The 72,089-nt window shown below is 36.5% G+C and overlaps 1 long non-coding RNA gene across 1 annotated transcript; it reads right to left on the bottom strand.

Moving 5' to 3' along the window:
* Positions 1-16,137: 16,137 nt before the first annotated feature.
* On the bottom strand, positions 16,138-68,397 carry LOC138119893 (uncharacterized). Its single transcript, XR_011155653.1, has 3 exons — positions 68,349-68,397; positions 68,041-68,111; positions 16,138-17,157 (listed from the first exon to the last, which is right to left on the bottom strand). It is a non-coding gene; the product is annotated as an uncharacterized lncRNA (long non-coding RNA).
* Between the last annotated feature and the right edge of the window lie 3,692 nt (positions 68,398-72,089).

Raw genomic sequence — 72,089 nt, 5'->3', positions numbered from 1 at the left:
AATGATTCAGTTTAAGAACTATTCCTGTTGCTTTTCCTTGACTTTTAATGAATAAATAACTTGCTTCAATCTTGCTACATTTTCCTCAGTTGATTTTGGCCTGAAAACAGGCATTCAAGTTATCTAATGCTTCCTCAATATTCTGGTCAGAAAAGGACTTTGTAGAGTTCATACATATTTGGAGCTGAGGAGGGTCTGAATTAATGAGAGAAACATGGTAAGAAAAAATATAAAAAAGAAAGAAAAAAAAAATAAAGCAGCCTCACAACCCCAAACCAAACAAAACACAAATACAACCACTGATTCTTCCTACCAAGCTAGGATACTCTTCCCACCCTCTCTTGTTAGTGGAAAGGCATGAGGAAACCTCATCTTTACCTCTCCTCATGCAGTCTCAGGGCAGCAACGCTGCAGCTTCAGGCACAGCAGCCACCCTCCTCACTTACTGGCCTGTACTTTAGCTTCAAAATAAGTCAGGATAAGGCATGGAGCAGATGTCTATACAAAAAATACACTTTTCCAGAGCAGTAGGAATTCCTGCCAAGTCTCCCTGGACAGCCAGGCCACAGACAGCCATATACAACTTTGTTGCTTCTTACAAAATATGCCCCACCAGCCTGTATTCTTCTAACTTCATGCATATTTTCTTGATTAAGATTAAAATTAATTGAATTAGAGATGTATTTTAATATACTGAAAGAAGGGAGGAGACTTGTTTCCAGCTTTCTGTTTAATCCTGTTAATTGACAGTAAACCTATCCCAGTTTTCTTGCACTAAATTTCCAGAACATTTTAGCTAACATTTAGTATAATGACATGTTCAAATTCAATCAGGACGTGGCAGAAAGGTCTCTCTGAGAAGAAGGGCAAGTCATTTATTTCATGTAACTTGCTCGTTTTTGTTCTATATATTGTTGGATTAAGTGGGCCACACTGAATTTAAAGGAGAAGATAAGCTATTATTACATTGTGTTCCAAAATCTTCAGAGAAATACCAGAGATAATTGCCTTTAATGTCAATTTATTAAGCAACATTCTTATGTGATGCATCTGTATGGTGTATTCAGGAGTGGAATTTCTAATTCTAGTTGTAACTTTTGTCTTTACAGAAAGCCAGAACTCAAGCAGCATAATTTATGTATAAATGTCCCTTAGGGTAAGCATTTTTCTTGTAAAAATAAGTTATAAAGAAAGAGAAAAAAGACATATGAATTCACCCAGAGACATGGGAGATGTGTAACAGAAATGGCAGTCAGGGCCCATTTGTATTCTTTCCTAGGAGTTCTCTTGGCAAAATGACTTTTCTCCACTAATTTCTTCATTGTGTTTGTTGGTAAACAATATCATTCTTATTTACAATGTTTAGCAGAGAGAGAAGCAATAGTTAAAAAAAAAAAAAAAAAAAAAAAAAAAAAACAATTAGCCTGTTCTCTAGTCTATAAATTTTAAGGTTTATAAAGGCAAATGTAATTCTCACTGAAATGTAGACATTACTGACAATGCAAAACACTACATATATATATAGCTACCTAATAAAATGAATGGGAATGTATGAATAATTTGACTCAAAAAAGTAGGAATAGTGATCTTTTGAGCCCAGAAATCTGAATTGTATTCGGGCCATGAGGCTGGGGCAAGTTAACCGAGGCCAGTGGCCAGTGTAAGTGCTTTCACATGCCCCCGCCCTGCCAATGGGATGGAAGGATAGGGAAAGATGTGGTAACATTTGTGGGGGTGCAATTTGTTCTCCTACCCCTCTTAGGGATGATGGATGAGTACAGAGCATAGCAGACATTTTTTCCATTCAGCTGAGCTCTGCTATTTGGCTTTGTTTAAAAAGACAAAGGAGCTGCGTGATACAAATCAGTGCAGTGGTGGAACGGTGAAGTTTTCCATCAAATGCTTGTATATGTTTATTTTCCTGAAACCTTTAGCACACAAGTTCTTTATTTCCAGGCCTCTTACAATTCTAACTTCCTGAGAAGTTGAGTTACAGGTGACAAGTAGAGACTAACTGGTTTGTTCAGGATGATGCACATAGAGCAAGATTTGAATGAGGTATTAGTCCTTAGCTCCAGGTAGCACTGTAAGGTTAGGATTTTCCTTTGGTTTTGGGATAAATGTAATACTAAAAACACTAAACATGAAACATAACTAAACATAACTAAAAAAACCCCACTAAGAATAACACTAAAAATGAAACACTAAGAAATGTGAGAGAAATCTTGTTGCTTTCTCAAAGGAAATCTCTAAAGTGTTGCTCATCTAAGTGATTTGATTGGAAATTGCTCATGTTCAGGACATCTCTCTCTGATTTATTGTTTTTCATGTTAATATTGTTTCAAACATTCTATACTTTAGGACTTACATAAATGCTGGGGTAACTTACATGACTTAAGATATTTAAAGACAAATGCTTTTTCAAGAATTCTCCCTGTCATGGCCACCAACATTAGTTGATTTATACATCCATCTCTGAGATCAGTCTCCTCAGGACCTCTATCTCAGTCTGAACCATAAAGATCTCAATGAAAAGAATGGAAAGTGCAGAGCCTCTGCCCTGTGAATATCAATAGAAATCCAGGAGGAACCTACCTCTCCCTTGCAAGCCTCCTGCCCATGCAATCAGTAAATTAGGACATAAGCACACTAAGTGAGCTTTTAGACAGGATGCAACATAGCAGTCCACAAACAGGGAGAGACTGTATTTTGAGAGCTACGCCCAACTAGCCAAGACTCAATTTATCAGCAGGTATTAGACAAATACTATCTCAGCCTGACAATGCTTCACATGCCATTTTACTAAAGATTTTCTAGTACAATACTACACACGTTTGCAGAGGGAACACTAAACCAAGTCTCTCTTACTCTCTACAAAGGATATACAGACACCCGCCTTACTGTTTTAACATGGCTTTGTTTTGCTGTCCTACAGCAAGTCCAGCTTAATAAAAAAAACAAAAATAACAAATTTGGAGACTGATCTTAACATCATTAAACATTTAAAAATACTATTTCAATCACTTTCAATCAATATTTTTTGCCAAGAATTCAAAATCTGTAAAGAAATTATAACCCAGACATCTTGAACTTGAAAGAATAGGCTACTTACTGCTAATAACAGGATCTGGAGTTAGAGCTTTAAAAATTAAAATTTATAGAGCCCTAAAAACTGATGTTGGCAAGCAAAATAACTTTAAAGTACAAATATCTTCTTGGATAACCTATATATTTCTCAATAAGCCAGTATCACAGGTCTCTAGAGAATGCATCCAAATTCTAAAGTAAACTTTATTACACATTTTCTCTTCCAACTTTGAAAACTACAGGAAGACTTGGTAAAGTAAAAAATACAATACCCTTTTGCTTGAAACCTAAAAATTCTGTAGCTTGGAGCAAGCCTTTAAGAAAAATAAAATATTTATAAAGTGTTGTTCATCATCCTGGGAAACACAAACTTAATCTCAGCATATGTTTTAATGTTTATTAAGTGACTCATCACCAATGGATATTAGCTAGAGTTTGTAGCACTCAATGTGGGCCAAAGGTAATTTTTTCTAGTATCACACTTCTGTAAGCATTTCTGGATTGCAGAACCACAGAATGTCCTGAGTTAGAAAGGACCCACAAGGATCATCAAAGTCTGTCCCCTGGTCCTTTACAGAATATCCCAAGAATATCCCACCCTGTACCTGAGAGCATTGTCCAAACACTTCTTGAGCTCTGTCAGGTTGGGTGCTGTGACCAGTTCCCTGGGGAGCCTGTTCCAGTGCCCAACCACCCTCTGGGTGAAAAACCTTTTCCTGATATCCAGCCTAAGTTCCCCCTACATTTTTGTAGCCAGCTGCAGGATATGTGCTGAATATTGGAGACAATACCGAACTGAGGCCATAAAATGTGGATTTACGACATGAGTTTACTCTCATGTATTATTTACAAAGAGTTCTCAGAGTAGAAATGTTGATCATTTACACACTCATTAAACCAGCTAGGTGCTAGTTTTTTAAGTAACCTGTTAATCTGAACCTGCAACCCGAAGGAAAAAAAAAATATACATCTTCTTTTGCTTTGTGGGATGCTGATAGGGATGCAATGCCTACAATAAAAATATAAAACTAGTACTGCAATCTTGTTATGTTGAATGAAAGACTGAAATACAGTTGCTAAACAATTAACTTTCAAAACTGCAATATATAGCTGGGTTATGGACTTTTCATCGTTCTTATCCTCATTGATATACATTTCTAGCTTGTGACAATATTCACATAACTCTTCATAGATTTAAAATTAAGATAATTTTGAAACAGATGTTTTTTCAAGTCATTGCTATAATTTTGAAAGTTAACACATGTATCTTAAATTCAACAAAAGTTCAAATTTTAACATGGAAATTCACTTTTCATGCACTCATCATGCCTCACCAGGAAGTTGAATGTCATGTCCAGCTTCATGAACAAATTTCTTCTGTGTATCAATTTTTCTGTAATGAATATGACCAGGCTAGGTTCCTACAGTCATTATAGCTAGATTTTCTTTTGTTTTCCTAATCTCTTAAGATTACATATTTCAAAACTCTTTTCCCTCTGTTACCATATTCCAAGGTATTGTCAAATTATAGTCTATATATATGGAACATCTATAAAATCAACTTGTGTTCCGGTTTTGTGCAGATTATTTTTCAGATGAAATGAAAATACCTTTGGGATTAAAAAAAAAAAAAAAAAAAAAAAAAAAAGTATGTAAATATAACATTATTTTATACGTGTCAGCCCTGGGAATAGTTCTGTCTTTTAGAGGAGTATCTAACATTCCTGTCAAAATACACAGATATTTCTTAGACTTTATAGTTAATCAGTTGTGTAAAAAAAACATGTATTTGAGCTCTACTTTCACATGTTGTGATGGAAAATGACTGTCAGATATGCCACTACTCCCAAACATTTTCACTGGGAGAGATTATCACCACTGGGATAACAAAAACAATTCCAAGCAATATATCTGACTAAATGGAATTAAATAAACCAGGTTAAGCACCAAAAGTGTATTGAATACAATGTGTGATCAACCTGTATAGCTAATTATAACAACAATATAATCCTCATAGACTAAAAGGTTTTCAATAAAATCAAAAGTAAATGTATTCTGTGAGGTAAGATGAAGATCAAATTTATCTTAATCGACACATGAATCTTTTATCAGGAGTTGTTCTGCAAACTGCACATTGCAGTCCCTTGAAAAAATCTCTGTCATGGCTCATACTGCACAGTGTCTCCTCCTCATTCAGGTTTTCAGTGCTGTTAGCTGAAACTCTGACCACACTATTTCTCTCCTAATCCTGTCTCCAGGTATCACTATTTCCCAGGAAGGTCTGCCATGTCCAGTCCTCTGGACCTGCATCCATCTATTGCTGTTTTCTAAGAATAGTTTGCCATTCTTACCTGCTCTAACCTAACATTCCAAAATTATAGCCTCTTCAATGTCCTAAATTGAACCTTGTGACAGTTTGAAAAGAGAAGGAGAAGGTAGGTTAAAATTTAAAGTAAGCTTAAAGCTAATATGATATATGAAGATATATGAAGAAGCCTGTATAGATGCACACTGTTTCTTCAGAACACAAAACTTTGCTCAGGAGATCAAAATAAAGGAAACAAAGTGCCATAAAGACTTGACACTGGCTTGGCTAATTAGATACAGAAAACAGATGAAACTGGAAAGATAATACTTTGTGGTAATCAAATGCATAATGATTATACAAAGGTGTGTAGTTTGATAAAATAATGTATTGCATCAGCTTGTGGAACACCCCTCCTGTCACCCTAACTCTAATTAAAATATGTTTTTTGTATATGAGGCAATTTATTATTAGTGTAGGTCAGAACATTTGAATGAGATATTGGGATCTGAGTTTGGGAGAACAAGCAGACCTGCACAGCCTCAGAGGTTGCTGGTTGAGTTCCACAGTGATGCTGGGAGTAGTTGCTTGAATTGCTGCACAGCAGCAGGGTTGGAGAGTTAAGTGATTTCACAACTTGTTTACTCATAGTGGTATAAAACCTATTTGCCACAATTCCGTGGTCCAAAATGTTTTCTAAGTCCCTGGACTTAGCCCAGAAGAGATGGTCTAATGGAGAAACTATGAACAAAATCTCACAGAAACTACCAAAGACCCTGCTGACCTTACTGATCTTTAGATTGGACTGTGAGAGTACATCTGCTTTCATTTAACATGAGACTGAAGTGTGATAAAGAGAGAGATATTACCTTTCACATTTTTGAAATCCAATATTATCTTTTTTTTTTTTTTTTTCTTTTAACCTTTAAAGCTTTTTGGTATATGGTTACTTCAGTAAAGAGTCTGCCGTAACACATAGAAGCTGATGGAACTATTGGAAAACAGAGATCAAGAAAGGTGTCCTGGATACCATTAAAAGAAAAATCAACACTATTTTTATTTCAGTGTTCGTATTTTGTGTGGGGTAGGGGGAAGAAGCAAATTACTTAGTCTATTATGCCAGGAAAAATTTCCAGCAGCATTTTATTTTAAACCAGGCCTACAAAGAACTAATACAGAAGCTCAATTCATGGCCCCCAAGAAATTTAACACCTTGAAGAAGGTCACTTAGAGCATCTAAGGAAAAAACCTGAAGCTCAGTTGATAGTATCTATGAAGTATTTAAACCTGAACATTGAGCTGAGCACTTTAACATCTGCTTACATACCTTATGGGGGCATTTTATCTTGTACAAATGTCCAGCAAATAGGTAACACAGTTTTCAAGTATGTAAACGGGTATGTACTGACCCAAGAGGAGTAGAGATACACGAAACTAGAAAAACACAAGGGCAGATTTTATCTGAATTCCATGCCTGGATTAGAGGCTACCTTGTGTCTACATATTACATGGTATCATAGCTGGAGTTCAGAGCAAGTGGACCAAGATGAAATGGGAGAGAGTGAAGCATAGAATTTCTTTTTTTCTGGTAAATAATTTTATTGAACTATATTTTTCTTATGATTGCTCAGCAGCAGTTTTTAATTTCTAGAGAATTCAGAGTGTTGGAGTGATGGATTAAAAGGAAGCAAAGGGAACACATTTCACAAAGAAACAAGTTGCTAACGAGCTTTTGCTCTAGCTACATAGCTGAGGTCAGTTAAGTCACCCTCTCTTGTAAAACGAGGAGGAATTGCTGAGTGATTAACTCATTTGCTAAATGACTGAACTAGATCAGACTCTCAAGAAATTCATGGGATGAAGAGTAGTTGTTCAGATGTGCAGGTGCTACTACTCAGTTTCTGGAAATTATCCTCTTCTTACAGCTATTTAATTCAGTCTAATTACAAATGCAAAATTCTGTTACTTTTCTTATATATCACTCATTTTCCAAAGTAAACTGTCCTAAGGGTTATGCTGCATTTCTAGCCCACATACCTGTTGACTAGAAATAGGTTAAACCCAGACAGGAAACACACCACACAGCTCAAAGTAACTGTCTCAGAGATGCACCTTTGCAAATGCTCAAAGAAAAAACATTAAAAATTCAGCAGCTATTTGAAACCGATTTAAATGAAAAACTATTGATGATTACAACATAGTATTAATATTTCCTTGACCTTTATGATAAAAACCTATTGGATATTAAATTTTCCTAAAAGCTACTGGTCAGTTTTGATCTTATGTAGTTTAAGCAACAAAAAAATACTTCATGATACAGTAGCTGTAAAAGGTCAAGCGAATGTACTCAAAGAACAGCAGATATAATTGAGCTCAAACTATATTAGATCATGCAGGTCATCTTTCTGACAAAGTAGAGCTGTTTAAAGGAGTTTAATTTCTCATGATTTGTTTGGGTTTTTGAAGGACAATATTGCTGGCTGAACTTTTCAGCAGAGAGTTACAGTTTGAAATGTTGTTTTAATTTAAAAATCACCATAGCTGCTTACCACTGAAAATTCACCTATTAAATCTAAACTTTTCTTAGAAGGTTGGAGTGAAATAGAGGGAAGACCATTTTATAATGTTCTTCTCTCAGGCAGCTTAAAGCTTCTCATTGCAAAAATGATATTGGCTTTAAAAGGCTCTTTCAGATTCAAACACCATGGTTCCTAGAACTGCCACAGTTGTTACAGCTTTACCAAAGTTGATTTTTAAAGACGGATAGGCACCAGAGTAAAGAGAGTAAATGCTACTGCTCCACTGCTAGTGCAAAGCAGTCTTACATGATAATACTCAAGCTGGACTTTTACTGTACTGAGACTCACAATCCTCTCAAATTAACAGCATCAGGCAGAAAGCACATCATGAACACACCTTCCACTCACTGAAGGCTGTTTCTTCCCTAGGAAAAAATTGTGCATAAACCCAGGATGTAATTAAAATCAAACCTATATTTATATGAACCTTGTTAAACATCTACAGAATGTAATAGCGAGCTGTCTGTGCCAAATTTATAACTCTTCTACTTCGGAAAGACAATCATTGACTGCTAAATGGAACAGAGTGTGGTGACTAATGGGGTTCACACTAAATCTGCACTGCTTGTTCTGGATGGTTGAAATCAAAAGAACACTTTTCACCACTTGGAGTCTGGATGTGCTTTGAAAACCCTAGACTTCCCTCTCTTTGATCCAATGAAATGAAGTGAAACGTGTAGCCTCTAGGCAGTTTTTAGGTACTGAAAGATCAAATAGATGCTATTACAGTGCAATTTGCTTGGTGACGCCTAACAGAACGGATCTGCTCAAAACTTACCTTGTATTTTGCAGACCACATAGAAGAGAAAAAGGTAACTAAACTGAAATTACAGTACACTTGACGTGTTGATTCAAATGTTTCTGAAAAAATACATTCTAGCATGGGTAAGGTTCAAGATCTATACACTTGGCTAAGAAGCTGCTCTGGAATTCCATCTAGCTTTGCATTGTGCATAACATCACCTTGGGTTTGACTCAAAATTTCTGGATGCCCTTTTTGTTTTTTTTTTATTAAAGGAATAGACCTTTTTAAATGGTTCATCACAATAGAATTCTGTGTTCAATCTATATCCTATATTAGTCAATAAACAAGTCCTGCCTTCTCTGTGTGTATCCTTATGAATTAAGTATCACCATGACTTTGATCTCTCTCCTCTAATTTCATTTTTGTCTTGTCTCTGATTTCCTAGAGCTTTGCTGCTCTACATGGGTAATCATTCAATAAGCTTTTAGGAGGCACAAACATTTTCTTGAACGAAATGGCAGAGTTCCAAATAGCTACACAAGAGAAAAACCCTAGAAACTTATTTATACAAATATTCCCTCATCATACTTTGTTTGCCATGCTTGGCTTATTTTGTTACAGAAAAATGGAGTTAATATAAGACTAGTAATTATCCAATCAAGAGTGCCACCCCAAATTTTCATATAAGAATTTAATATAGGACAGAAGAGCTGCATTTGGAATTCACTGGAATTTGGCACTCTGTACAAGTTTGAATTGGAAATTACAGTATTTTTCCCTGGTCTCCCATAGACTTTTAATTATCTATGTATAATAATCTGAATAGTTATAAGAAATCAACTTTTACAGTGTGATATAGAAAGCATTAATTTGGTCCATTGCTCCTGAAAAATTAAGGACTTATCAATAATCAATACTGTTACTCTTTCACAGTGTTAATATGAGAGTCAACAAAACATGTTATAATTCTATAGAAGATGTTAATAACTTGGGAGAGATTCTATGAATCTCAGGTTTTAACTGGGTCTACTGGAGCATAAAAGGACAGGAAGATCCAGGTTTGAGATTCTCACAGGCTAATTGGAAAAACAGAATTGATTGCTAAGACACCCTGACCCAAACTATTCTCTGGGTGAAACTCCTTCTGTTCATGATTCTTTAAAAATACAATTCCATTCTGCTGATGGTAAAAAACCAATTTAACAAAATACAAAACAAAACCAATCAAAAACCCCAACAAAAACAAAAACAAACAAAAATCTCCTCCAACATACTCACTAACAAAAACCAGTCTTATTTTACTAAGAAAACACACACCTCCAATTGCCTTGAAAAGTTTTATGGAACTACACAAAAATCCTAAAACACCACCTTCCACCAGATTACCTCAGAAAAATCCTTCTGCAGACAATAACTTTGTCGCCAGAAAGTAGTGCTCAGTTGGGGTCAAGTTACATTTATTTGTAAATCTACCCTCAAACCTTGAAATCTATGTCATGCAGATAAACTTTTCTGAAACATCTTGACTTCCTTCTGATTTTGGACGTTGGTGCATAAGTAGCAGCACTGGATACATGAATGAACAAAAGTGATTGATCAAATCAGATGCTGGTGTCAGTCTGTTTCCTCTAACCCTGTGTTTCCTGTCCTGGTTAAGTTTAATATTCACCACTCTAGGCATGAGCAGAATTGCAGGTTTTGCGTTCATTCATAAACCTGTTTCTAGAAAACACGTTGCTACTCTTCATGACTGAAACTGGAAATCTAATGCATGCACATGTGCGTTCCCAGGTAAGTTATGCAGAACTGCTACCAAGCATTCATGCAACATCAGCTGGATTGATTTGCCTATTCCAGATGCTGGAAGCTTTTGAATCCCATTTTCTTGTTTCATGAACGTAGTTTTGATTTTACAGATTTAATTTTAGATCTAATTTTCAGTGATGCCTAACTGACCCAGTAGCTATAATTCTGTTTTTAAAACTGACTTAGCCTTCCAAACAGCTAATGAATAGCATTAGTTTCATTCACCAGCTGCCAGGTTCTCCAAGATGATGAGGACCTGCCCATGAGGCAGAAAGAAAATTTCTTTTTTTTTTTAATTTCACGCTTATTTAGAGTTAAGTGTTGTTACTAGTATTGAGATGAATTCAATAAATGATTCACAATCTCTACATTACCTGTGATTGATAAATTCTGAGATTTGGCCGGTGATACTCAATATTCAAAGTGCAACTCATGTCACACCTCTTTAACTACAGCTAACACATCCTGCAGCACAGCTGGAAGACTTCCTTGAAAAACATGGCCGTAAACTTGAATTGCATCAACTTCAGAGTCAAAATACTTTCATGGTTTTGCAATAATAACTCACAACTGAAGATCTCAGTAGGCTGCCAACCATTTCTAGGTACGGTTACTATTAAAAGACTAATTTGTACCCTTCGTCAGTGATGTAAACCCCATGGCCTGGGCTACACAATGTTTCCTCTGTGAGGGACTCAAACCACACTCAAATACAATTAATTGCCTACAAACTGTGTCTTTCATTCAAGTGTATTGAAGCATTAATTTTGATCTTATCTCTCCACAGATTAATGGCACTGCATATTTTTATGGTGATTTCACAGGACTGCTTGAAGGAAAACAGCACTGGAATATTTTTCTTGCCTACTCTTACAGTAACTTTGTTTTTTTTGCCTAATTAAGAGAAAGTATGGGTGCTTAGATTTCCAAAGACACCTACTGGAAGGTAAGTGTTCAAATATTGATTTTTAGGGGATGTAAAAATCCAGCTTCTCTAAAATTCTCCCTTGACTCCTACCATAAAGTCTGATTAGGAAAAAAGTGGAAGTGGCATTAATGTTTAAACTGTGCAGAGAGGAAAGGGTGAAAAAACGATGAAGATTCTTGCTTCCTTCTAAGTAAGCACAGATTAGAGACTGGAGCTGGGAGAAGGAAGTTTAAAAAAAAAATAAATTAAGAAATGACGCACTATTTTTTTGTCATATGTAACTGAGCTCATAGAAAGGAGCACAACAAATTTTAAGGGCAAAAGAGCTACTCTGTAAAAACAGCAGCCAAAACATTGGTTTATAAGGAACTACTACAAGCCCTCACTTTTCTTCTGATGACTGAATAACAAAGCCAGTAGTGAATTAAAAAAAAAAAATGCTGGAGTGATAGTTGAGACAAACTGAAGAGAAATATTTGACTGCCTCTCTTCTTCCATGTTACAGATAAACAATCCAATAATTGGGCAGTATTGTGACAGAACAGTAGGAGCTTTTGGCTTTAAAAGAACCCAGTTATTTGCCAAGCTAGAAAAAAATGTGAGTAACAGTTTGTAGCTCCCATAGTCTGGCATTTTATTCTTAAACCATTTCATTTATACTTATATTCCAAATAAGTAGTTTAGGGTTACTAATTACATTAACTTACTCAACAGTACAATGCTGAGGTATCAGTCAGGATACATTAGGAAATAAGAAGCACGTCTAAGTTTGCTCTCCCACTAGAATCAAATAAAAATGTCACAGTACTGCAGTCAGACAGTTCAGATATGAATATTCATTGGCAACTGTTTGTGACAGATTTATGAATGCTTTCACCTGCTGGTGGAAAAACATTAAGTTGCAAAATAAAGCTATTAAAGTAAGTGAAAAGAAAAAAATAAAGGATATACACAGATGGATGATGATCTTGGAATTATGCAATCTTGAGAGAAAAGAATGGTCTTAATTTTCATATTATGAAAACATTTGTTTTATATATGCAGATTGTCAAGGTCTTAGCATTTAACTCACTGTCATCACACAATGTTCACCAAACATGTGGAATGATGGGCTCAGCTATCCCATCACCACCTTGTGGCAGAAACACATACAATGGCATTTCTTTAAGTATTTTCACTGCTATTTTCTTAAACTGTCTTAACAAAAGAGGAAATCTCCATTAAGAGATGAGCATTTTGGAGCCCAGGATAAAAGGTTTGATTACAAATATTGTAATAATAAAAATGCATAGCACTGCTAGAGTGCTTTCAGCCTGAGGATCTGAAATTGCTTTTAATAAATTAAGTCTCGAGATTTTTAAGAGGAAAGCATTAGCCCCACTTTAGGGATGGGGAAAGTGATGAACACAGAGGATAACTGATTAGTTCAATTTAAAAACAAAGCATAACACACAGGTTAGAGGCAAATAAACTAATTCAGTATTTTATTGATGGATTAAACAATTTCTTTGAGTTAAAGCACTTTTTAAATGATTTATGCTGGAGAAGCATCAGGATCTGAAGCTTGTTAAAAGGCATGTAAAAAACATATGGGCTTGTTTTACCATTTGTGTCATAGGAGACTTTGCTGTGCATTCTTTGCATTCCCCTCTTAAATTTTGTAAATTTGACTCCACAGCCCTCTTTAATTTTTTTTCTATTGCTAACACAAATGAAATATGCCAAAATTCAGATTATTTTAATAAGCTGGTGGAGGCAGTTAAGTGCTTGTATCAATGCCTATAAATACCAGGCTCATCTGAGTGGATTTGTGTGATACTACCTGACTTGGCTTCATAAAGAGAAAATCAAAAGAAACAAAGTAGAAGAGATACGGGATCATAACAAGAGTTCTTAATGAAGGAACAAACAAGCTACTAAATGGGGAAGAATCAAGTCCTGCTGCAGTGGCCAGGTTTACTCATCCCTAAAATAGATAGAAATATAATAATTAGAAATACATTAGTTTAATCAAGAAGGAAGTTTGGGTGGGTGCTTTAACAAAAATTGTTTCTGAGACTGCCATAGAAACGGGGACCAATAGTGAAGCAGGGATGACAAGAAGGCAAGATTCAAAAAGGAAGGTTCAAAATCTTTCCTGAGAATAAATTTTTGAAGATTTTTCCTTGCTTCAAAAATTTATCTGGATCTGTGTGTGAAAGGAAAGACTGCATTGCCTTTCACAAACTCATATTATTAACATGTTTTAGTAGCTTGCTGGTCTTCTTTCTGTTCTCTGGGAAGAAAAAAACCACCCAAAGCTGTCAAAAAGAGGGAGGCCAGACAAGTTAACCTGCCTGGCTAACAGAGAAGGATGGTGAAGGACAGTTCCTCTTGCCCTGAATGATCTATTTAACCTCCTGGAAGAAAAATATGACATTTGCTGGAAAGATGTACTCAGAGGGACTAAAAAGGGACCAAAATGTGCTGCCCAGCTTTTAAACTGTGGAAACTACACGTGATCTTGAGTAGTGTTCATACAAGCCAAATGGGGTGCAATCCTAAATTACTCTTTGCATTTTTTGACAATCAGAAATCTGAGCTGTATTCTAAGGGGAACCTTCCACTAGTTTGTGGGATTTTTTGTGGTATTTTTTTTTCCCTAATCCCTTTTTGAGCCCATGTATTCAGCATCAACAACATCCTCCAGCAATAGTTTACATATTTCAAGTAACAGAAGTAAAAGAAAAAAGTGCACTTCCTTGTGGTTTAAATAAGCTACTCAGTTATTTAACCAGGTGTCAGCAAGATGTTATGGGTAAGCCCAACTCTTCATTCTGTACTTTTTCCCTACTTATATTCCATGCTGCCTTCTAGGAGGGACCCTTGCTCCCAGGTGGCTTCCCACTGAACTCAGAGGGGCTCAGTATGGCCCTATCAATCCAGGAACATACAGGACTTTACAAGATTTTTAAACTACAGAAAGTACAGACATCCTTCTAAAACTACATTTTTCATTTGTCTGTAATTACATTTTTTTCAGCTACAAAATTAGAAAATACTGAAGAGCTTGACCACCTGAACTTGGCCAAATATTGCCAAAGGACTTAAAGCCTGGATGACCATCCTTATTTCATTTGCCATTCCTTAATTTTATGTAAATATTTAATTAAATCTTACTGCAATATTATGAGAAATTCACTGAGTTGGCTTTTGAAAGAAAAACCAAGATGAAACCAAAGAAGTCACAAAATCCCTTGAGAGATGAATTGGGAGAGGGAAATTGGGGTGTTATTTTGGTTTTAATTTTATTTCTTTAGGCATATTAACAAATCACTGTGGTAGAATTCTGTCTTATCCATATTCTCCACACTTGTTTCCTGCAGGCAATATGAAGACAGGCTTTTAAAAAGGAGAAACAGAAATAAAAACACTTGCTCCCTCTCTAATTAGGCATTAATGTACATACTACTTCGTACTGAAGAGATAAAGGAACACCATGGTAACCTAAAAAGAAAACTTATTCAGGGTGTGTAAATTGCATTCTTAATGCATTCTAAACTTTCTTAATAGTATGCCAGCTCTAAAACTTCTTCACAGACTGCATGAACGTTACTTCTTTTTTCAACAAATTGTTTATGAATGATTCCTTTGCCATATTCTATGCATTTTAGCTTGGGATTTCTCCCTTTCACTCATTTCTGCTGTCATGAAACCTGTTTTCCATTTTATTGAATACAGTTTGACTGTATGCTCCCATCCACTATAATTGAAAACATTTAGTCCCAGATGTTGTAATATTTTTTTCCCTCACAACAAAAAGCAGTTGTGGTAAACACCTTCATGTTCATATTTTGTTTCTCCAAATTAACATGTTAATGTTCTTTTTCTTCTTTCATGTTAATTTGAAGAAGGACAGAGGGATACTACTTAATCCAGGTCATGATCTTATTTTTTGTCTTTGGAGTTTCAATCAAGAAACCATTGTAGAGAGGAAATATTTTCTTGGTTCCTTAAAGAAATTTTAAGCAGTGTGTGTGGAAAATAGAGATAAATCTTTTAGATGGCTTGAGAATAACAAAGAAATATTAGTTCTGGAAAACAAAGAAAAGAGAAGTTTTAATTTGCTTTCATGACCAAAATTTAAATGCAAAGGCCTATTCTACATTCACACTGTGGTTTTGCAGTAGCCAGTATGCTGCTTTTGTTATTAAGTTTTGACCCTGAAGGAGCACTAGTTTTCTAAAACTTTTAAATTCTGTTCTGAGGGAAACCCCAGGGATTTCCATCATTCGTTCATGGAATAAAAGATTTTGGTAACCTGATCTGATTGTTGAATCTCTCAGTCATAACCAGGTAGCTATTACATATCTTCTTAGTAATAACTTGACCCACATTATTTTTACTGTAATGTTTTCATTCCTATGACTCCCATGTGAGACTGGTGAACGCTGTTATATCTTCATTTTGTGAAAAGGAAACAGACCGAATTCTGATCCCATTGTAATCACTGGAAATATTTTCATTGACTTTAGGTTCTTGTTCTAATTATCTTTCCCATTATTATTCAAGACTGTCAAAAAGCCAGAAATTAAACTCAGTTCTTGCACATCCCAGTGTATCCCTGACTCTCTCTAATAAAAATAATTAAATAAAAATGATTTGTAGAATAATTTCTCACTGTATTACATTTATTAAGAGTCCACAGTTTATTAAAATAGACAATAGCTTTTAACATGAAATGTGTTCTGTATCATAGTAGAGAACTTTGTACAAGTTTAGGTCTTTTTGTTTAATAGAGCTAAATGAACTTCAAAAACATCTCATTAACAAGACTTTTTTCTTTTAGCTCTTCTGCCTTTTCCCAAAATACACCAAACATCCACTTGATAGATTTAAAAAAAGAAACAGGATTCCATTCCTGGCCTTTTTTTTCCCAGCCAAAGCACTCTCATGCAGAGACATGTGGATAAAGTATTACAGCAGAACAATATAGTGTGTAATTGTATGTATGCTGAATGTGCTCATTTTCTAACCAGGCTATGTGATAGCAGCTCTGACACATCTCATTAAGGCTCTATTTGCCATACCATTCACAGTCTTGATGATTTTCAGATGTGTCATGCTATAGATGGATATATGAATTAAAAAAATATGCTTGAGACAGTGCTGATTCAAGATATGATAGATGATCCACCTTTCCCAAATAAGTTAGCTGTCTAGTGATAAGCAGCATTACAGACAAACAAACAAAACCATATTTACTTCTATTACATAGAGCTGTTTTGCTATGACAGCTATAACAACTCAGGAATTTCAAAGTTAATATTCTCACCCTTTTCAACAGCAGTTTCAACTGTTCAGAAATTGTTCAGTGAGCTATGATTTATATAATTGTTTTACACCAGGTTCCTGCTTTCTTTAATCATGCTATGTAATAAAAATATTCCCCAGTAATGGTCAGCTTGACTGCTTGGCCTTACACACACGGTGCAAAAGGGCAAGGATCAGACTACAGAGCCCATAAACTGTGAAGGACCACACTGAAGTTCAACACACTCAGTCCAAATATTCCTTGACCCTATTCCTGGTTTGAGGCAGCTGAGAGGGAATGAGTGGGCATGATGTGCTTTTTCATAAGCCGATAGCCACCTCCACACAAAAAGGACAGGATCTGGATGAAAGGAAATCACCCAGCTTTCAATATTTTGCACTGGAGAAGTGATTGCTAAAAAGGAAGAAGGCAATGGGTTAGGGTGAAAGCTGCTAAATATTTCAGCAAAGAAATCAAATTGCGAGTTGGCCTTTGTAAAGGAAAATTAATATTGACAAAAGCTGTTCAATGTGCTCTTGAAAATGAGCAAGGCTATTTTCATTTAATTAAGACAGAGGAAAAACAGTAAACAAAACAGAACAGAATCTGTAGCAACTTAAGCACACAGAAGTGTTGGATTTGAGTTCATCATGCTGCTGAACCAAGGCCCATAAAACCCAACTGAGCTGCTTCTGAATAAGTTTCCGTGGCCCTCGTAAACCCCTGTTACTCAGTAGCCATATAATCAATTTATTTATATATACTGTGAAATAATCATCACTTATGAAGCTTTTAAACCTGCAACTCATTTCCAACTTTTCCATTAATTTCTTTGGAAAAACTATTTCAGCATTCTTTTGCTCCATGCCATTTACCAAACTCAAAAATGACAACCAGGGGTTCAAAAGAAACACTAAAACACATATTCCATCATAAAAATTCTGGACAAACTCACCCTTTTCCTTCCATTGACAGTAATAATTCTACCTCATGAGTTATCAGTACCTCCATCATGCATAATGATAGGGATAGAGAGATCAAAGGAGAGATTAAAAATATTTTCTTGACCTCACTAAGGGGGATTAGCTGTAAAATGGGAGGTCAAGCTTGAGGTTGTTCAGAGAGTGACAGAGGTCCTATTTTGAGGACAGTAGTAGAAATCAAATGATGTAATTTTATTTTCCCAGCGCCTTCAGAGGTGGGAGTAGCAACAGCTTTTTGTTGCTACATTTCAGTTAATGTTCATGTGAATGGAATAGAAATTAAAACAGAGTTACTGTGTCAGCTCCTGCTTCACATCTCAAAACTTAGTTGGCTCATTTGTGCTGGACAGTCCCAGGCTCACAGAATATCAGAAAAGCTTCACATTTAAAGTGAGGCTGAATGAGGAATCCCAAGTGAATCTAGAGTTGCCAAAAGGTACTTGCTGGTTAGTTGTGAGAACTGATATCTTGTAGCCACAAAAGACAGGCTGTACAGATAGCAGCTTCCTCATGCTGTTCTACTGATATGTTGAATCTGCTATGGACAAACAATTTCAGAGAAAACAAAGATCAATTATTATAGTCATTTACAGTCCTGACCTAGTTTGAACTTGGGTTTGTGCAATGGCTACATGGAAACTGAAATTTTCTGCTCAGGTGAACATGAAAGCTTCTTGAACTGAGGGTGCTTTCTTTCACTGTCCCTTCTCCAGGTTATGACCCAACACCTCAACAGGACTTGAGAATGGTCCAGATTGCAGGGCTTTCTTATTCCAGTAGTAAAACTACAGCCATAATTTCTGCCTGAACTGCCTGATTTAACAAAAAGAATATATAATTTAATAGGAAACCATCTTTGACTTCAAAAGACTTATTATAAAAATTGCTCTTAGCTCAAAGAATATTATACTTTAGCTGATTATTTGTGTTAGGATGAGTAACCTAGGTATGCACACCATTCTCCGGCCCTTTGTTAACTACTCCTAATAGAGGGTTTATCTTCCAATCTTCATTCATAACCATTTAAAAACCTAATACTGGTTAAAAGTATGATGGCCAGAAAAATATTTTATATCTCTGAGATTTAGAAGTTGTCTCCTACCTTAAGATCATTTAAGCAATGATTATTAAATTACAGATAGAGCAAGCATAGTATTTTAATCTGAAACAGCAAGTTTTTCTGATTGCGGCAAAAAATGACATAACAAAGCTCTAATTTTAATGGGCTGAAATATCTCCCTTCTTTCCTGTCTGTTCTGGACATTTCTGTGCTTTCTTTCATCCCAACCATGCCAAGCCACTGCACATTATGCTTGGGAGAGAGGAAGAAACAACAGCTGGACTTTACCTCCTTAAGGAAAATATTGCTGCTGCTGGGCATTTGTTTTTTTCTATCTCATCAAATATTTATATTGATTCAACATAGCTGGACATCTAGGAAGATTGATGCTGTCTGACTGTTTCATATTTGTCACTCATTTTACTTTGATATATCTTGACTTTTGGCCTTATTTCATCCATGTACTGTTCTTTGTTTATGGTGTGTGCATCTAAAAGTAAATCTGGAGCATCTTGAGGTCATTAAAGAGTGTAAATCACAATGACAAATTTGCATAATGTGTCAGTGTGTATCTGGCAAGCCCTCGTGGCAAGAGGATTACTAAAAACTCTAACACAACCCACATTTTCTTCGAGTTTACTTTTAGAAGTCAAAGCACTTCACATTCTTACGAGTTTCTATGGCTGTATAGTTTTCAAAAAGTTCAAAATGTATTTTATTAGTAATAAAAGAGATCCATACATAAACAATCAAATTTATATCAAGGCTATTTTAGGATTTTTACTTTATGAAGCAATGAAACAGCCATAGATAAAAAATTAGTAAGTTTGTATCTTTGCTCAGTAAAGTAAGTGCATTAAAGAACCCCTTGCTCACAGAATACGTTTATAGTTAAAGGAAATTAGGAAAGAACAGTCACTGAATGATGAGAACCGACTGGCCACATTCATTCTATCCAGCTATAGAAGCTGGTTCCAGTTTTCTTTGTTTCCATGAGAAACTTAGATGAAAATTTGTCTTCCTATTTTCTGAAAACAAAAGCAAACTTATCTTCCTTCTCACCCCCCTCCCAAATGTCGTTGATTCACAAAAAGAGTACCTTAGCATCCTGTCCTTAAAGGGTTTTCCTTACTACATATATATATATATATATATATATATATATATATAAAAGAAGAAAATAAGTGATTTTTTTTTCTCTACAATAAATCTACATTTAAAATGGAATTTATTTAGAAAGGTAGAAATTTTCTTGCAAGTTCAGAGCAACTTGAAAAGAATCAGGACAGGGAAAAGGAACAGTTATTTGTGCTGAATGGTGACCTACTTAATTACAGAAAAGAAGAAAGATTACAGTGAAGGCAAGAACACATGCAGAGATATGTTGGTCATCAAGGAAAGTATTTGCAGATGTAGGTAAAGTTGGGGAATATAAAACATAGAGCAAAAGGCTCCAGGGAAATTGTTCTAAATGAACATGTTCAGTGTCACTCTTATTTCTACAGCAGTTAATCAGTGAACAATAAATATAAAGGGGTGGAGAGGCATTATTCTCTTCCCAAGCATAGTGAAAACATCTGAGTATGATGCTATATATGCCTAGAAATTCCCAAAGTATCTACAGACAAGAGAAAACTGTCCTTTTGTGTCTTCTCCACAATCCAGATGAATAAACCTGATATTCATGTTTTTTGTATTTCTTTATAGACACACAGTTAGTGCTAATCTATTTAGGGTGAATATTTCATCATGTAATGAGGAAGAAATAAAGCCAATATTTGTTATTAGCTTTTAAAATGAAATATTTTCCCTTTCTTTTAAGATACTTCATTGCCACTAACATTCATGTCGGAGGTAAAAGAATTTTAATCACATAGCCCAATTCAGCTCTTATACAAAATCAGTATAACTTCTTTTGAGACTGTTTTCAGTCCAAATATTTATCTGGTAAGCAAATTACCCTATCACTTTCTTAAGTCAGAAATACCATACTGCAACCTTTCAGTACTTGTTAGGAGGCACATGAGAGAAAATGTTAAAATGCATATTCAGTCAAGAGCAATGTATCATGAGCAACGAAGCAGGTGTGAATACTTGCAGAGATGATAATAATGACTATATTTCTATTGAAGCAGGATACTATTGTAAATAGAGTGGACACTCAAAAGGCCCAGGATCTACTCTTACCTTTGATACAATCTCCTTGTCTCATGGTTTCTATTGTGGCAAACAGAGAAAGCTGCAGAAATCCCATACCTATGAGAGGTCTAGCAGAACACTGCTTACATCTGTTTAGAGTATTAGTCAACAACAATATAGTTTGAACACATCTCTGTTCCCCTCAGCCTTAAGTAATAAACTAAAATACATATTAAAAAGTTCTTCTAAGGAGGAGACCATCCCACCATCCCACTTTTGAGTCAGCAAAGATATTCCATTGTACTACTGTTCACAAAATATATGAAGCTGTAATAGCATATATTCAAAATAAAACCCATCCTTTGCTGTAAAATCATTATGTGTCTTGCATTATATGCATATCTAGCCTCCAACTGTGAAATAATAAAAGACATTAATTCTTATAGTGATAACAAAATATTAGAGAATTGTCATTACACTAATAAAGAGACACTCTGGAGAGCTGCTGTAAGGAGCTGTGGGCTTGATTGGACTAGCTAGTTCTAAAAGTTACAGAGTCTGTGCAGAGCCTGTTTGAGAGGGAGGTGGCCAGGCACAGTGGTGACATGTTTGGAAAAGTCAAGGGTCACACCAACAAGCTGTTCCGAGCAACAGCAGCCTTGATGCACCATGATTCTCTTGGCTGCTGCCATTGGATTAATTTGGAGGATTCAAGAGAGAATCCACAAACAGAAGGAGAATTGATGTCTGTAGTCCAAGAATAACATTATTAAATACATAAATACTCGCAGTGCAACTGAGCTTTCTGCCAAAGGGATCATGTTGCTATAAGGGTGATGGATTTGAACTTCTGCTTTGTTACCTTAACACACCAAATACCCAGCTGCCTATTTCTCAAAAAAAGTCATTTTGGTTTGTCAAACAGTGTTCTGCCTGCATCAGTTCTTTAAATTTATGACATGCACCAGCTGTGCTCAAGGTAGGCCATGTGACACCACAGCATCCAGGTGTTTCTCCCTGAACCATGGGATGCAGGTATTGATTAGGAAAAGGCTTTCAAACTTTTACACATGCACATCACCTTTGCTTGAGTCTGATCCTGTCTTCAACATGTAAAGCATTAATCCTTGAGCTACTGACATGATTTACATGAGCAAAAATTGTGAGTCTCTCTCTCCTATAAGCTGGATCTTAACTGCTGCTGCTGCTGACTGCACAAACACAAGAGGGTCAGAAGGGATATAAAACTAAGATGTAGGGGAGAGGGGCAAGGACTGCTTTCACTTGTTCAAGGAATTGTCTGGAGACATTTAGGCTGCAGAGGGTTGGAGCTAGTAACTCTGCTGGGCTTTTTTAAATCACTTACTGTATTTTTTTACTTACCAAGGGAAGCATGTACCCAAAGTCCACTTGAAAATCTAGGGCTGCCATTTTCTAATGAATAGCTCCTTTCAGAGGTGTATCCTGCACATATAAACAAGGCCTCCATAGAAGAAATATGTTTGTGTACCTACAGAGCCTCTTGAGGGGACCAGTAGATGGGGCTCAGGACACCATGGAGCTGTACCAGGGCTACTTGGACCCAATGAAACCTGTACTGAAAATCATAGAATGGTTTGGGTTGGAAGGGACCTTAGAGATCACTTTGTTCCAACCCCTCTGCCAGAGGCAGGGACACCTTTCATTGAACCAGGTTGCTCAGAGCCCCATCCAGCCTGGCTTTGAACATTTTAAGGGATAGGGCATCCACAGCTTCTCTGGGCAACCTGTGCCAGTGCCTCACCACTCTCACAATAAGGAATTCCTTCTTAATATGTAATCTAAATCTGTCCTGTTTCAGTTTAAAGCCATTCACCCTTGACTTATCACTACATGCCCTTGTAAAAAATCGATCTCCAGCTCTCGTGTAGCATCAGTTTAGGTACTGGAAGGCCTCAATAAGCTCACCCCACAAGCACCAGCTCTGGTCAACCCCAATGCCCACACAGGGTACAAGTGTTACAGGATCAGTGAAAAATTGCTCCTGGGAAGGATGATTGAGGAGGCCTCCTGGGATGGTCCCTTTGGATGCATTGCAAGGGATACTTCTGCATAATGGCTTCCAGAGATTCTGGTATGTGTTGCTATCATTTTCTACTCCAGGTAGTGAGTAAAGTGCAAAATCAGCCTTGGAAACACCGGCCATCTCCAGAAGACTCCCACCAGGGTCAATCTGAAGTGCATGAATAAATACCCACATTAATCTCTAAAACAATGCTGTTCCTTGGGTGGTAAATAACAATATTTAGCATTGCAAAAGGTAAAGGCTGTGGCAATAAATATCTGAATAAATGCAACTATCATATGAAAATATCACTATAGAGCTTTCATAACAAAACCAGCAGCTGTAGATGCAGATTTGCATTTAGAACTTACACCCTACTGTGGATGTGCCAAACTACAAACTAGAGTTGTTTAGGAAGCACGAATAATCCCTTAAGAACCACAGATTCCTACAAGCTTCTTCCACGTCTTCCTCCCCCCTCCCCTTCCTCTGCCTTGGCTGTGTGATGGGATGCATCCCCTAAGTCAGAGGAGGCTGGAGGCTGGTGGGGAGAGCCACTGCTGCTGTCACTAATTGCAGTGTGAGGGGACGTGCAGCAATTAGCTGCTCCACTTTGGCTGCACTTTGATGATGTGACTGTTTTGATCTTACCCATCCTCGGTCTTTTCTATCAGATGCTGGAGTTGTAAATCTTTTAGCTGTGCAGGATACCACTGGGCAAAGAGAGCTCAGTATCTCTTTTTTTTTTCTCCTCTGTAATCTCTCCATGAACCAGCCTTGGCAATATCCTTTTTGTTTGTGCAAAGATAGAGGCACAAGAAATATGTTAATTAGCTTGGAATATGAATATGAATTTTGTACTGTGGCATTGTTAAGCTTTTTCACACCTAGTAAAGAGCATTAAATTTATATTAAAAAAAGGGGGATTAATTGAAATAGGCATTTGCCACCATTCATTTTTATCTGCTGTTGTAAATGTGTGCATTTTTGAATGATAAAGCTGCCTATTAACACATCCAAATTTTGTCTCAGCTTCTATGTATTATGGTATGATCAGCATAATTAAGCATTATTTTTTGCTTTTCAGTAACTGGAGTTACTTCACTACAGTGACTCTAATGTTAAAAGACAAGCAGTCAGATGGAGTGAAAATTCATAGTATTGTGGTACCATCGCCTTCATGCAGGTTTTCAATAAGGGGGACAAAAAATATTGCTGATACCGTTTAAGAAACATGTATGATGCCATTCTTAAAGGGTAAAGAACTGAATTTAAAACTATGCAGGGCCCAGACTTTTCAGCCATACCTCATACAGCAGTTACATTTAAAAATTCTGTTTCCAGTGTTAAAATGGCAACATTTATTTCTGAGCTCAAGGCATTGTAAAAATAGATAACATTTGGAGGAAAGGAGAAGCTCTGCATGGAAACAGAAAAGGTGCTCCTAGGGACTGAAAGTTAAGTCTGAGTCTCGATGAAGCAAAATAGTTATTTCCTATTTTAGACAGAAAATGCTGTTTCTCAGCCTTTCTCAAGTCTATTTTATTGTGACTCAAGCATATAATTAGATACCGTGTGCACAAATTGTCTCTGTACGAAGCCATGAATAGAACCTTCCCATACTAACTTAAACTTTTATTTACAGTTTTGTATTATGCATTTAGTTGTGTGCTAAGACCAGAGAACCATCAATCTCATTCTCAAATGCAATCATTTTCATTTCATGTGAGCAATCAATTTGATTAGTTGACTGAAGAATTTAATGATAGTTCTTATGAAATCCAGTCAAAACAACACAGAGTGTCCCAGAGATCCAGATAACACATATGAAGGGCAACATGTGATTTTCTGAATAGGAACAATACAGGAGAGAGGATGTGTGTCCTACCTATGGAAAGTACATACTGCTTGTATGTATTTTTAAATCTTATAACAAAGGCAGGCAGAGATTCTAAAATGGAATCATAAAAATAATTTTTAAATGGTATTCATGAAAAAAGAAAAAATAAAACAATGTTAGAGCATCTCAGATCATACAGCTTGGACCATGTACAGGAATAGCAGAATCGTCTTCATAGCAGAATCAATTACTGACTATTGGACAAAAGTCATTCAGAGACCCTGAAAACCTTTTGACAGAGGAAAAGTTAAGGAAAAAATGGATTTTTCAAGGCAGTTTTGAAGCATTGAGATACTTGCACTAATAGATGAAAATTCAAGTATTCTTGGGACTTTAAAGGAAGATACTTGAAAGAAGCCACTTAAACTATGTCAGCATTTTCTATCCGGTCATTATAATCCATCACTTTCTTTTTCTCCTTTTTGGTCTTGAAAAAAGCCTTTTGAAAGAGTCTAGAGAATAAATATGCTCATTAAATGGCCAAAGTTTTTTTGACATATAAGCAAAAGACCCTTAAAATTATTAAATGGAAAAAAAAAAGTAAATTATTGTGATCTAAATGGTCTTTCCATTTTTATATCCAGGATGAAATCCAGATGACTTACATTTTGTATACCACAAAAAAAATGGAAAAGAGTATTTTAGGCTGGAAATAGAATTGATTGCTCTGATAGCACTACCTTGCTTGTTCATGTTGGATGGTGTTTTGTAGGAGTTTTGTAAGGTACCTTAATCAGTCAACGGTATTTTAAGTGGAATCCTTCTGAAGTGCAGAGATCAAACTGGTGTTACCAGGTGTAAACCATTTCAGTGATTTTTCTGGCTTAAGTAATATTTTTCTTCAATGAAGAAGAGAGCTAAAATATTTTGTTATTTTTTTTTTTCCAAGTGCTTTTGAGAGTGAAAACTTTCTCAAAATTTTGCTTTTTACCATCTATATAGATTTCAAATTTAGCAGGCCATAGAAGAAAAATGGTTTTAGAGAGGTATAATAGTCTCTCTCTAAACAATAAATGCAAGCTCATTCCTAAGGTTCATAAAGCAGTGAGTAGTTAATGCACAGGAACAGAAGACTTATAAGAGTCAGATTAAATGAACACTAGATTAACAACAGGTTCATCATGTAACCACTGAGAAACCATTCACCCTGTGGTGCCAGGACTCCCTCTCTACTACTAACCTTAACCCCATCTCACAACCATTTTATAGAGACACAGTTAATCATCTGGGAAAAGAAGAATAGGGATGTGAAAATCCCTTCCTGTGTGTTTTCAGAATTCAGAAGTTTGGAAACATGCAGAATGTATTTTACAGTGTGCATTATCCAAGGCTACTCTACCATGACACACACCTTGAATATCACTCCCATGATATCCACTATGGCATGACACACTTTAATGCTTATTCTGCTTGCCTCAAGCATGCATCTGACTGTAAAAGGTGCATATATTTCAAAGGCCTGATATATGGATTTTAGAAGTCTTTAAAGCTTTTCAAGCTAGGATATTTTTTCCACAGCAGGTGTGGCCTGGCTTCCTAGGCTAAAGCCAAGTAATACAGAATGAATAGAATATATAAAAGATCTGTGTATTCTGGGGAACATGATTTCCTCATCTACATCCCTATGCATGAAAGAGAAATCCATCTCCAAAGAAGGACAAAGGTTTTTTTTCAATGTATGCAGAAATAATCCAATTACTAGTAGAGGTTCCACTTAGTGCTAGAAAACTGGTTAAATACGAACAAATTAAGAATTTTTTATTAGACATATTTATTAATGGTTTCATATGTTAGAATGACTAGGATTTATTACATTTGTGTCCTTTGCTGAACTTCTGAATTCAGTTTCAATTACTGCAAGACTATATAAAAGTTTTGATACAAATCAACTGAAATACATGAAACCATCTTTGTTTCTATGTCTGCATCATTAGGGGCTTTCTTTAACTGTATTTTAACTGAACAGTAAATACATCCTAAAATATTTTGCTGTTTGTACTAGTTTTTGAGGATCAGGGCACTAATGTTTCTGGGTTCCTTAGCAGTAGATCAAATTTGACAAGTTACAGTCTTCTCCCAAGTTCATGAAAGGGCTGAAAAAATCCTTATAACATTGGGAAAATTTGCCAAGTTCACCAGAAGTCATTTTCACCCAGTTTTGCAGCTTGAATAAGACCTCACTGAGTAAAGCAATCTAGATCAGGGAAAATAAACCCCTGTTCTTTTGTTCACAGGTCGTGTGCCTGTTTGGCTCTGCTAGGAAATGATTTACTACATTTACCCAGCTGAGAAGCTGAGGCACAGCCTTTGTCACTGCTCCATCTGACACAGGTTTCTCCCTGTTCCACATTCATCTATTTCAGTAAGAACACACTTCTTGGGTTGTGTCAAATATTCTGGCAAAGAGGTCCCAGGCAGCAGTCAAACTTTCTAAAATTCCCTCATTTCTCCCCAGGAAATGGCTTTATGTTCTTCTTTGTACATTGCAACCTGCACTTTTAATTTCTCTCCCTTTTTGCATCCCATTTCCTATTTACCACTGGGGGGTACCTTCTCAATAAATACAAGAGTATAAGTGGAGTAAGTTTGCCTAACTACACACAACTGTGACAAATTTAAGTTAGTTAAGAGAAAATTAAAGTATTTAACTCTGGAATTAGCTAGGTGTATTACTAACCTGAATAAAATCAACAAGTATGTAACAAAAATGCATTTCTGGATACAACTCTCCCTGTAGAGCTTGCGCTGGCACTCTGGATACTGCTGGATAATTTTTTTTTTTTTTGTTTAGGAAACCAGGAATGAAAGACAAAAGATCTTAAAATAACCCTCTTTTCAGGGTGACAGTTAATTCCCCAGAGATGAATATGAAAATATTTTCAGTTAATATTTATAAACACAAACACATACACACACTACACATGAAGAAAATGAGGATAATTGCAATAATCTCAGGGATGCACTCGGGATACTGAGTTAAAAACATTTCAGAAATGTCTAGAATGCAAAAACACAAAATAAATAATCTGAGTAAAGAAGGGCAAAGGTATAGCATTCTTGCAATGATTAATGGTAAAGATAATAAAGTATTAAAGAAAAAAAGGACATCTGATGATTTTTATGACACATTATTTAAGACAAACAGCAAGAGAAGGAAAAGTATATACTATTTTATTTTATTTTTCCTATACTCAGGAATATCAAAATAGGATAAAAAGAAACCCATCAACACATATAAAGGTCATACTTCAGGCATGGCAGATAGGATGCAGCAGTAGCTTATACCCTGTTCAAAATATAAAATAATCTAAGAACTGTACTTTCTCTTTGGCTAATCTTGCCCAATTCCCCCACTACCTTACACAAAACCCTTAATACGACCTTAATTTCTCATTTACCAAAAGAGGATAGCAATTCCCAACCCTCAAAGAGAGACGGGTTGCACAAATAACTATGAGCTGAGTTGCCACCATCAGCTAGGAAGAGATCATTGAACCTGTGAAGGCTCTGAAAGGATCAAAACCCTGCTGCAAACAGGCCCAAGGCTTGTTGCAGCTTGTGCCACAGTCAGACTGAGCCAGCAGCCAAAAACAATGAATAAATGCACTGAAACGTGGTGGGACCAGGGTGCTTTTTTCCTTTCATGAACTTTGATTATTCAATGATAAGAGCTATATAGAAATGAACAAGAAATCTTGTTTATAAACAAGTCACTGATCATGGCAGATTCAAGCCTTTGATGAGTATTCTAGACCATCAACACAAGTCTTTCCCTTGTTAAAAGAAACTTAAATTCCATGAGACATCATCGTGGAAGGAAAAATAACAAACATCAGTAACAAAAAGCACAAATTATAATTTAGCTTGGTCAACAAACTGCTGATTGCCTTTCTCATTATCTGGGAAAGGTCTGATGTTAGGGCACTTCCAGAGAGGGTACATTTGAAGTCTGTCAAAAATCAAACCCCACGCACAGTAGGTCTGAAGCATTCCTCTCACAAAGGATGCCTTTGACCTCTGCATGAGCCAGTATCTCTTGAGGGAGGGAAGTTCTGCTGCTAAGTCAAACTAAGCTTAAGAGAAATACTGGGTAGCAGAGGCATGGAAAAGATATGAAATTGTTCGAATCGATCCACAAACACCTTTAGAGAGGGTGTTCAAGCCCTTTCATTAGATGCATTTGCTTCCCAGGCTTCAAAGAGGCACCTGTCACAGCTGCCACCACTGCTGCGTGCAGTTGCAATGAGGCTGGAACAAGAACACAGACAAAAATAATAATTATAAGGGGGAAAAGGGAAGGAAAAGGTTCCCTTGTGACTAGGTGAACAAAGCCTGAAAATTTAAGCTGTATAGCTGGAGAAAGGAGGAGGAAGGGGATTGACAATATGATAATATACAGCAACAGAAAACCTGGCTCTTTGACATTTTTAGACAAAGAAACTCTGTTATTGTATAACAAAACATTTTAGATTTCAAAGTAAATCTTCTGCAACACAGATGAGTCAGGTACAAAGGAAATGGTGTGAACATGACCACAGACTGGCAAGAAACCTAATGATGGACATAAAAACCTTCCCTACATTACTTCCATAAATAATTCTGGCCAAAGAAAACTAAAAAAAATAAACTGTGAGTAAAAGCCGTATTTTTAACAGCAGGGTTAACATTCTTCTGGGCAAAAATTCTGTCAGAAATAAGAAAAAAATGTTTCTGTTTGTGTCCTTTTTAATTACAAAACAATTCTACATGCTGACAAAATGCCAAATATGAATCACCAGTAAAAAAAATGCTATTCCATAAACAGCAGTCTACAAACTAGCTTTTAAATATTGGAAGACTGATAAAAACTTGAAAAAGATTTCAAGACATAATTTTAAGATTGGCTACTGGTCTTTGTACATATTCTTGAGCATGAACTACTACATGAAGAAATGGAGGGAGAATTTGAATCCCTATGTAGTTTTTGGTTTTTTGTTTTGTTTGAGAAAGACCCCTCAATAACCACCATACATATTCATAATCAGAGAGAAGTCCAAGTGAGAGTGACATCAACTGGATGGCATAAAAGCTGTTCCGACTGGACAAAGAATAACCAGCTCAATATTTATGATGATTTTAGATGAGGATATCCCACTGTTTCCCACTGTGACACATTAAAGGAATGGGATTGGGAATAGAAAGACAAAGTAGGAAGAATAAAATGGAAAATACTCAGTTTTCAGTGCTAACTGCTTTCATTCCTTCCCTTCTGCAGTTGCTTAAGACACATTTACACAGTTCAGCAATAAGACTCTTAAGCTTGTTTGCATCTTGCCTGAAAACACGCAGTTCCACACACAAATTTCCTTCTAGTTTGAATACATAACATGACTTGATTCCAGCAATGATGCTTTCCTCATCTGTAAACCAGTGCTATGTGTAAGTTCATATCCATTCTCATGTCTAGTTTCAAGTTCTGCTTGAGCCTCAGTGGACTCCTACTGCTGCTGGGTTTTGCATTCTAGATTTTGAGCTTCTGTAACAAAATGACTGATATTTGCAGGCAAAGAGGGGAGGCAGTAGCTTGGAGTTTGCATTGCAGTACACCTATAAGGCCATTTGCTTGTAAGAGAGGAAAGATTGCTGGTGGATTTCCCTGCTGCTCAGTGTTACCAATTAAAAAAAAAAAAAAATCAATTATTTCTTTGGCCAAAGCAAAAATGATCACTCAAAGGAGAAAAGGTTTTTGCATAATATCAAATACAACATCAGTAGGACAACACTGAAGGATAGATCACCTCTCAGAGGCAAGTGAGATGCCTCTGCTGCACCAATTGCACATATTAATGAAAGAGGTGGGGTGTCATTCCTACTGCTCACACTGAATTTCTCAAGTGTACAGGGCCCTGATTGCTCCTATGCATTAAAACCAGAACAGATTCAGACTTCTGTTGTCTTTGCTCAGTTTCTTGGTTTAGATACAGATACACATCTTATAGCTGAGGTCTACATGTTTATTAATTTTATTTAAACGTTTACAAATAAATTCTTCTTTATTGCAAAAAGCACTACTGCAATAAGTCATGCTATTCAAATAAAATATTTCAAACACTCCTGATTAAAAAACCCCAAACTTATCTGGAGATTACATGCTGTACAGCATGATGCTTTCATTCGCTGCCTGGTATCACAATACTTTTCAAATCCATGAGAATGAAGGAGAGACAACAGAAGAGGTGATGTCCAAGCAAAAATAGAGACCTGAGGCACTCGTTGAGTTTAGGACTTGATAAGAAACATTTGTGGAAATAAATTATAATATTAGCAAACGGATCCTTGGATCAAAGAATCTTACTCACCATAGGCTACATCCTTTTATTTAAAAATCCTTTTAGTACCAAAAGATAGAAAAAAAATCACAAAAATGAAAAACTACCTCACACAGCAAACATAGGTTTTTGTTTTTCATTCAGCCACTTTCATGTCTTGCAATCTATCAAATTTAGGTAATATTTCAAGAAACTATCATCAAAGAAAAATAACTCAGCAGCTGTGAAAAGTAGGGCAGAGAACCTGCCCAACTCAGCCAAGAATCAAGGTCTCTGGAAGGATCTGCCTAAAGGAAAAAATAAATAACTAAACAGGGACAGATTCCTGGTGGACTTAAATTAAACAAAGCCTGTGTCTAAAATGATTCCAGGAGATGACCAATATAAAATCTCCCTGCCTGAATCCAAGCACACCTAGGATGGAATTTTTAAATCCAAATGCACAGATTCTGGCTCATTGAGAAAAATGGCTCAACTTTGGTGTTAACCATAATTGCCAAACTGCATACTGAGTGTTCCTAAAATTCTGAGAATGCTGTTAGTTTGTATAAATCATTCCTACAGCTGGATGTGAAACATCTTTGAAAGAACAACATAAAATATTATTTATACCTAACGACATAACCTGAGAAAGAGATTGCCTGCACCAGTAAAAAGATGACCTGCAAATTAAGAAAATAAATAAAGTGAGCAACAGCCAACAGATATTTGTCAAGAATAAATTTTGCCAAACACAATTCCTTTTTCTTTTATGACTCCATAATATGCTTTCCTTGGGGAAGGAGCAGTAAATGCCATATGCTTGCAGTTTAGTAAAGCAGTATCTGACATGCCCATCTCACAAACAAGTTACAGAACTTTGTCTAGAGGAAACCTCTGTGAAATAGCTGCACAACAAAACAAGTCAACAAAAAATGGGAACTAGACCAGCTTTCTGGTAAACATCTACTCAAGTGAGTGATTGTCAAGGTTTCACTTTGAGTTAGAAAGAAACATTATCAATCTGGTCTTCTTTGTGTTCTACCTCAATCTCACATTGATATTTTACAGAAGACAGAAGGATTAATAGGAAAACTGGCTTTAAATTTGCATCAGGCTGCAAAAGGTTAATAAACTCTTTGAAAAACAGGTTTAAAAATCAAGAGGATGTTTATACTGATTTTAAGATTTACAGCACACAATATAAGAAGCAGTAAAGTTAAACTGAAGTGTGGTGAATTTAAGGTAGATAAAACGTTTAAGGTAGGAAAACCTTTCTAATTGAAAGAAGAGTAAGCACTAGAATAAATTTCCTGGAGAAGTTTTTAAGAGTGGATCTGAAAAACAGCCATGACTGCTTTGAGTCAAGGGAAGGACTAGTGAACTCCTTACATTTGAGGTCCTATTTTCTATGTATCCTAAAATACAGCCTCCTAAATATTACTTCAAAATAGCCCTTGCATTATAGTAATAGAAATGATCTAAGAACAAGAAATGAAAATGTTTCCTACTCAATGATATATTTGAGTTTGATTCAGATAAAAGGAAAAGAAGTATGCCACTATCTTTTATTCCATTGTCTCCAATCAGAAAACTGAATTGTTTTGAAGATAATCTGGCTACATGGTTACTAACACAAACATATGTCATCTGCTCATAACAGTGATCTTTACTGAAGTTTCTTGCTCTATCATACCAAGAATAATTTGATTTGCAGAATACATAAACAACAATAAACTTGGATTTAATTCTCCTGCATATCCTGCATTTGATTGTCAATTTAATTCTCTGACAAGATGTTTAAGGAGTTCACTGCAGAGAGAAATTATATTCTGCTTGCAGATATTAATTGGCATTTAGTATCCCATGGAAACAAAATCTTGAAAGTTTTGTCAAAAAATGCTTCTGAGCTGAAAGTTCAGTATTTGATTTACATATAAAAATCAATGTGCATTCCTTGTCTTTTTAAAGTATCTATCATTCAACCCACTTATTAGCACACACTACAGTCCTTTGGATTATGTTACTCCTGGTAGGAAATGCATATTTATTTTCTCTGGTATCAATATGAATCAACATAGAGCAGCCAACGGGATTCTTTAAAAAAAAAAAAGAAAAAAAAGAAAAAAAAAAATCCCTTTCACCAAAACTTCACAGGAACCAGTGAAAATTCAACTCCATTTAAAATGACAAAACCAGTTAAAAATTCTTGTGTTTCTCCCCAGCCTGAGAACAGACTATAAAACTCTGTGATGCAGAGTATATTTGAGGCAAGATGTAAATATTTATAATTTGGATACCAAGTGCCCGATCTGTAGTACTCGTAGTACAAACGTAGAGTTTAAATTAAATTGCATGTTCTAAGTCTTAGGCCAGCCTCTAGTAAACACAGAAAAAGACCAGACACATCTCGCATCTGCTGCTTGTGACAATCTCACATTTCTCTGAGCCAGATTATTGGCTCTGCCAAGCCCAGGGTGCCAGAGCTGACCTGGAGCAGTGTTCCTGGTGCCACCTTTGCCATTGGATGGAGCTCCTGGGCAGAAACACTGGTCCAGGAGCAGGCAGTGACTCTATGGAATGAATAAATCTACAGCAGCAAAAGGAAAGTCATTTAAGCCAAAATCCTTGGTCTTGGAAGTCTAATCAAACCTGATATTTAATACTGCAAGTTTAAACTATTAGCCTGTGCATTTTCTTACATTTCTTGGCTTGTTTTCTTAACCTCCCTCTGCTGCCATTAAAGGTATGCTATCTGTAAAAGAAAGGTAAACACACCCAATTAGCTCGCAGCAGGTTTGTAAAACATGATATCCTTCAAAAGGCTAACTGAAAACCTAAAGTAAAAACAAAAGAACTATTTTCTTAGTAAATATATAGCTTCTTATTCCAAACCCAGAGGGAAGAAGAACTGATTTCTGATAGAAAAATTTACTCCTGAAGTCTATCTTCAGTTTATTTGAAATTTATGAAGAACCATCCCATCTGGGTGCAGGTTGATGTCCTGTCCTTGGAGTCATTTCAACACCCCTTTTGTACAGCCTTGCAGCAAATTAAGAAAATCTAAAGAGAGTGGAACACATTTCAAAAAAAGTACAATAATGAATCTTGTTTCTTTTTCAGCATCATGAGTACTGTAACTCAAAAGAATTGTGACAGGAGAAATCAATAATTCATTAACAGCTGAAAGTGGCACATAGTGAAAAGGGCATATGTACATAAAACTGGAAATGTGTGTGCTCGTAAAGAAAGTCTGAAAGGTAGATGGGTGGACTGCTGATAAAATTACTTTAGAAACAACAACTAAAGCAGCTCTTTAATAACTGCTCTGTTGCACACCCTTTATATTCTGATTAATTTATTACTTTTATTACACCCATAACACAGCATGTAGATTACTGTGGATATTCAGGCCCTTTATGGAAAGAACTATATGTGATAACTAAGGTTGATCTTGAGAGAATTAAAAATCTACAAATCAGAGTTTGCAAAGCTTTTGGTTGTTAGAAACTAAGACTTCACAGTGAACAGAAGAGGAATTATTTTTGTATTCAGGGAGACATGACTCCAGACAAATTCACACTCCTAAAAATTCAACAAGATATTTCACAATCATCCATATGGTCTTTGTGCTAATGTCACTTCACAAGCTGGCTTATAGATCTCTTATGATTATTAAAATGTGTTACTAAGCTCGTGAAATTGTGAAGACAAAAAGATCAGTTACTGAACTCGGTGCACTATGAAGGCACATTTTCATTCCTTACCCTAACTTTCTGATTCTCAACTTTGTCACGTAACTTAAGCAAGCAAAAGATGCTACCTTACAGTTTGAAAAAATAAGTTAGTGCCACATGGGAAGAGCTTTGTGTGGCCTCCTTCAGTAAGGAAAACAGCCTTTCAAGTGTCCACTGAACTAGGAAGCAACAGGAATTAAGAGGGGCCAAAACAAAATCAGCAGGAAAAGTGTTAAAAATAGGAAAGTAACAGAGCACTTTCAGCTAGGGAATGAAATGGAGGTGATGGCATGGCCATTCCACTGATTGCAAACATCAGGAGGTAAACCACACACTACCCACAAGTAGTGGAACAAGGAAAGTGAATTTATATGCTCTGAAACAACAGCTCTACTTCTCCTGTCACAGGAATCCCATCTCACGGGTGAGAGGAAAAGTGTGTGCTCAAGCACAGCCCTAGGGATTAATGCAGCAACCTGCAAGGTTCAGGGAGATGAGATATGTGTCTATCACTTACCTAGCAGTAGCTGCTGCAAGCAGCAGCAAACACAGCACCAATACAGACACTTCTTGTGTTGTTTAGTCCTAACAAGGATCACAGGGTGCTATTAAGTTTACTTCGTATTTCCTAGATAATTAGTGCACTGACATTATTTAGCTTTGTAATTTCCAAATGGAAATGCAGCTTTTACATGGAATAAGATTTTGTGTTCTTTAAAGACACTTACTGGTAACTAGCTCCAAAGCAAGACTCAGATGGTCAGACTGCCATGCATGAAAATAGAAGTATCATTCACTCACACACTGACTTTCTCCAATCTGGGGCTATGTTTTAAGCCTCTAGAACACTGCCTAATATAAACTAATTTATATAGGATGCAAGTATTCTGTATGTTCTGTAAAATAATTTTTTTTTTTGTACTGTGCCATGAATGCTCACAATTATGATGCTGAACAACTTGATTAAATCAAAATGAGCACAGCTCCACACAATGGAAGTCAGTCTCCTAAAAGGATGTGTGCAAATGGGCAGCAAGAAAGAGTGCAGAAGTGGATGGAAGAGGCAACAAAACCCTGTCAACATCAGACATAAGCATCCTGGAGAATATTTCCATCACCCAAAACACCAGCTTTGTCTTTTCACTGGAGCAGTAGTAGCTAGAAAACCAGGAGAAAGCACTCCTAGCTAGAGGAAATCATTCTGCAACTACATGATATATGCTTTTGTTAGAGTCATTCCTTGTTTCCTGGGATATGCAGCCATTCTCCCCATCAGCATCACTAGCTATTGTCTTAGTGGTGTTTTACAGTGCAATTGTGTGCTATATTGACTAACTGCACCATGCTTGCATCCTGAGTGATGGAGGTGGAGGAGAAATGCACTTAAAAATATGGTCACACACCATTTTATGGTTTTCAAAACCCTTCTTTCTCTTTCTTCAAGCAGAAACCAACAACACAACAAAATTGAGGCAACACAATTATGATAGAAAGTATTTGAGAAGGAGGCAAGAAGTTTCAAAGGGTTTTAGACACAAGTGTTTTACAGATGTTCAAGGAATAAAACCACAAAGTCTAATCAAACAAACATTTTCAGGCAGTTTATAGTCATGGGAAGAAAGTGGAAGGAGATGGGAATTCTAGCTTTGATCATGAAGCTAGTATCAAGGAAACAGCTATTTTCAATTTATATTTGAAAAGTGTTGTTTAGTAGATGTACCACCACCCTTCAAGGCCTCCACCCCTTATGCAAGGCAGACTGTGGTGTACTCAGATAGAGGAGACCACAGGAGATCATTCTGGGTCTCAAAAATAGTGCTTAGTTGATTTTTGTTTCAGTAGTATCCTAAAAGGTCTGAAGTTCACTGTGGAAAACCAAAGCACACAACCAGGATGGTCTTTAAGTGGTTACCAAGAGCAGTGCCATCATATATTTCAGATTTTTTTTCATTTCAAAAGCCTTGCAGAGAGAAAAATATTATACAGAGGCACACAAAAGTGTTAAACTTCAGTGCAATCAACCTTTTTCAGTTTGTATGCATTTGTTCAGAAGGCTGGTAACCAGTGTGAATTGATCAAAACCAGCATATGTAAGGAAAGTGAAATGGTAAGCAGAGCATTGCATTCTTTTGCATTACATGTAAGAGCTTTTAGTGTTATATTTACCTAATATTCTTATTTAAAAAATAGTTTGCATTTGACTTTTTAAATCTGAGTGGACCTAGAAGACATTTTTCTATACCACACCTAAGCAAAGCCAAATAACAACATAGTTGAAACTCTTGAACTCAACTTCTGAACCATCTACATATACTGAGCATTGCACTTACATTTCCACAACATTCTTATATCTAAGTGGTGCTGTGAGTTTGCATTTTTTTTAACTCAAAAGGCTGCTCGCACACTTGATCTTAGAATGGACATGAATTGATGCCGAGCTGGAGTTCCAAAACAGAATTGTAGACACTTGGGATCTACAGCAACAAGAACCTCCTGTTCTTTCCTCACAGAGAGCCTAAGCAGTCTGCAGGTCTGCAGTGATAGCTGTATCTTCCATGATCCTAAAACTTGTTACTACAATTAATTGTGGGTCATATGCAGCTAAGCAGACTATAAATAATTTGCTTCTTCATAAGTAATCATGCAACAATGCCTTTTGCTATTTCCTAATAAATAACAGGTATTTCCAAACTGTCATCTAAAAAAGTTGTGTGAATTCTTTATTCTGCTGATGCTAACAAGTGCAAAAACCGAGTTTCTTTTCACTTAAGAGGCATTGACATCCATCTTTTTTTCCTTAGTTTTGATATCAGAGAGGGTAATCTCAAATATTAACCAATGATTTTCAATGTCTTTTTTATGCTAAAGAACATAGACTGGAAAGTTCTGCAGCAAAATTACACTAGCTCATAAAGTAGAATGCAAGAAATGGGGATTGATTTAAATATCTTTCGTAAATTTGTGAGATTTTTTTTCAGTTTAGAGAAAAGCCAAATTTAGTGCTGGCTTAGGAAATCTTCTATGCATATGAGTCATAACTATGCAGCTGATCAGTAAGAGAATCCTGAATGGAAAGGTGAACAAGAGTTCACACATCGAGTTTTTGCACCCTAAGCAGAAATAATTTCAGAAGAATATTATCTCTGACTGAGGTTGTTTGCATCCCTTCTCTAACACTTTTCTTCTTAATGCCACACGTGCAGCCTAGAGATTGGAATCAGCTCTGGGACTCTAAATTGCTACTTCAAATGCTGGAAAATACTGAAAAGAACGCTGTGATTGCTTATGCCTAGAGGGGTATTTTAGTTTTCCTTGTCTAATCAACTTTTCTGGCTTCTTAGTACACATAAGTTGTTTCTTCACTCTGATAGTTTGCAAGAATATTAACAAGAGGACAGGAATGTATGGCAGAAGTTCTTTGTAAGACTAGAAGAAATAAATTATTTTAACTTACATAGTTTGAGGAACACACGGTTGAAATGCAGCCCATATGCATGGTGATTATTTATAGGCATACAAATTATATTCAAAAAAGAGCCAGATGGCTTTAGCAACACATCTGCTGTCTTCAAGGCAGAACTTCTGAAGCAAACTTGGGACATTAACTCCTATTATAGAGCAGTCAAGAACCAGTAGGGCTACATTTGCTTTGTAGTCTGTAAGAGTTGTATCCTCCTACACAGAAGTTGAATTTAATCTGAAGTCAGCATCAAAGACAGGCTGCAATATTTTGCGTTTTAACAGGGTTATCATGCTGTTACTAACTAAATGCAAGGCTGGGAAGGTAGGTCACCACTAAGGCAGAAGCCAACCCTCACACATGCTAAGACAAGTGGTGGTTACATAAATCTTTATGTCAGCTAGCAATTCTGTATATTTTGCACTAATCTTCGGCAAAGTCACCATCCCTGAAAATCACTCAAAATCTCATTCACACTCCACATTATAATTTTGTTTTGTTTTCCTTAAGAGAAGGTTCTCATTTAAGATAATATTGAGAAATGATTGAAAGACATCTTAGACATAAACATCATAACTATGTGAGTGTAAAACACTGATCTGTATTAACAAGGGCAGGGTGGGGGTGAAGTCAGACATCCATTAACTACACGCAAAATATGCATTGGAAAATGGGAAGACAAATTGTGAAAGAGCCTTGGGAGCCTGCGCTCCATGGTTTCTAATCTCCACCTGGATAGGCACAACTTGTCACAAGTGCTTGAGCTTGCACCTACTGCCTCCTGTAGCACTGTGTGCTTCTCCGAGTAGTATTATTTCTCATTTTCATTTATATTCACTTTTTTAGAAACTTTAGCAGGAACAAACCCCCTTTCTTCCCTTCCTTATCCTCCTTCCTACAAAAAGCAGCCTTAAAACAAACAAACAGAACATCTTAATCAAAAAAACCCTGAATTTGCCTTTTCTGCTAGAATGGATTCACTCCTTAGAGTGCAGCTTTGCCCAAGGCACTTTTGGATCCCATCTGTTTTTCTGGCAGCACAGATAAAACTGGAAGCTTGATCCACTGCCCCACGTGGATGTCCCAGTGCTGGCAGCTTCTAGCTGATGTCTTGCTAGAAGAAGGAAGGGCGACCTCTCTGGGCTCTGGTGCTGCTCGTATTCCCAGCTGGGATTTGGAGGGCACACGGCTGCAGTGCAAGTTGTGCATCCTCTGTGAGCTTGTGCCAGGGGACATTCCACTGCATCTGCAGCTCTCTCCCAGGATAGTTAATTCCAGCAGCACCCTGTTTTACCAGCCTCTTGCCCAGCCTGCACTCTGGATACTCCTTATCAGCAGGGTGGCAAAAGGCTGGAAAGGTTGTTAGTTTGGAATATACAGCAGGACCGTGTTTTTCCTTTGTTCACGGCAAATTTAGCTCTCCTAATAAATGCACTGCAAATAAAGTTCTAATTATAAGCAGTAGCATAGAAGTTAAAGCATATACAGACATTTTTCCAAGTTCAAAAGTTTTCCTAAAATCTGAAAATTCTAGATACTAATGCATTTGCTTACCTCCCTTAGGGAAGGTACTACTCCTGATATATATGACTACTCTGTTCCCCAAATTTTCAAAAGCTTCTGGAATGTTTTTTGTATTAGATAAAAATAAAACATTACCCTTTATTTCCTTATGTATGTCTTTTAATTTTGTTAGGCTGTCTAATTTCATCGAAGCTCCCAATCATCCCAAATAAGCTAATAAGAACTTCCTAGGAGCGGGAGTGAGTCTGACACCTTTGAAATGCTAATTGAATTCCTTATCTGCAAAACCAATATTTGTGTTGTACATCTCAATGATGGAGGAAAAAAATAATCCATAAGCCTGATGAAATGATAAAATGCATTTGTTTAACTAAGTCATTAAAATTAAACAGTGCTTATTCTAGGTTCTTATTTCAATTCGCATGAGATATGAAAAAAACCCACAAAACAAATGCTAGAGATCACAGGTCTCTGCAAAAATTCCACTGCATTGCCCTTTCAGTTGAATACCAAAATTTAGGTATTCAACTCTCATGTGCATCTTATTCTCAACAGTGATATCACCAGCATGACTGAGACTATACAGAGTAAGTTACCCTGGCAGAACTTTGTCCTTTAAATAGTGGGTTTTATCATCCTTTACTATTAAAATGCTCTGTAACAAACACACTCAAAGTGTGTTTTCTTCCTGCTACTGTTGGAAAGGGGAAAGGCATTTTTGCATCACTAGTAACAGCAATTCTGCAAGTTAATAGAAGTTTCAGAACTACTGAGGTTTCCACATAGTGCATGTCAAGCTCCTTTCTCTATGGACTGGAGGAAGGGAACCTCTCTGCTGTTACTTGCTGTCCGCTACAGCTTGATCTTGCAATGGTAATTGGGGATGGGATAAACTCTGCTTAAACATTTGACTGCTTTTCTTTTGGGAGACTATGGAAACATGCCAGAAGGAGTGATTCTTCAGAGTACTTGTGCTCATCTCTAGGCCTGCTTCCATCAACTGCATGTGCCAAGCCTCTTTATCCCTCTGGGAGAGGAGTTTCCATAGGGCTGATGCTTCTCTTTTAACATGTGAAGACAGGGTCTTAGTGGTGTTGGCTTCTTCCACCACCCATGAAAGCAAAGGTGAGAATGCTGGGATTAGTTTGTGTTAAATCAATGGAAGCACAGGCCAGAATTGCAGCTTTATAAAGCCATTAGGAGGAGTTAGAAGTGAGTGCTCTACTCTTCTTAATACAAGCACCATTATAAATCACGTGTGCTCAGGCATTCCTTCACTTCCTCACAACTGTGTGTGCAAGAAGAAAAACCAGCGTTGGAGAAGGTTCATCCCCAAAGAACCTTGACCCTCTGAAACTGCCTGCTCTAGGCAAGATCTTGCTGGTTAGGCCAAACCACTGTTCCATGCACTTTAAGTATATTCACACCAATTTCTAACTATGGTTAACTCCCAATGACGTACTTGAAAAGTAAAAACAATGTGCTTATGAAGGCGAGGACTATAAGAAAGGTGAATTCCTCAGAAAATTACTGTGTTATATTTGGATGGCATAATACATATTTGGGGAAGGAATGAAGATGACTTGGATACTTGCTAGGCTTCCTGTTCAAGAAATACCTAATATATCATGTGAGAGATTATTTTCCTGAGAAAATATTGTATTAACTAGAAGTCAGTGGAAAATCTTGCTGTTAAAGCCATCTGTTTCCCTCCCTCATGCTCACAGAAACTCCACATGCATGTGCCTGCATGAAAAGAGGAGAATGGATTAGATACAGATAAGTATTTGGAACTAGAGGATTGATTGAGCTGAAATTAATTTTAGATGCAGTGAGATGGTGTCAGCCAGGACCAGATCTTTGCAAGCCACACAGTGAACAGCACCATGTGTGGAAGAGCAAAAGTGAATTTTCCTCTTGACCTTAGGCTAAGGTTAGCAAATTCCTGAACAATGATTGAAATCTCTTAAAAGATTTCTAACTGATGTAAATTCTAAATATTTGGCAAATCTCGTATTTATCACTGTCAAACATGAAGTACACGGACCAGCAAAATACATACTTCAGAGGCTCTGTATTAATTGTAAAATTAAATTATAAAAGTGATTGCAGAAGGCTGTAATAGAGTCATCTGTATCTATGTAAAGCATTCAAATACAAATGAGCAAAAACACATCTGTGGTCATAATCATGAAAAGATTAAATCATGGGATTTTTAACACAAAAATGTAAATTTACCACATGGCAATAAGTCACACCGTACATGGGTTGTTTTTTCTGAGCACAAATGTAGCTATTCCCTGACAACATTAATTACATAATCATTTAATAGGGTGGAAGATTAAAAGGAGGGCAGGGTGGGGGAAATAAGCTGTCTTCCTGTTGCTCCTGTCCAATTGTTACGAGAACTGAAAATTTTTAGCACAAAACTCTCTTGAAATAAGAAGTAACCTACTAAAGAACTTTACTACTAAAATTATCTTGAAATCTTGTGCTGTAGACAGTCAGTCTGGTCACAGAAGAATGAATAGATGTACATAAATAGTCACATTAAAATTAAAATCCATTACAAACTCAGGATATTTCCATTTCAAATAGAGATATCAACCAATAGTCCTTGCCATGGGCAAAGGGAGAATCATCTCATTTTAGAACAAGTGTTTGCTGAGAGCTTCTGAGCTTCAGGAGTTACTCCAGCTCAGAGGAAGGTTCTCAACTTGATGTGTGAGGTATGCTCAAGTCCCCAGGTGCAATTTAGATGTTGCAAATGTGCTTATTCCCAAAGTACTCAAAGAAGTAGCATGAACCCCTGCTAGGCAAAACCACAGATATGTAACCCCACTTGACTTCAGGTCAAATCAAAAAAGGGTCATGGGCAATATTTTGGCTGTTGGTGTAATTTGAATAAGATGGGTTACAGATGTAAGAGAGTTGGAGGAGAAGCAAAGAGAGGCAGGCTGAAGCAGAAGCTCTTTGGTTCCCCCCAGACATGACACTGACTGCCCAAGGGAGCTTTTTTACCTCCTGCTGATTATCTACCAGTCCTCTCCTACCTTGTATAAATAGGAACAATATCTCTGTACCCATGGACAAACATACGTTTCATCTATTGACTTCATATTCTTCAGTTTCCAGAATAAGCTTAATATTTCACACTCTCTTCTTATATGTTTCAGTTTCTATTGTTGTGAAATGTGTTGTGCATTATAAGACATTAAATATTACAAAATACAGCATGTTTTGCTCAGAAAGATTTCATTATTAAAATAACCACCAGGTTAAAGCAGATATCACACAACTGTTACTGCCTGAAGTCTAACTTCTAGTTTTGTTTAACCTCTACAATGCTATTCAAGAATCACAGTCATATAAAATCTAATTAAATCATTCCAGAAGGGATAATATTCCATGCAAAGAGTTCAAGATGGAGAGCAGGAATAATAATACTGAGCATAATTTGTCTTTCCTAAAGACAGATTAAAGATCAGTAGTAACTGTTCAGCGATAAGAAACTGTAGTTAAACTCGTTTACAATACAGATCTCCACTGAATACAAGCTATCATGCATAATAAGTTTACTATCCTTTCATAAATATGTAAAGCCGATATAATGTTGTGACAGTTTTATGCTTTCTTTCAGTTCTCTTTAATAGCAGACATTAAAAAGACCCCATCAATTTTAATAAGTTTTGGAGAAAGTCCAAAGTGAGTGTAAGAGAAAGTACTAGTGAGGTTCTTGGGGAAGAAATAAATTCACAAAATATAGCTAAAAAATTTGCCTCACACAAAATCAAAAGGCAAAATTCAGCTTGAAATGAATACTGAAGCTAAACAAAATTCCCAAGTAAGCCTTGCAACAAGTTTTTATGCTGGAAGGGTGGTGGAATAGGAAAGTAAAATGCCTCTACAAACTCACAAACCCACCCAACTATTTCTGTTACAAGTTTATAACCTGTGGATTTCCATCAAAATTAGTTACTCCTCCCTTACCATCCCAAACTGTAAGATAGATGGACTTATTTTGCTCTGTCAGTTGTGAAGCCAAGTTTAAAGCCTCAGATCTCACTGTCTTCCAGTTTGGAAAGCTAACCATTAATACCACACATTGTTATTACTTCCTTCTTTTCTTCACAATGAATGCAGAATTAACCTCTACAAATGGTTTATCTCCAATATCAAATCTGAAGCGAATAATTTACAGTATTTTACCAAAACATTTCTATTAACAAGCAGACCACAAAGCACATTTCTCATGCACAGCTTTCCTCAAGAAGCTTTTAATTCAGTAAGAGTCCTGTGAGAGAAAAGTTATGGGATAAAACACTGTTTAGGAACTCTTCAGGGAATAGTCACAATATAAGCCAGTCTCCAGGCACTTCAGGTTGCCTTCCCCTGAATATACTTTCAAGGCAGATTACTCGTCTTTTTTTCTACTGTTGTTTAAATGTAGCTGCACAAACCTGATAAAATTAATAATGGAGTCCAGATGCATTACTGCTGCTTTCTGATATTATAAACCCTCCTTCAGCCTTTAAGGCTTTATGGTGTTCTGGACTCATCCATCTCACTTTGTGAGGGGATTACTCGTATAAAAACAAAACTAACAAAACCCCCCACCCCCTTTGGCAGTTCTGTATCGGCCCAGAAGGCTTTTGAACTTCCATAATCACACATACACACAAAAGTCACACACAGAGAAACTGCAGCATTCTCATTACGTATTTGCAAACAATGCACGTCATTGGGGCCCACCTTCCACACTGCCAAAAAGTGAAAAATTGCAAAGGGCAGACCCTGAGTTCCTGTGAGCTGATGATGTCCCATGAAACAGGCACAGCAAAGCTCTTACAATTCCCAAGTGTTCCCTCCCTTCTTGTGCCATAACACAGGCAACCACAGATTGATGAGATTTCACTAAAGACTTCTCCCTCCTCTCACAAACTCCTTGGATTTAGCTATTTACCTTAATGTCTAGTGTGTACCAGGATGTTGCTTTTCCTTCAGTTTGAGGCAGATTTTCACTGAAAGCTGGGGCACTATTTCCAAATATCTTTCTTATTAAGCATCATGCCTTTGGTGGAATATGTGGAATATGGAATTCCACCATCATGAAGAGAAAAGTATCTGCTGGCAGCAGAGCTACAAGTCCATTCTATAAAGGATAGTGTGTCTCTTGGTTTGTAAAGCAGGCAGGCAGACCAGCCCTGGAGTTTGGACTGAGGTAATTGTGCTTCCAAGGAAGCTCTCTGAGGGCAAAAAGAGTGGCTTGTGGCAGGCAGAGAGGGAAAATGAAAGGGATCAGAATACTTGAAAACAGAGCAAAACACCAGAGCTTATTTAAAACTCTCAGCTGATTTTTAAAAGCTCCTAGTTCCTTAGTGCCTCTCTATTGCTCCCAACTTATGAGAAAAACATTGAATTGAAAATAGTTTAATATATTTTAAGAAAAAATTCCATATTTTTTCCACTCTAAGGTGGGCTACAAATCATCTAGCTGTTCCAGAAGATTTCAAGGAGAAATTACCAACACCAAGCATCACTAGGGGAGAACAGAAATATGTACCTTGATTCCAAAGGGATAAAAAAAAAATATCTGTACGTCCGTTGAGGAAAGGAGACTTAGCATCTGCATTGCTTTTAAATCAAAGCTGACATTTTCAGGGCAGTGATTTTACAAAGAACCATCAAATGAAGGTGGGGGGAAGTAATCATAGTCCTTGCTCAAAAAAGCAAATGAAAAAAGGAATTATTTTTGTAGTCTCAGTCACTAAGAGAACTCATTAACTTATATAATTTAATTGTACCCAGATGAAATGGTAAATATCATGATAGATTTTTTCCTTATGGGTCATTACTTTTGTGGTTAAGTGATTACAAAGAGATATATGAAGCCTGTGGTGGTATTTAGCTTTTAAATATTGAATTTCTTTGCACCTCTAATGCAAAGTGGAAAAAGCTGATGCAGATTGGTTTTTTGGCTTTCAATACAACACAGCTAAAATACCCCTTGCAGATATTTCTCAGACACAATTCTGCAACATAAGTATCAAATAAATATGTTTTCCTGGAGGACTTATAACCCATTGAGCACCATTTTTTTCTTTTGTTTTTGCTGAATAGATAGCAAAATTCTTCTGCAAGAGGAGTGGTAGGTAATACTGACTACAAAGGACAAAATATAATGCTGGATACAAAGAATGACAAGATGTAAATAACAAAAAAGAGCCTATATAGGTAGAGCTCTTGCTGTCCACAGTCCCTGTTTTAATTTATATTTATCAAAACCAAAGAATAATAATCTATCTCTTCATCTGCCCTCTGAGACACCACACTGCTAAAAGCCCTGTGAGGGTGTTCCAGCTACATTGCAGCAGCAGCTACAGCCCAGCAAATTCAGCCCTGGCCATGCTGCAATAAAGGCTCATGATAAGATGTATTATTGAGGAACGTACATTTCCATATAGAGAAAACAGTAACATTGTACAGAAAACCGCATTTTTCTACTTATAAACCAGAACCTCTAAGTGGTAACATTGAAAAAGTAACAAATCCTGCTTACATGTGATCTGCTTTTCTGTTTCTTTTTAGCTGTTGTGGTGCATTGAGTTTCTGAAAAGAATCAAATTTCTATGGGAGAAAGAAGGCAGCAATCAGCCAAACTGTAGCTCCCATCATGTCTCAGAGAACTAACTTCAAATTTTTATTTTTCTTCAAAAATAGTGATGTTATTTTCAATTGTGCATGTTCAATTCTTGAAAACAATGTCTAGGAGATGAATCCTAGAAGAATATCGATGTAATTAAAAGAAGCAACAAAACAAACAAAACCCCCTCAACCAACCAAACAAAATAAATTCCAAATTCTCAACTTGTTTTCTAAAGATAGCCCTTAACCAAAAAGTTTCTACTTGTAACATGAGAGAGAATTGTACTAAGGGGTAATTCTTTCAAACTGAAAAAGGATAGGTTTCAAATAGATATTAGGAAGAAATTCTTCACCAAAAGGGTGGTGAAGCCCTGGCACAGGTTGCCCAGAGAAGCTGTGGCTGCCCCATCCCTGGAAGTGTTCAAGGCCAGGTTGGATGGGGCTCTGAGCAACCTCGTCTAGTGGAAGGTGTCCCTGCCCGTGGCAGGGGGTTGGAACAAGATGATCTCTAAGGTTCCTTCTGACCCAAACCATTCTCTGACTCTTTACAATTTGCAAGAACTACTCAGTCCAGCAAGAATTACTGCTTACAAAGCAGCTTTTGTGGAAGCAGCCAGGATCAGTTTGTGGAAAAAAGTTGAAATCTTATCTCTTAAAATAAACTATACGACAAAACCATCAAAGGTAGTTTGTAATGAGTATCCTTCACGGTGATTTGTTTGAGCCTGCACTTCCAACTGTTGGACAAAGTCAATGAAAATTCAGTACTTTTTTTCTGACACAAGAGTAGCTGCTAGATTTACAGCGCTAAAATGAGAGTCTCCTAGGAACAAGTCCTCCCTGACTCCATTTTCAGCCTCTTTTCACAGTATGATTTGGAAGAGTCTTATGGATACTCAACAGTGCCAATAAAGACTTTCTCTCATACTTGTTAAACTCAGTCCGGTGAAAGCTTGTGCCTGTCAAGCTGTTTCTTCTAAAATCATATAATTTAGGTATTCTCTCTCTCACTTCCTCAATCTGGTGTTTTCTTTTCTTAGAACCTGGTATTTTACTAGATATTGTCCTGCTTCTCTATCCTCTCCTGCTTCACAGAAGTAGTTTAGCAATTTATCATGTTTGTTTTGGCTTTTTTGTTGTTTGTTTTGCTTTAGGGTTTTTTTAGTTGTTTTATTTTTTTCTTTTGTTTTTTACTATGTTGATATTTATCATTCTTTCACTAGCAGATATTTCCATATATAACTACACATCTTTCCTTATCTCAAAGTGTTACAAAAGTTTTAATTCATTATGGGCTTTTCTAACACCTCCAGCGAGCTGCAAATTATGTTGTAGCCAGTTGAAACAAAAGAATGGAGCTAAAGCCAAAGCTATTCTCTTGTTGCTGTATCACATTCCACCATCAAGAGGATATGAAGTGTTTTATGTTCCTTGATCTTGTCAATGCTCTTGGGTTGAGATAGGAGGTTAAAGGGAGGTGACAAGGTTAAATGATTTGACTAACATCCCAAACAAGGCTCAATGTGATTATGAGCCTGCTTCAGCTTTCTAATAACACACGTAATGAGGGAGAATTGGAAGCTTCCCACACCAACAGCTCATGCAGAAGTGATTTGTTTCTCTCTATACCCCGGCCACAATAGGCATCCATATATTTCTTTTAAGAATATTGTCATGGCCCACTAAATTACCCCTGGGCAGTGCTATCAGTGGTGTTCCACTTTGCCCCTTTATTTCTTTCTGTGACATTACTCTGCGCAAGGGTTACCAGAAAGACAGATGAAGTAGGAGTAGATGGGTCTCTAAGGGGTAATATATAGTAGGTACATAATAGAAAAAAGCAAGGATGGTGTTGTAACAGGAATTTTCATTCCTTTCTCCTCATTTCCAGAAGAAATTCCAGACATTGGAAATTTATTGTGCTGTGGTTATCAGGTTTATATTTTTTTAGACTCTAGCTTCTTTTCAGGGAACTTGACTCCTAATGGCCCTATACTTTTTCCTCTTCCATTTTATTTTCTCTCTCACAATGGCAAATCAAAATTCTCCGTGGAGGAGAGAACTCCTGATAAATCCCCTTTTCATCATATCAGATAGTATTTTTATTGAGATCAAAGTCAGACAATGAAAAACACGTCAAAAATTGTGTAGGAGCATAGCTTGTGAATGGTGCAGTTTGACTAGCAGAAAAAGCAGCTCTTCTGGCAGCCAGGATGTTGGAGAAATGTCTGGCAGCTTTTAATGTGGGTGTAAAAGTTGTCATGTGAAGTTGCTTTCGACCTGATGGATTTAATTGTTCCTCAGAGCCATCATGGTCTATCACCTCTATGAGTATTAAGGGACTCCTAAATCCATGGATAGATAATTTGGCTGCCACACTTGGACCATAAATCCACATCCTTAAAGCCTTCATTAAATTTGTACAGACCATTTCTTAAGTGCAATTAACTGTGCATTTCTTAAGAAAAGAAGCTGATTTGTTTCCATCTCCCATAGACCCCATTATTTCCCATTGTCCTTGTGGAAATGAGAATATATCTCCTGAAACTTGTTTAAAAGCATATCTGATTGCTGGGAATTGGAAATTGTTTATGACTTTTGCACTCCACCTGTATCACTACAGAGCACCAAACAAAGAAAATTTCCCTGTCTGAGTCCTAGTTTGGTCGAGCTTGGCAAAGTTTATGAAATACTGACATGGCTGTTGGAGACATCAGTTTGTGGACACACTTGTCTCATTGATCTATTAAATTTTGCACTGGATTAATTTGTTTCAACTGTGACAACATATTCAATCCACTTCATCCACCGTTACTACTGGGCAGCCAAGCTAAAAATTACAATAAAATATTAAAAAGTATGGAAATCTGTGCATTTTGATTCATCACATTCTATAAACAAAGGTTAGCAGACCACTCAAAAATCATTCCAAAATCATAATTTCTAAAAGTTACTGAATAATCACTGGAAAAATATTAGTAAATTTCTACTTTGGCAATACAATTTCTGAAGTTAAGCTACCATTTGAGTTAACACCCAGTAATGTATCTTTTCAACTAGTTTAAACCTGCACACAACACAAACTCATGATTAAAACAGCCTTAACAAGATGTTCATTGCTTTATAATAGGAAATAGTGTTTTCAAGAAAACATTATTTGCAGAAATACTTTTCATTAAAGTGGCTTAAGCTTGCATAACTTGCAATACCTAATGAAATGAACTTAGATATTCTAAATTCTCACTGCTTGGGAAACACTGCGCACCTTCAGAATCAAGTACTTACACAGCATGTACGACTACCTCATGTTGGTTTTGTGGAAGGAAGTTAATTTGACTGCATGAATAAAATAACTTACTTTGTTAATTAGACATTTTAATCAGAGATCCATTAGCTAATCAGAGCTAATCAGTGTTTCATCAAGACTGTAAATAGGCAACTTGGGATAAGATGGTCAGGACTCACAGGCTTGCATGCATAATTGGAAGCTGAGGATATTCTTTTTGAAGGTTTATCATTGAAGAAGGACCTACAAGATTGTCATCATTTTGATACACAGAAAAAAATTAAGGACAAGAGGAGGTATTCCTTCTCACCAGCAGCTCATTACAGTAATTTTGGAAAGTGTATGTGAGAAAGAAAATTTGGATTTTTTTCATAGTAATGCCTGGCCAGCTAGAAGTTAGCTTTAGATTTCAAACTAAGGTGGCGCTGGGAGGTCAGTCAGCAATATTACATTGGCATTTATGTTTAATCTGGGATTTTTAACATTCAAGCCCTAAGTTAATCTCTGCAAATGCCAACAGAGCATTCACATTATGCTTCTCAAAGCTGGGCTTTCACTCACTGCCTCCTCATATTTCTCATCTAAGGTGATGGCTAATGTTTTTGAGAAATCAGTAAAGTCAAAAAAGAATCTAGGGTATTAATAAGAAAATTTACTAGTTTGCTTTATGTATTGCCAGATGAAATATTTACAACTACTTCTGCACTAACGTATATCTTTTTCACAAGGAATACCTTAATAACAGTGGCATTAACTGTACTATTAACTGTGTAGTTGTCTGGCAAACACAGTTCTCTCCTCCTCTGATACCTTAGGCTATCCAGGAACAGGAAAAAGGAGATAGCATAAAAATTAGGCAATCAACCATATGTAAGAAAAGACCGACTGCAACTGTTTCATATTCAACTATCTCTTAGAAACTCACCTAAAATCTGGATTTGTTAATTTCACCTGCTTTTTGTTTTAAATTGAAAATAAAAATTAAAATTTATTCCACAAACAAATCAAATAGGATACAATTTTCCAGAAAACTGGAACTTCTTTTGATGGGAAAGAGGGAAAAGCCAGCCAGGTCAATCTGCTCCCCAGCATGGGACAAACTGAGCAAAGCTTTTACTGTTTTTCCAGCCTCCTCAGGATCAAAAGGAATCCTTTAATGCAGAAGGGGGAATTTTAATATTTTCCTCATCACCAAAGTACTGTTGCATTAGAAAAAAAAGCTGGCATTTAGTACTCAAGTTAGTATTTGCAAACTAAAACAAATCTAGTTACTTCAACAAGATGCCATATGGTCTGTGAATTTACACTGTGCCAAGTTGGAAGGGTATTTTTTTTATTTCAATGGATGCCAAAAACCTATACTGAGTAGCTCAGTATATGTATTGTTGCAACCCTTCACAGAAGTTCGGATTCACCAGATGAAATTAATGGAAGATAAAGGAAGTTATACAGAAGTTAAAAGGAAGGGGAAATGGGAGATGGTCCCAGCAGAAAGTCCTCATTAGTTAGACTTCTGACAATGAAAGAAAATGGTCCTACCAGAGTCTGGCTTCAAGTTGCCCCTGAAGACCACAGAAAGTGGCACAAAAGAACATGTCTGAGCTTCCTTGGTACTCCACAGGCAAGTTCCTTCTTCTGCCATAGAATTTTGCTCACCCTTTGAACTGCCTGATACAGATAACCACATGTGACAGTGATTCTAAGCAGATACTGGGCATTTTCTTCACTGGTTGGGATGCTGGGAGCAACACCTATTTCCTATTTTACATAGCACAGATCCGGAATAAATAACAAAACAGTGAAAACCCCAAACCCGCACCAAACAAAACCCACAAACTACTTGTTCTCCACCTCATTGCCAGAAATTTCACCTTTAAAATGAGTAGGATAATTTCTGATATTATTAAACCCTATCAATAGTTTTTTTTCTTTTCCTTTAAGTTATATCTGACATTCTTACTGAGCTTTACTGAAAGGTAAAGCACTATACTACCACAAAGCATTTCAACACTACAGCCTTATTATGTACTGCTCTGGAAGACAGAAAGAATACAAAAAAAATTACTCAAACAGCAATGAGGAGGTTGACAGAGGGAGAGAATGACATTGAAAATTGAGGTCTGAGTTTAAAGGCTCATTGAATTTTCCTCAGCAAATGACATTAAACATTTTGTTGGGTTTGTTTTTTCTTTTTGGTGATATGAGCAGTTTTTCCAGTAGGAACTACATAAACTACTACTTCATTTAATCTAACACAGCTAAAAAGGGCTTTAAGAGGACAACATGAATCAGATTTAAACTAATGGCCTAGATAAATCTCACTAATCACTGGAGCCACCTAGTTTCAGCAGTCTCATTGAGAAGAAGCTGCTTGCCGTCTTGTCTGAGAATCTTCCTGGACAGCTGGAAAGCATCAAGCTTTATCTGCAAGTCTCAAAAAGTGCACAGCATATTTGTATTTACAGGGCATCAGCATTGCTGTTAATCAGACTCTGTGGCCTTGCTCTGTGAAGAAATCCCTGAAACTGCTCCTAGTCTCCTTACCTGTTGTATGAGAAATGTTTGCTTTCTTAAAGATAAGGTGGGAAAAGATATAATGCAATAAATGGGGGAAAAGTACCTATTTCTATCTATTCAGATAGAATTTGCTAGTTCACCTGAGAGTGACACAAAAGTAATCGAGATTTGATAGGTTTTCATAACCAAAACATATGAAACAAAAGTATGCAGAGAAGAGAAGGCAACTTAACCGCAAAACCTAATGTAAGGAAATAAAATTCCTCCTCTGTCACTCTTTTCCAGGGAAAATAGATAGATCAGTAATTTCATATATGAAATGCTCTTTTCCAGCTCCAGCAGTACCTCTTACCTTCAATCTTTCTACTTTCTTAGCAAATGGGGAAATGTAGCACTCACATGAAGTGATCACCCTTTTGATCCTCAAAGATGATCAAATTAAGGTCTGGCTAAGAGGATTTTTAAGATGAACAACACTAAATACCTCACACGGTTTATCCATTGTTCTTCCATCTGCTAATGGCCAAGGGAATATGCACTTCTCTAATGACTGTGGACCCAGTCAATCTAATCCATGTACTTACCCTCCCTGTACTTGGGGACTGCATTATAACACATGAGAAGATGAAAGGAGACCTAGAAACAGCTCGAGTTTGTTCCACCCCATTACTTAGAAGCACACAGCCTTCCTATCTCACCACCTGATGACAGCAGACACTATATTGCCTCCCCAATAAGCACTAAATCAATAAAGGCTCACTAGAGCTGGCCCATTCTGCCTTCAGGATCCTCTCTGACTGAGATACATGTGTCCTAAGCTGCAATCCCCAGAAATAAAATAACAATAAATAACCCAAGATGTAGGAACAAGATGCAGAAATTCCTTGGCTGCAAGCTCCACTGGTATTTATGGTTCCAAACCCACAAAAGCCTGGGCATATTCCAGCATCCCTGCTTCAATAGGACTCCTCTGAGCTCAGGGGGAGTGCCATTATGCAATCAATTTCATGGCTGGAATCTCAATACATATCATTTAAACAAAACAAAATTAAATTGATGGGTCACAAGGTCATTTGGAAAGAATGCTTTTCTGACAATCAGTCCAGCCTGCCTTTTCTTTTCTACTTGTAATCTCTACCCTGTAAAGCAAAGGAGTTAGAGTCATTTTCTGTGTTTGTATTTTATTATGTATGGTCCTGAGTTACCAGTGAATTCCCTTCCTGGGTTATCATAAAATATTACAGTGCTGTCTGGTCTTGCTACTGCAGTGAAGTGTCTTACCATGTTCATTCTTAGTCCCCGATTTCATGGGCTTTAAACTAAAAGTAAAAATGAGATTAAATGTTAGCAAACCAAACCAGAGCCTAAGAGAAATATTTTAAGCTGAGATGATAAAGTATGATTTTCCCCTTTACATACTCAGCCCTCTTGTGTATGCATCTATAGATATGTAGATGAGATAGACCCTTTTTGCCCAGACGCCTTTAGTCATGTTATTTTTGGAAGACTGGTTTTCTTTTTGAAAACAAACTGGAAGTGAGATTAGTTTAAAATATGTTGGCTAGTTTCAAATGAAAATTAAACTAAGGCACACAGAAGAGATATCAAGGATGTTTTAACAAAAGTACTGTCAAGATATTCTACCCAATATATCCATTTATCTGAATTTGTGGCCCTCAGACTCCATATGAAACCTTAGTGACTACAGATTTTTATATCCAAGTCTTAAAAAAAACCCTGTTCAAATATGAAAAAAAGATTATTTCAAAGAAAAGTTTGAGAACACACCACACTGCCAAGTTCCCTGTATGTTATTATGCAGCACCTAATATTCATGTCATTGTTTTCTAAGTGACACGAGGTACCTTCCTGTGTTCCCCACCAGCTTATTATCACACATTCCAGGATATTTTAGCAGTTATTCATTTCAAGTGTGCTTCCCTCACCTTGCAAAGAAATACCACGTCAGAGGAAATAATTTTCAAAGAATCCATTTTAAGAACAACCTGTTGAGATTAGGCCAAACATCTCTTATGCATAATGCAATTGAGATTAGAATTTTACATAAATGATGCCAAATAATATACATGGTTAATAAGTAAGTATTTTTATCCATCTAGTAAGAAAACAGCAGGTAATAAACAACTGTCTCTTTCTCTTTTTGGTGTGATACATGTTTCTCCTGTTGGAGAACAGTTGCTCCAAATCATAATGACAGTTTAATATTTCAACATTGAATTCCTACCCACCTACAGTCTAAGGAGGTAAATTTTCCTATTTCTCTAACTGACAGCAAAAGGTCTGAACAGACTGAAGCCCGGATTCAATGCCTGTCCAGGTAAAGAGAAGGGCCTTCCGATTCCAGCCCTTTCAGCCCCCCAAAGCTGCCTGAGTGTATTCAGTTCTCATTTTCCACAGGAACAGGGAATGAAATGGCAAATATTCTTGGCAATACAGCCTAACCACTAATTCAAATCTGAGAAATCACACAAACTATGAAACATTCCAGATGAGCCAAGACCATTAACTAGAATGTCTTATCCAGCTCAGTTTCATTTCTATGAATGGCCAAGTCTGACACTGCTATTGCCTTTATGCCCACACATGGGAGAGAAAATTGGTCTGAACTGAGAAATGATTCATGTGAAGCAATGATGATTGAGTAGTGAACAGTTTCTAGGTTTTTCTGAACTCCTCAATCCTGGGTAGCTATAATCCTCAAAAGACTTTAAACAAAACTAATAGCTAGGATAAAACTACTTGCAGAAGGCTGAGTGTTCAGGCCTCAAGAAGGGGTTTGTCCAAGCAGACTTGGACGAGGGGCCACACATCAATAATCACCAAAAGCAACAGTGAAAGCAGCATCAGCAGGAACTAAGAGAACAGTTTAAAACACACATTTTATAACCTTTTGCAATCTAACTATTTTAATTATTCAATAAGAATTCAAAGTGGGAGGTTAATAAAATTTATCACTAGGTGTTCTTATCAATGAGCAGAGCTGTGAAGCCTGCATGATGATCTATCAATAAACTAAGAGGGCTGAAATCTTTCATTAAATTGTAAGAAAAAATGTATGTATTTCAATCCAAAATACTTGTATACACTAGGCTGATTTCAAGGGCGAACACAGTTGGGGCTGAAAACATTACAAGTGAGAACTAATTTTCAGCAGAAGCCTGTGGTGCAAAGAGAGCCAAAAGTAGAAATTAATCAGTTTTCATGGCAGATAAAAGGTGTCTTTCCAGTCTTCACTAGAGAAATAAGCTAGATGACTCAAAAAAGTAGCTTTATTGGCCCAACTGCATACCTACCACACAAAGGAAATTAATTTTGCAATGCATTTTGCTCTCACATACTTGTGTATGCTTACACATTTGTCACTCTGATAAAAGTTCTTGCAATATGATATAAATTATGTGAATGTACATATCAAGCTTGCAGATAGGTGAGTTTTAGTTCACAGTGTATTCAGAGACCAAATGCATTTCAGTACAAATTCTAGGTGCTTATTAAGCTACAAGTATTGCTCCATGGAAGAGTGACTGTACCTTATTTTTTATTTTTTTCTTTTTGCCTCACTATTTTGTTATAGCATATATTGTATATACCATTTTGTAAATGTGATTGCCACCTTGGATAGGGAGTTCGTTCAAAATTATAATTTTTTTTTAGTTAGTATTTCAAATTAGAAATAAGCTCAAAGGCACATTCAAGTGTTTGGAGTCAGGGTAGAGGAAACATGGTAAAAAGATTCGTGTGCTTTTAGCCTTCAGACCTTTTAGGTTATATTAATAATTCCCCATTACTAAACCATGATTCGAAGAGACATTAAATGCTTGAGGAAGACTAGGAAAGACACTTTACTTTGTTCTCAGGAGCCAAATACAGTGTTAAAAAGTGCACTAAGACTTCTCATCATTCATTCCTAGAAATCAGAACAGGAAAGAAATTAACTGAAAACATTCAAGTAACAAAGCTGAAATTAGTACTGTGAGAAAGAGAAACATTCTTTATTGTTCTCGCAACCTCCCCACTTTTTTTTTTTTTTTTTTTTTTTTTTTTTTGGGCTGTTCTTCCTTGTGCCTGCAACTAAGAGTTAACATATATGCCATGAGAGAGCTATATCAAAATATTGCATTAGGATGACATTTCAGATTGCTGTACAGCTCTTCTAAAATGATTAAAGCTAATTCTAAGAAATCAGAGTAATAGCTGCTATTAAAAACCAAACTCAACTCCTGGGCTTCCTGGAAAGTTTGACATGACAGATATCTGCAAGACATTAATAATACAGAATAGAAATTAAGAGACCTTGGATCTGTTCCTGGCTGTGATATAAATTATTTGTGTTCTCTTGGGAGCAGGACTAAACTTCCGTGTATTGGGGCAGACCTACATGGAAGGATCCAGACTTCTGTGAAAGCCTGGGCAAGGCAAATGTCTAAACATATTACCCTGCCAAGGTAGGTATACACTGGTTCATCGTCTGTAAAAATGAGGAAAAGCACTTGCTTCCATGTAACCCATGAAATCTTCCAAAAACATATGCTTATGCCTACATTCAGGCTGCTGAGGATATGTACTCCTGTGAATGCTGCAGCAGGGCTTTCCTTTAAAGAGCTCACTGCTCCAGTCTGGGAAGAAAGCCAAACCTGGAGTAAATATGAACAGTTCAGTGCTGAAAACCAACTCGTGAGAGAAGTGGAGGAGTGGCTGCCTGCAGCCATCCTTGCAAGATCCACTTTGTCCACGGCCAAAAAAATGGTTGATTGGCCATCACAGACTGCCAAGAACACAGGAATAGAGCAGGGCAGTTACCAAAACAGCACATGGATGCATGCATTTTTGTCCCTTGCTGAAATGATTATTGCCTGCACATTACATTCATTCTAGTTTTTCTTATTTTGGGATATTTATATCAGAAGTAAAGGCCCGGAGTGCTAATTTTAAGGAAGTAATTTCCTAAGGAAATATAATAAATTTTCATCAAAATTGTTTAAAAAAATCTTATACCACTTGCTGAAATTATTTTCTTTGCTTTCCTATAAGTGTTGTCCTAAAATTAACAGCCTTTTAACAGATGCATTGGAATTGGATTAGCTCCTTTAAGTGTTTCCTTCCAAGCAGCCTCTCCTCCCATCTTTTGATAACCTTATTACTTATTTTGAGTGTGTGATTTTCGCAAACTTCTCCGCCAAGACATAGTTATAACAGAGAAACAACTTTACAGATGGATGTTGTTAGAATAAGGGCTGCAGCACAAGTTCTCTGTTTCACTTTGAATGAGACCTAATCTGGTGGAAATTCCTGGTTTACCTTCAGAGAAGGTAGAAACCTCATCAATTCTTGCACCATGACTGTTCTCTGGTGCATGCAGCATGAAATGGTTACAATAGAGAACCAGACAAATTTTGTTCTAATTTTCAGGCAGGCTATTTCTGCATTGCCCACATATTAGAAAATGGGAATTAATTTTGAGTCATTAACACACACTTACTAACTGTTTTACACCAGCTCATCCTTTCCATATGCAACCACTTACAATGAGCATTCCTTCAGCAAGCCTTTGAAAATTTTTATATGCATACCAGTAAAAACACACATATGACCCATTCCCTGGAAAAAGACTTAAATGCATCCCAAAGGTATGTAGGTTTATCAAACCACTCCTCCTTATTAAGCAGTCCTTTCTAACCTCCCAAGCAGCACACCAGGGGAACAGTTTCAATCCCTAAATCCTGACTCATTCTATCCCCATTATCACTGGTGGATAGCGAGGACACAGCCTTTCTGACAGTACAGAGGTTTTCAATATGAAATACAGAGTTAGCAGAGATCCAGTAGCTTCAAGCTGGAAAATTAGATAAGCTCAGTTTCTGAAACAGTTAAAATCACAATAAACAATTTCCTAGAGGCATGACAGCAACTGAAATCCCCAGGGTCGTTATCTTCTTGTGGATATACTTGGACTACACAGGAAGTTATTGGCTGACGAAAAAAATTCCTCTGTGAAATTATATAGCCTCTGCATTGCAGGAAGTTGTCAGCATTATCAAATTGCTCACTCTGACATGAATAATAAATCTATGATTCCACAAAACAGTTCAGTAATGTCACTTATATTTTTCTGAGTTTTATGAGGAACAGATTCTCAGTTTGCTATGGTGCAAAATACTCCATTTATAAGTTCTGCTATAACAAAAACAAGAGTTTTCATTGCTATGTTGAAGGTTGTATTGTAAGCAAGGAAATCAGCCAACAGACAGATGGCACAATCTATTTCCTCTGAACACAGGAAACATTATCCCTGTTATGGACATAATTTTGGGATAAGGACTCTACCTAAGCGGTGTGGTTTGCTGGGGGCACAGCCACCCACCACTCTTCCTTTAATGGGGTCTCAGTCTTCCCCATGACAAAGGAATCCATGGGAATCCAGCATTCCATCCATTTAAAGCAGAACTCATACTGAGTCTTGGGAGCTGTACTGAGCAGGATAGTTTTATTTTAGTCAATTTTTCACATAAGAAACACTTCCATAAAGTTTGTCAAGAAACAGATTGCAAACATGCAAATTAAATCCACCAAATTTCTTGAAGAGCACAAAGAACTGATTCTATGGTCCTGACTACTTCCTACTTTTTTTAGAAAATGTGAAGTTAATCACAGAAATTTGTAAAATAGAATTATTTTATTTGCAATATTATTTGTAATATAATGTAATATTATTTGTAAAAAAGAATTATTCTGTATTTGAGAGTTCCACTAAATGGGAGAAATAGTGACAAGACATTAGGTAGCAAAAGTAATTTATTTTGCATATCTACTTGTAATCTTACTAAAAAAAAACCCAATTAAACCAAAACCAAATGCTCCTCAGGGACTGATTTTGTGTACATCTGCCCATTGAAAAGGCAGGATTTATATCTCATTACACCATTAAGAAGGTTTTCTGAGATTAAAGGAAGATAATCAGCTTTCAAGTTTCTCCTGAAAACAGAAGTCAGGTCTAAATCCATATTGACAATGAACCAGACATTCATTCATAGGTAATACAATAAATAACACAGGTAAGGCAGTAGGAAGGTGATGGCCACACATCAGTATCACTTTAAGAAAGCCTAAGAAAGCATCTTTACCCATACTGTCTTCTATGCATTTTAATTCAAGAACTACCCAAACAGAAATTGCTGGTGATTTTTTATATTATGATTTCTACATCCTTTATTTACTTCCTGTAAAACTATTGCCAGTTTCTGACTTTCTTCCAAGCTCCAAATTATTTCAGAATGTGTCGGTCCTGTTCAGAATGTGATGTTTCATTTCAAGAGCTCCACATGTGTGCATGCTCACACAAGCTTAGTGGATCCAGCTTTAAATTCATTTTTCAGAGTGACACACAAAAGGATCACATATGGCTCGTGGAAAATGACTGAAAGGTTTTAAGGGCATTCACTTTCCAAAAATTTGATCAGAAGCAACATTTTCTAAAGATGGCTCTAAGATTCTCAGAGTTGCATGACATTACATCCCCTTATCACTCCTATTAATCATGACTAGTGTCCAACAGCATTTTTAGAGAGTTATGTGGAAATAAAGGATGCTCCTGGACCATGTTCTCCTCTCAGTCACAAATTCTCTCTAAATTCTCAATAGTTTGGGATTTTGTTCACAAAAACAGCCCAGTTTTATCAGACTCTCAGTTTACTATGACAATACCTGTACTACATATGTAAAAGAAACAGAACTAAATGTGACATTACAAAGGAAAAAGACAAAGAAATATAGCATTCTTTTGCTTATGCTGCACCCTGCAAATAAAGTGTTCTCCCTGTGTTGGGCTGTTCAGTCCTGGAAAGAGCATTTTAAAACTAAACCCCAGGAGATCTCTGCAGGTTGGGGTTGTAGGTATTCTTTGTGCTAGATATAATACATTCTTTTGTACATTAACATCACTTTTAACTACTAACAGACACTGACTGCTTAACCCTGGTGAGTAGCTTTTATTTATATTAAATTTATAAACCCATAGTGTTAGCTAAGCTGGATCTCCTTTCCAACCTCTGAAGGGTAATTTGGAGCATCACTGCGATTCTAAATGATGGCACTCTAATGCTTGGCCTTTGTAAAAGAGACTCACCAAAAGTGGTGAAAAAATATTTAAAATTGCTTAACACCAGAAATCTTCTCTGTAAATTATTGAATGAAGTAGTTTGCTACTCTTTAAGTTGCCCTCCTGTGCCTTGAAACCCCCTTCAAAAAGAAAACCAAATATTCTGGGCAGAAACATAGTTGGCCAAAACACTCTGGAATTTGCTTTTTGGGGGGCAGGGGGGAAGGAGAGGGGAGGGAAGTGCATGTGTGAACACCATAGTAACTCTGAGGGGAGTTGTGTTCTTTCTCTAAACTATGGTATAGTAATTTACTTGCCCATCTGTAAACAAATATCAAAGGACAGGCGAGACAAAGAAACTGAGCAACTTGATTTTATCTGAGGAGTCTGGCAAGTCTTTGAATTAGCAGCCTAATTTATCTGCTAATTCCATTTCTTAATCAAAAAGCTGTCTCGAAGTCAGACATTAGCATTTATCATCAGTTTGTCAGCTGGAGAACAAAATAGTAAACCTTTTTTCTCTCATATCACCAATATTAACTGAGTGTATAAATCAGAAAATATCATGCTCATGAATGCAAGAGGAAAAAATGTCATACAGAATAGAGCAAATAACTGAATTCTTGTAGTCACATAAGAAAAAAACTATGTTCTGTTCAAAGCAAGGTTTTTACCATTCATTTTTAAAAACAATAGAAAAATTCGAGATAAGAAGTTATTTTTAGGTATGAAATACATAATAATAATAAAAAATCTGAAAAAAACACCATAATTAGCTCTGCTTTCTTTAGTACTCATGGTGAGGAACTTGATGGAATATTCTGTATTTCCCAAACTGCTCCAGTTTCATCAAAAAGAGGCACCAAATTCTACGAGTGCCCTATTTTTTGTTACTTAAAAAAGAACAACAACAGCTAGTAATATCTGTGTTCATCACAGTTTCAAGTTGGATTCAGGAACTGTGAGATGGCCTCTTTGGATGCTCTGCATTATTTATTTCGAAGCCAAGAACAAATCACTCATCTAGGCAAGAGCAGATAATAGAGAGCAATAACGTGTTAGTAGATATCCATCATGCTTTAGCACTGCTTTTAGTACCTTACACACTGACACTTGTTGGCCCATCTTCAATATTTTAATCTCAACATGAATATACTGGAAAATGAAAGAAACTGAAATGGGCTCTCTTATTATTATGTTGTCACTGAGAACATTTGATTAAGTGGCCAGGTGAGGAGCTGCTCTGGCACACCCTGTGACACCAGCTGCAAGATTTCCAGCAGTACAACCCGCTGCTGTTATCACCCCACCTCATGTAATACTTTTGTGTTTGGAAGAACTAAGCCAGAAAAAACCCAGCTTGAACACAGAAGTTGCTATTCATTAAAAATGTTCACTTTGTCCAAATATATCATCCAACTTCAGTTAATCCTCAGAAATTGAAGCACGTTTTCATTTCTCAAGCCATTTCTCTATCTCAACATCTGTCTCAAAAAGGGAAATTGCTTCGAGCTTTTCTGTCTCCATGCTGCTCCTTAAAGGCTGAAGCAACTACAGAGAGGTATTTGCAAGATGTAAATGTCATCAGCAGGGAAAATGAGAATCTCATCCCAGGGCTACTTCAAACTAGCTTCTTTGAATGGATGCTAACTATTGGGGATACTCTTGAAATATTCTTGAAGTTAAAAAAGCTTACGGTCACAGAATTCAGCTCTAATTTTCCTTACATCACACACTCTTAACAGCAAGATTCCACACACAGTAGATTCCTCTACACTCAGATTTATGCCTGAAATGTAGAAAACAGCTTTGTTCAAGGTTTACTAAAAAACTAATGAATGGCCAGGTTAATTTTCAACTTCAAAACCTGAAATGTGTTTCTGATAACTTCATCAAAAAGTTCCTATATGCAGACCAGTGTTTTAAAAGTAATATAGCTCCTACAGGGATTAATGGTTAGAGTTCTTATCTGAAAATTATTTCTAATAGCCTTGGTTAGCAATTATTGCACTCTGTAAGATCTCCTAAGAAGTCAGCAGTCCTTTGATAGCAGATGGCAAGTCACATAATGAATCTGCAGAGATGTTTCAGATTCTTTATATAGTAACCACAATGTCCTTTCTATAGTAAGTGTCATTTCATACTCCTTGAAACTAAAATCAGTTAAACACACATTAGAATTCTGGACACATTGCTCGATGTAGTTTTGTTATTTTGTGTTAAAAGTGCTACAAATTTCCTTTAGAAGTCCCAATGCCACACTCACTTATCTTGCATTTACTTTAAAAAAAAAGAAAAATGAACTCAGTTGCAATGCATTTTTCCATTTAAAGGATTTTTTGCAAGTCTAAAAATGCTTAATTACAACAGAAAAGGTGAGGGGCTGACACACCTTGAACAAAGCAAGCAACTTTCTGAATTAAATAGCTCTGGAAACTTTAGCAGCTGCTTATGTGTTGTGAACACGATGCCAACCTAAACTCATACGTGGTTCCAAGAAAGGTTTTGTTTTGGTTAGGTATTGGGTAGGAAATTCTAATTGAACCAGATTGCAAGCCTAACTCTCTAATGTTGAAACACACAGACTCATACGTAATACATTTTTCCCTTCTTTTTTCCCTTCTTTTTACTACATGTACTTATTTATGTTTGTGCAGGCACTGTTCTAGGAAATTTGACTTCAAATTAAAATAAAAAAAAAAAAAAGGAAAAGAGCACTCCTCAATGCTTACAAAAACTATTTAGAACCTATTTATACTTTACCATCACTCTTCTCAACTACTTTCTAGCTTCCACATAGACTAACTGTAAAAAAAGCCTGTCTGTAATTATTCCTTTATTTGCAGTGCTGCCTAGAACTGCCACATCTGCAACAGTAAAACCATATATAGCATAATATGAAAATGAATTTTAAGTTTAACAAATTACATTTTAAAGTTTGACTTTTATCCTTAAAGTACATCACAGATAGCTTTTCATGTAACAGAAACAAAAGAACATGAAAAAAATCTTACTTGCCTCCTAACAAGAAAAGTTTATTTAATTTCTTTCTGTCCTGACTCCCTACAAGCAAGCAGACAATTAATACCAGCATAGAGCTATAGGTATTGCTCTATCATGGACAACATGGGCTCTATTTGACTTAAGGATCATTAATAACTGAGTTTCTGTAGTATTGAGACCCTCAGCAGAGCTCATTGATTTTTAAATATCCCTATTGAAAAATAGCATGAGGTATTCTTTATTAATCTGTTTTGTGATAGTAATCTCCAAGCTACATGGTGTTTAATCCGTAACTTAAAACAAAAAGAAAAAATCACTATATTCTCTTAACAGGAGCATTAATGAGATGCAGCTATAAATACCCTAAAGATATTTGTCCTAATTCAGAGAATACAAGGCAAATTTTTAGTGGGCATTCCCTGAAAGAATGGAGAACGTGCTAGTTTGCTACAGCATGGACAGTGCAATTCCCATGTTAGCCATCTAACAATATTATCGTGTCACTCTGAGGCATTACACAGAATTGTATGCCTCTGAAAGTGGGGTTTTACTTTGGGGTTTTGTGTTTACATAATTTTTCTTTTATTCAGAAAACATTTAAAGAAAATGTATATATGCAAATGCAACTGTCCCAATGCCAGCCCAGGTGACATGTGGGGAGGCAGCGAGGGGAAGGGATGCTGCCTTTCTCCAGACTCCTCAGGCTGGGCAGCTCCAGAAAGGAAGACAGAGGCACCTCTGCCTGCCTCCCACTGAAACAGTTCGTTTAGGCTGGAAATGGCAGAAAACAGGGAGGGAAACAGTGTCTCCTGTGCTGCCATTTTCAGAATCCCAGAGAGAGAGAAGTATTTGTAAAAAGATAAAAATTTAATTGCCAAAACAGCCTGGATAACACTGTTTTTGTGCCCTCTACAGCAAAGTTGGTGTAGAAGTGAGGTGCCTGTGCCTGAGTTGGTCAGACTGCTCACTGAAACCCAGTGTTTCCAAATTCATTCCTGTCTCTGGGTTTTGCTCCCCCATGTCTCAATCAATGATTACTTAGGCTTGGCTGTGTTGAAGCCTATGGGCAATATCAAACATTTTTTGTGGCTAACACAGGATCAAACATTTGCAAGTCTTTGGTACAACTGATACAATGGTTTCTGCAAGAGGGATCAATGACTTTCGTCAATATTATTTCTGCAAAATGTTAATGATAGGAATGACATTAAGTCAAATTGATCCAAACCAAAAAAAGCACTTGGTATTAATATATGGAGTATATTCAGGCCATATTGATGCTACAATAAAGGAAAAAGATCAATTGAAGCATTGCCAAATAAGTTGCTAACAATCAAACTAACAAAAAATAGATAAGCCTGTACAGGGTGTCCTTTATCAACTGTTTTGCTTTGGTGAAACACCATGCTGAATGATTTTTTAACTTAGTTTTTCAAAATTTAAGAAATTCATTGAACAAATATAGGAAGATAAATAAAAAACAAAACAAAACAAAACAAAACCAAACAAATAACACAGTAACAGGTAGATAAGTCTTTCCCTGTTTTACTTTAGTAGTTTTCTGTATTACTTCTCCCAGTCTGATTTCAGCATAAATGTGACTTGTTATATGACAACAACTCAAGTCCCTCAAAAGATTTTGTCTCAATCTATTTTTTCTAAAATCAACATCCAAGATGCATGGCAAGTTTCCAGTATTAAGGAACAACTTTTTTTCCTACAGGCACAGTCACTCCACAGCTCTTCCTGGTTGTATGTTTTTGCTCATCACCGAGACTCTTAAAAAGCTTACAAACAGTTAAAAAGGGATGTGAAATGTAGATTTGTGTCTGCTGCATGCTCCAAAATCACAGCTGGGAGGTTCATAAAGGTCCACATTAAGATGGTCTTCTGACCAAAAGTAGAAGCCAGGAGATCTTAGAGCTGCTCTTGCAAAAAACAAATCTTGAGCTACAGTGAAATTTCTCAATTACTTTCTCCATGAGATCACAAAGGTAAACTGACAGATTATCTGCTTAATGCTCAAAATGAACTCCAGCATTTTCAGATGAAATAGTGCATAAGACTGACAAAGCATTGCCATCAAAAGGCATTATAAAGTCATCATTGTTACTGGTGTACTACAAGATCTCAATAATGAAAAAAGATCTCATTTTATTATGCTAAAATAAACCCTGAAACAAAGTAAATGGCAACTAGCATGCAATAGTGCATAATTTATCCACAGTTACTTACACTGGAGTTATTATTACATTACCCAAGAGTCTGAACAAGCACTCCCTACAAACATGACATCTACTGTAATCCAGTCAGAATTTTATATTTAAAAGTATCAGTCAGAGAGCAGGGAAAAAGGCACACTAATTTTGAACACATAAATATCCCTAGAAAATGCTGCTATTTCACATGCTACCTCTGTTTTGCTAGGCTTATGTATAGAATTGTGACATTACACATTCAAGATTTTTGCTGCAGAAGTACACCACACTATCATAACCAATCTCAAGCTACCAAAAACCCCCCAAAACACCAAAATTATTTAAAAAAATGAAAGGAAAGCATACCACTGGGAAATAATAAAAAGCAGAAGACATATTACTATGATCTGAATAATGTCACATTCCATTATTGATTAAAATGATTTTACCATGACATTTCATTCATCAGATTCCATTTCTCATTACACACAAACCCTTAATATTTATCAAGCTTACACAAGGCTTTTCTTCTCATCAAGCAATGCACTTCCTCTCTCCCCTTAAAAACTAGGTTATATTATGTATGTTGAAGGGTCTACACTGTCTTTGAACTCTCTCCTTCTCACACTTGACCTCACTACCATCACTTTTTATCTCATTATAGTGGGTGTTATTAAGCATTTATGTCTAACAAGGTGATTTCAATGGTTCATCCTTTTTAAACAATCCTGTGATCATTTTCTGTTAGCAGGAAATAAAGACATTTCATTAAATCAAGATCTATCTGCTACCACTCAGAATTAATACCCTTTCTAGTCAGGACATTTAAGACCTTCACCATATACAATTGCAATACATTTTTGATGATTTAGGATGGAATTCGCCAATCCTCAGACATCCAGCATGCACATTAATTTCAAAGAGGGATTTTAGGTTTTTACAGAAAGTAGGCTCAACGCCTTCGTTAAAGGAACAGGTTTACCCTGAAATGCATTACACTGTTATTATGGATGCCTAGGGAAAGCAAACAGAACCGCAGGTGCATAAGAAGTTTTCTCTAGATTAAATAAGTCTTTGTAATCACCCTCTGAAAATGTACTAAATTGAGATATACTCTATGTAATTGCTTATTTTTTTCTGGAAAAATATGTAAAACTGATTTAAAAAGTGATTACCATGGCAAAAAGTGGTAGCATGTAAAAGGTAATTCTGCATTCTGTATTAGTAAACCTACCCCAAAATCTCATAGTGAAAGCATGCACAATACAAGTAAAAGCATGTAAAACCACAGCTCTGATATATTGCAGCTCATGAAAAAGCTCGTATTCATTTCATTAACTTTTTGACCAAATTTCATAGGATTAGCAATAAAACCATTTCACCTTATGGAGGTTATCTAGAAGACAAAGTGCTACCTACTTTTAATACTAAACACAGTCCTGCCTTATCTCCACATTATTATACACATCACTGGACTTTATCACTACAAACCAGTTGTGTTTGCAGAACTTCATCAAAAAAACCTTCATTTTTTCTTTTCCTAAATAGACTGACAGGCTTATGATCCTCTCAATCTTAATCCGTAAAATAATTCACAGCTTGGAAACGCTCCAATCAAACACAATATAATGACTGGTAGAAAATCTATTGACCAAAACAAAACAAACAAACTCCCCCTCCTCCAAACAAAATAAAAATATACCCAAATTTGAGCTGTATTATTTCAATGATTAACAATCTGAACTCTCAAAACCACTTTTTTTTATTTTATAAACAATCTTTTCTCTTTCAGAATTTAAAAATGAAAAAGGGGTTGTTTTTTTTCTACTATTTGTCCAGCTGTGGGAAAGAGCAAAAACCAAGTTAAAATATTTTGCTTTTTTAATAATATATATTATTATATAAAATATATATTATATAAAATATATTTTTTAAAATTGTGACCCTATATATTTTGCTGTGTTTGAGATTGAGAAATAAATTAACATTTGACCAATATAAGAAATTCTCATCACAGTAAGTAATTTTAGACTTCAGCTTCAGGAACACAAGACAGTTAAAATGGCTTGATCATTTCCCATATAGGCTGAACCTTAAACTTCTAAGTTTCAGTGCAGCTGGCCAGTTTCTAAAGGTTTCCCCCCAAAAAAAATCATAGCTGGAGAATGATGAAGTATAATACAACATACAGCAAGCACATGGCATGTAAGCACATGTAAAAGATATAGCACATGAATTTGACACTAACAGTTACATTACTTGCACTCCCAAGAACTAAAACAATCACTTGTAGGAAACTGGCCACAGTAAAGCAGTGGTCGATAAAAGCAATCATGCCAGCTAAATTGTAGTTGAAGTCAGTGGCACAATTATTTTTGTTTTTAAAGCAGTGACATACCAGTGAAAACATTCCACTGAAGATGAAGAGTCTGGGATGTATCTATAAAGCAGATCCATCTGGAAGAGCAGCTGAAATAGTGAACAGAATGAATTTCCCACTTTTAGGTGTCTTGCATAATTTCTTAACCCTTGCCCTTAGATTTCAACAGATCTCTCCAGTCTAAGGCTTTCAGCATTTAACTACCAGCCTAATAATAAATACCTGAAAAAGGGGCCCAGTTGTCTGAGCCTCTTAGACCTTACTTAGATAAATAAAAACAAGCCATTTTCCCCACATGTAGTACTTCTGTTCTGCTTAATCTTTACCTTTCTCTTTGGCTGTCTTTTAGATTTCATCTGTTGATATTGCACTTTCTGCCTTCAAAATAGAAATTATTTGTGTGTTGGTGCATATTTATGAGAAACAGCAATGTGTAAGAACTCAAGCTGTGAGGAAGTCTTTACCCCGAGAATCCCTGTGGTCCCTCAAAACTCTCCTCAGCTGTGGCAAACCCACAGGAGACCTATTTGTTTATGGAAGTATGCCAGGTGTTTCTCTTTCATAAATATTTAATTAATCAATCTTGTGAGGAAAAAATGCAGTCTGCACAACACTCCCGGTAATGAATATGTGTTAGCTGTCTCAATTTTTTCCCCTCAGAAGCTGATTAGTTATGTCATTTGGAAAAGAAAGCGGATCCATTGTATTTCAGAAAAGGAAGCAGAGCACAGTGGTTTTGGGGGAGAAGTTTGTACCAAATAAGACACAGAAAAAGGGGAATAGTAAAAACTATAGCTGTTCTGTTAGCAGAAAGGGGATGCCACAGGCCAGTGGATTTGAAAATAGCTCTTTTTCATTTTATCATGATGAAGAGCCAATTCAAAGGGATGCACAAAACCCACTCACCCAGGTATATCGAGTCACTTTACTGAGTCCTGGTATTATAGCCAGCCAGGCCCTCCTGAGATCTGGAACCCTTTCCTATTCTTTCACCCATGAGAACCTGTGGATCACATCTCAGTGTGTGTAAGCAGCACTAAACATGTACTTGTTTGTAAAGAAAAATAAAAGCATATCTGAGGGAATACTGGACACACTGATCTGCAATTAGATCTAAGTAAGTATAGATTATCAAAGACTTTAAATTTCTTTACATTTGCTAGAAGTACAGTTTCAAGTATGTGGTTAGGAATATAACACCCTGATGTAGGAAGACAAAGATACCAGCAGACCACAATTCCAATGACCTAAGATTGATGCCTGACTCTGCATGGTAAAAATCTACTTAAATGGCAACAAAGAGCTCGCTCTGTCACACATCTGCCATGCTCAGGGTTTGCCTGGGGTTGGGTTTGCCTGGGGTTGTACAGAACTAAATTAAAGCTGAATAAATGTACTCAAGCTTTAACTGCACACAGGATTGAAAAATGTGGAAAAGTCAAAAGGAACTTTAAGGTCTGGCCAATGATAAACAATATAGTGACTATCACAAAGCAAAAGAAAACTCAAATGGTCTTTACTTTGTGTTTTAGACTCATCTTTGGGCCTTCTTTCTTCCTGGGTATCACACAAGGGCTTTTCATATATAATAAATAAAAAAATATAAGATAAATAATTCTTTTGTTAAGGGAAGGTGTGTAGATAACAATTTAACAGGGGCTTAGTCCTTGGCAGTGCTCAGCACTGGCATCAGGGTTTGTTACTTTTCTTCTTTAGCAATATGACATAGTCATAGCTTCTTACGCTGGGGCTAAAACACAAAAATGACAGCTAAAACCACAGTCACAGAGTCAGTGTCTCTGGGGCCAGCCTTTTACTTCTACAGATTGTCACTTAGGAATTAATTAAAAAGAAAAAAAAAAAAACCAAAAACAAACAAACAAAAAAAACCCAAACAAAAACCAATGTATTTTGGATTTTGCAAAAGGAGGTATTTTAGCTCATCATCTAATAAAGCCATATTTTATACCAATTCTCTCAAGAAGTAAGATATAATAGTGACAAAAAAGTTCTAAACTAAGGAAGTTTTAATTCCTGTACTTAGACATTTACTCATAAGCATGAGGTTTGTACTGATGACGGTTTATTTAACTATTGTTAATAATATTTTAAGATCTGTGGTGGGTACTGAGCTACTGCTGTCTGCCAACAATATATTTCAGCCTTGCTGCACGTTTTGCAGACATGGCTCAGCACGCAGTGTTAATCTGGCTCGTGCTTAGGCTATTCTACTTGTAGAAGCTTGAATCCAAGGACTTCTTGGTTCTGGGTTGATTTACATTAATTCAGGCTGGGCTTTCTCTTCACAACATTTCAATTACAAGAGAAAAGAGGAGTAAAATTTTCTATTTTAATTTAAACATGACAAGTCATTCTATGACATTTAGGAGTTCAACACTCATGCCTACAATAGCAGATTTCTCCTTTTCTGGATTCCTTGGTTTTACACACATCATTCTTTTCCCCTTTGTTTTCTTGGCACAACTTCCTTTCTAAATTATAAATGAAGGAGTACACATTTCTTCCCATTTTCTCCCCATTCAGAGCCCATAAAAAGTAAATATGTAGAGCCAAAGTTGTACACGTGAAAAAACAATATCAGTCACCTAGAATACATCTAATTTTAAACAATGAAATATGAAAATAAAACTGCTATTTCATCAGTACCCTCTGCTTTATAAAGTCAGAGTCAGTGTATGATACAAAACTCTGCCTTATTTAACACAGATACCTATTAAAAAGACACACTCAGCACTTTAAAGCACTGTGTTCATTAGCTGATTTCAGGGTTTCCTCAAGTGATTATTTAAAGGACCATCGAATACAAAATGATGGTGGCAGAATAATATGAAGTAGCATAAAAAGCTTACAACTGGTGACATCTTTGACTTGAAACACTTGACTGTAAAAAAAATCTTACTTTTCACATAAATGTTTCTTGCACCTACATAACTTGCATAGAAATGCAAAATAAACCCCACAAAAATACCTTGCGAATTGTCTGTACAAGACCTTTTTCATTTAAAGCTATGTTTCACATTTACACCCTTGTTCTTTGTGGAAAACATAAACAAATTAAATTCATGGGGAGAAGTAATTTTACAAAAATGAAAGGAGAAATCATAAATGAGACATCATCTTAAAAAAAAAAAGGCAACCTTCCCCCCCCCCCCCCCCCGAAATGACAGTATGTAGAGCTTTTTGGCATTGATATTATCTAAAGTGATGGGTTCTCTTTAGGTTATCATGTTTCTTAGGTTTTGTGAGAGATACTGGTTGAGACATTTTTGAAGAACTTCTCCAGAAACCTGAAACGTCCTTCTTGTTTATGTATCTATGCTGCAAACCACCATTCTTCACCACATTCCTCCCTCCTGCATCTCTTCCAGAATATATTTGGAGTAAAGTTTAGGCTAAACACAAAGGCTGACAGGCTTTTCCAGTGGCAGACAAAGCAGTACTTAGTACTCAGTGAATTCACAGATGAAAAGGGTACCTGTAGTGCCACAAACCTTCTAAGACATTGTCAGTCTTACCAGAAAACCACGGGCATGTTTAGGTTCACGTCTGACCATGTTAATTTGAAGGAGTCACTTAAGAATAGGAAAGGTTATTTGGTGACATATGGGATCATTTTCCTTGTTGTTCCCTCTTTTACTTTATGCATCTTGACCTTTTCCAGCTATCCCAAGAGGAAACTAATGTGATCTCAAAGAAGCATTCAGGCATTGGTATATTATTGCTCTGTAGCTTAACTGCACAAGGATTCAGTTACCATATTTATGTGGATGAGGTTTCTTAAGGGAACTTCTGTAGCTCAATATGACTTTTGCAGGAATTTGTTAATATTGTTAACAGAAATGTAGCCTGGGAATACTATATTAAAATATCAATTCCTTCTCAGAAAAGAATCAGATAAATATGTCTGTCCAGGACTACTACAGCAGTAATTATAATCTCAAAGGGTGTAGTTGCATTATCTGGCTCCCCAGTGGATAAATTGCAAGGTCAGTATTAGTGAGAAAACTTGTCTGCTATTGAAAAATAACATAGCACTAGTTTTGATG

The sequence above is a fragment of the Aphelocoma coerulescens genome, chromosome 1 (assembly GCF_041296385.1).
Source record: "Aphelocoma coerulescens isolate FSJ_1873_10779 chromosome 1, UR_Acoe_1.0, whole genome shotgun sequence".
Lineage (NCBI taxonomy): Eukaryota > Metazoa > Chordata > Aves > Passeriformes > Corvidae > Aphelocoma > Aphelocoma coerulescens.
Note: the sequence above shows the minus strand (reverse complement) of the source record. Positions and strands in the feature narration are given on the sequence as shown.